Genomic DNA, 72,089 nt, shown 5'->3' with positions numbered 1-72,089 from the left:
CCAGTTCAGGCTACGTATCTACTATTGATAGAAGTTCAAGCTGGGGTGTTCCCTTTAGATTCCTGGGAGATTCCCTTACTCCAGGTTTTTACCTGACTCCAAAGATTCCACCCCTTTCCAGCAGTCTCTTTTAGTACTTCCAGACCCCCACCAAAACCTGATTTCTCATATTCCCATCCCCATTCATCCTTAGACCACTCAGGAAATCTTTTTTATTTCCTCTTTTCAAGGAGTTCCAAGCATCCCTCCATGAAACGTCCTTGTTACCAGTCCTCTCTGGGGCATCCTTTACTTTACAGCTAATATCCACTTACGAGTGAGTACATACCATGTTAGTCTTTCTCAGTCTGGATTACCTGACTCAAAATCATTTTTTTCTAATTCTATTCATATGCATTCAAATTTCCTGATGTCTTTGTTTTTAACAACTGAGTAATACTCCACTGTGTAAATATACCATTCCTTGGTTGAGGGACATCTAGGCTCTTTCTAGCTTCTGGTTATTACAAATAAAGCAAGTGTCCTTGTGGTATGACTGAGTGGTATAGCTGAGGTAGATTGATTCCTAGTTTTTTCGGAAATCACCATATTGATATACAAAATGGCTGTACAAGTTTGCACTCCCACAAGCAATGAAGGGGTGTTCCCTTGCTCCATATCCTCACCAGCATTGGCTGTCACTTGTGTTTTTGATCTTAGCCATTCTGACAGGTATAAAAATTAACAAAAAGTAACAGTAAAGCAAAGTACCCATCAATAGGAAAAAACAGCAGCCTACAAAATGGGAAAAGATTTTCACCAGTCCCACATCAGACAGAGGGCTGACTTCCAAAATATATAAGGAACTGAAGAAACTAGATATCAACAAACTAGATAATTTAATTTTAAAAATGGGGTACATATCTAAACAGAGAATTCTTAACAGAAGAAGCTCAAATGGCTGAGAAACACTTAAGGAAATGTTTGACATCCTTAGCCATCAGGAACTAAATTAAAAAATTAAAATCAAAATGATTCTGAGATTCTATCTTACAAAAATAAAGGTATCATCTCAATATATGCAGAAAAGGCCTTTAATAAAATTGACCGTGCTTTCAAGATAAAAAGTGTTAGAAAGAATATGATGGGAGGTGTACAAATAGGAAACAAATCAAATTATTCATAGTTTTAAATGATACAAAATTCCACCCAAAACTTTTTTTTCTTTTTTCTTTTCTTTTCTTTCCTTTTTTTTTCTTTTCTTTCTTTCTTTTTTTTTTTTTTTTTTTTTTTTTGGATTTTCGAGACAGGGTTTCTCTGTAGCTTTTGGTTCCTGTCCTGGAACTAGCTCTTGTAGACCAGGCTGGCCTTGAACTCACAGAGATCCCTCTGCCTCTGCCTCCCGAATGCTGTCCACCCAAACCTTTAAAATGATCAACATACTCAGTGAAGTGATAGGACACTGAAATAATTTACAAAATCAGTGGACTTTTTATACATCAATCTCAAACACGCTGAGAAAGTGACCATGAACACACTCCTTTTTCTGTGACCTCTAACAATATATCTAGGAAGAAACCTAGCCAAGGACGTGAAGAATTTCAACAATCAAAACTTCAAATCTCTAAAGAGAGAAATCAAGGAAGACACTTGAAGACGGAAAATCTTCCTATGCTCATGGACTGGTAGAATTAATTTTGGAAAATAAATATCTGATTCAATATAATTTATAGATTCAATAAATCCCAAACAAAACCTCATGACATTCTTCACAGAAATAGAAAGATTCTAACATTATAGCAAATGATCCCGGATAGTCATAGCAATCCTAGGCAAAAATAATAATATTGGATGGATTTTCATGACAGCTTTCAAGTTATATTATAGGGCTATAGAAATAAAAACACAAAACAGACCTGTTGTTCAATGGAAGAGAAGACTTAGTTTTAGATCCACATAATTTCATCCACTTAATATTCAACAAAGATGCCAAAAACATACACTGGAGGAAATATAGCCTCTTGAAGAAATGGTGCTAGGAAAACTCTGTATGTAGAAGAATGAATTAACCCCCTTATCTGTTATTGTAAACAAGAGAGCACGAGTAAGGAACTCAGGACCGCGAGGGGTGCACTCACACACTGAGACAATGGGGATGTTCTATCGGGAACTCACCAAGGCCAGCTGGACTGGGTCTGGAAAAGCCTGGGATAAAACCGGACTAGCTGAACATAGCGGACAATGAGGACTACTGAGAACTCAAGAACAATGGCAATGAGTTTCTGATCCTACTGCACGTACTGGCTTTGTGGGAGCCTAGGCTGTTTGGATGCTCACCTTACTAGACTTGGAAGGAGGTGGGAGGTCCTTGGACTTCCCACAGGGCAGGGAACCCTGACTGCTCTTTGGGCTGGTGAGAGAGGGGAAGTTGATTGGGGGAGGGGGAGGGAAATGGGAGGCGGTGGCGGGGAGGAGACAGAAATCTTCAATAAATAAATAAATAAATAAATAAATAAATAAATAAATAAATAAACTTTCAATGGATCAAAGACCCATACGTGAAACAAGAAATTCTAAAACTGCTAGAAAACACCACAGGCAGAACCCTATAAGATATAGGGGCAGGAAAGGATTCTCAGAAAAATATTCTACTCATTCAGTAGCTAAGGGCCACAATTAAGAAATGAGACCCCAGAAAGCTAGAGTTTCTGTACAGCAAAGGAAATGAGCAATTGGGTAAAGAGGAAGTCCGCAAAGTGTGAAAGAATCGTTTCCAGCTCTACATCTGAGACAGGATTAATAAATATCCAGAATACAGAGTCAAGGAAACAAGCAAAGCCAATGTACAAATGAAATCATGACATTTGCAGGTAAATGGATATTATAATGGATGAGGTAATCGAGACTCAGAAAGATGAATGCCATGCGTTCTCTCTCATCTATGGCTATAGTTTTAAATCATCAGATGTGAGTATATAACCTGGACTAATTACAGAAATTGGGGGAGTAAAAGCAGATTATGGGGCAAAGCAGGTAATTATTTTTAACCTCTGAGCTACCTCTCTAGCTCTGCTTTAATTTTAAATTAAATTTAAAAATTAATGCATTTTTATTTAAAATTAAATTAAATTTATAAATTTAAATAATAAATAAAATTTAATTTTTGAGAAAGAGTTCCACTATGTAGCACCACTGTCCTCAAACTCATTACTCAACCTCTTGCCTCAGGCTGGCAAGCACTGTGATTACAGGCTTATGCCTTCAGGACTGCATGATCTTTTTTGCTTTATTTACACCTAAGCTTTCTCTTATATCTAAATCTATGTGATAAAAATTATGTGGCTTATGATATGAAAGTTGACAGAGGGCATGTTGAAGAATGCTTGAGGTTTTCAAGTTGCCTTGTTGTTACACTCGGCTCAGAAGTCTGTTCAGCTCTGTCGAAGCACAGCTACAACCCAGACTGTAAACTGACTTCGAGGGATTGTAGGACATAACAATTACTCTCAGTATTTGCTGTAGGCCAGTACAAATTCCTTCCTCACCAACAGATACAGAATTGTGTGACTTCACTAGGAGTATGTTGAACAGTAAGCCCAGCTTTCGTGGCCTTGACGTCTCATTGTGACACACTTGTCCCTTCTCTTGCCATCGCAGTCTCCCCTGGTCAGGACTTCAATTTCCTCCACCTTTTTTTTTTTTTTTTTTTTTGGGAGCTACTTGTTGCATGGGTAAAAGCTTGTAATCGCCATCTGCTGGTCACAGGATTTTAGTACAGGCTATGACTGTGAACCAGCAAGCTTGTTTATTGTACAACCCTGAAAGGAGATTCCAGCCTTGGATTTCACAGCTCAAAGTGTTTCCTGACAAGGTTAGACTTGTTTGTCAAGGATAATTTCCATAGAATATGCAGCTGGGGGAGTTTTGACTACAGTTATCAAATTATAATTTTAGTAAGCCTCACCGAGAGGGGAGGGAATCCAAGCCAATTCACCAAAGTGCTTTTCCCATAGGAAGAATTTAATGAGTGTGTTTGAGTAAATGTTTTTGGAACTGTCCCCTTGACTCAGAAGAAATGTTCCCTTTTTGTTCCCATCAATGTTGACTGGCTATCCCAACAACGGCCCAAAGCAGTGCCTGTCTGTAATACCTTGCTCTCTAAGTCATTTCCCATTGGCTGCTAGCTTAATTTTCTTGAAGTTGAGCTCATTGTTGATATTAAAACATTTTGAAACGTCTCCACTGACTCCAGGAAGTCCCAGAATAAAGTTCAAAACCATCCTTTGTCTTTCACCGTTCCTTCTCCTTTAAATCTGAACATGTCCTAATTTACTTATTTCATGTCTTGTACATAACCTTCACCATCAAAATGAATTGCTGACCCCCAATACATGTTCACTTCCCTGTCTCTGTACCTTAGCTTCAGAGCTGAGCCACTCAGCTTTCTGTTCTGCACTTTGCAGAGTTGATCCTGGTCACACACTTGGGGACTAACTGCCTTTCCTCTGAAGCCTGGTTTGTCAGCATCCTTTTCTTAATGCCTTTTTACTTTCTGTTTTCTGCTTTGTATCCTGTTATTTGTCTGCATACTCTGTTACACCTCCTATGTTCTGAGCTTCATAATCACAATAGCAAGTGTGAATAATTTATTGGACAGCAGTAACAGGCCAGAGCTTTTTCAGGGTAGTATAGGATCTACTATGTAGTAGTGGCTGACTAATGATTATTACTTCTACTGTTGTTTCTCTTCATTTAATACACTCTCAAATGTCCAGTGTTGTTTCAAAAATATTTAATTTTAGAAGTTCTATTCTCCAAATGTTTCCTTAACCGTATGCTTTTTAAATTTTTATTTTTTGTAATTAATCTTTTGAAAAAAAAAAACACTTGGAAGACAGTAACAATCAGCCATTCTGCCAATTCTGGCTTTATCACTCCACAGCTATATGACTTTGGGTATATTAACCTATGTCTGCTTCAGTTTCCTCATCTACATAGTGGGATTAATAATCTATCTATTAGGTAGATCTCTGTAAGTTTGAGGCCAGACTGGTCTACAAGAGCTAGCTAGTTTCAAGACAGGCCCCCAAAGCTACAGAGAAACACTGTCTCAAAAATCCAAAACAAAAAAATCTATTTAACAGGGTCCTTGTGATTATGCAGATTAATGTAAAGACATATAACAATATCTGAAGCAACAAACATTATAAATCTGGTAGCTGTAGTCATTTACAGAATAAACAGGCATCCAAACAATTTTTTATTCAATACTCAAAATGACTCTGAGAAGTTAGATTTATTATTATTATGTTTGTTTTGCTAGCAGGAAGTCAAAAGTTTAAGAAATTTCGTATTCTAAGAGCACACAGCAGCAGGGCCAGAAGAAAATTCAAATCCAGGTACACAGGGGGCACACTAAAAATCTAGAGACCTAAGAACATTTGTAAATCATGGGGTGTTCGGTCCTAATGGACACATCTATATCAAAGCTCCTGTATCCATAGCTCAGCGCATATAGTGGAAGATGGGGACAATAGATTATAAGAGCCAGAATACCAGGAAGTCTGCTGTGAAACAGCCTCTCCTAAAAGTGGCTGCATGAAGGAGACGAGACAGTGGCAATATCAATTGACATGTTAACATGCAAGTGGGGGAATGTCATGGGGTCTCACCCCTAGACAAAGAACTAGAGGCAACTATTGACTGCTGGAGGATAATTAGCCTCTCCCAGACATGAGCTCCTTTATTGTTTGTCCAATGCAGAGTGGTCAGTCCTGAAACCATATAAACTCAAACAAACAAAACCGACTCAGCGGGTTATCCTTATATGTATTTTTGAATACACAGATGTGTAAAAATAATAATTAAAGAAAAAAACCTTATCACCAACTTGAGAGTGGAGAAACATAGGAGCAATTAGAGGGAGGGTAGCTAGGGGTGGGGAAAGTCATGTAGGTCTATTTCAATTAAAAATGTATTTGAAATAAGAAAAAATAAAAAATAAAGAATAAGCTGCCCACAAAATAGATTTGAAGGAGACCTTGCTACAAACTCCTTTTACATACTTCCGTGCTACATGTTAGTAACATTGTCATTCCTTCCTTTTGTGAGTTAAGACTTGTCTTTTCACTCTTGGAAGGAATAAACAACTTAGCATAAACGAGCTTTTAACCAATCCATAACATCAGTAAGAATGCTTGAAAGAGAAATCTCCAAAGGGCTCTTTTATTTTCCTCAAACAAACTCTGCTATATTACACTCCACTCAGAAAATCTGTTCCAACCCACTCTAACATTAGATTGCTTCACACCTCGACGTGAAAACAGCCAGATTGGCGTAAGTATGATAGGCTTTCACACCCCAACTATGTCACTTCCTAATCAGAGCACCCTGGGCAAATCACTAACACTATTTCCTTATCTAGTAAATGAAAATAAAAGTTTTATTTTTGCTGGGTGGTGGGGGCACCCAGCACTCCCGAGGCAGATGTATGTGAGTTCAAGGCTAGAGCGAGTTCCAAGAATAGGCTCCAAAGCTACAGAGAAACCCTGTCTCGAAAAATCGAAAAGTTTTATTTTTACTCTGAGATGATCACTACTCATACATATGAATCCAAACATAATATTGTGACTCATAAATATGTAAAAATACAACATATCAGCCAAAAAGTAAAAATTTAAAATTACAGTAATAAAATGATGCTCTCACATGGCTTAACAGGGCAGGTACTTAAACAATATTAGCTATTTTGTTTTGAATTCTGTTGGCCCCAGTGCAGGAAGTCCCTTGCCTTCATGAAGGAAACTTTATCTTTGTGGAAACAATCCTCCTGACATCTGCATGGATTTGTTTTTAATAGAGTTTATAAATATTTTCTTTTATACAGAATTGTGATGAAAAGTTGATACCTATTGTATGTATGAAGGATTGAGTACACTTACAAAAGGTCTAGATTTATTCCTGATTGCACTTTCAATGACTAATGAGCATGTCAAACTCACTCTCCATTCCATATATTTATCCTTCTTCACCAAATTAATAATAAAAGATTGAGATGGGAATTCTCACAGTTGTCAAATATCCTGCTTACTGTCCGTCCTTCCTTCCTTCCTTCCTTCCTTCCTTCCTTCCTTCCTTCCTTCCTTCCTTCCTTCCTTCCTTCCTTCCTTCCTTCTCTTTCTTCCTTCCTTCCTCTCTCTCCCTCCCTCTCTACCTCCCCTCCCCTCCTGTTCTCCTTCCTTCCTTCCTTCCTTCCTTCCTTCCTTCCTTCCTTCTTTCCTTCCTTCCTTTCTTCCTTCCTTTATGTTTTTGGTGTTGTTGTATAGCTCTGACTGTCCTGGAACTCACTCTGTAGACCAGGCTGGCCTCAACCTCAGGGATCTGTCTGTCTATGTCTCCTGAATACTAGGATTAAAGGCATGTTCCATGACATGGCTCTCATTTAGTTTCTTAACCATATATACTTTTAAAAACCAACGACCTTCCTGTTTGGTCCTGTAACAAAATACAAGTGACACATTTGCTAGCCACTTTGATATCCACTATCTTCACCAGATCTAGTTGTCAAGAAGTGACAGTCTCTACATGCATACACAAGTCTCTACCAGGAAGCAGTTCAGAGGGAGAGAACATAAGCAGACTATCCAGGAAGAAAATGACCTGTATTCAGCAGGTAAAATGTGGTAGAAAGGAAGAAAGAGTTTGTAATTTCCTGTTTAGTTCTTTCCCTCCCTCCACCTACCTTTTTCTCTCTTCAAAATACCAGTGATGTCAAACTTTTGAGTTTCTTGACTTGTCAGTTAAAACAGTCTTAAAGTTCTTAAACATTATTCTAGACAAGATTTGGGGGTACCCATTTTTTCTATTAACAGCATATGTGCCTCATTATATGGTTTTCTTTTCAGGCATGTGGAATTATATTGCAATGAAACAGAGGTCAAAGCACTTTTTTTTTTCGTTCATTCTTTTTTAAAATGGGTGAAATCAAGTAGGTTGTGATAGATAATTTTCAGAAAATAATCACTAAAGAGAGAAAACTTTTAAATAATCAATTATCTAACAGGATAGCAATAGAAAGCAGATAACGCCTTTTTTTCTCTGTTTCCCAGCATCAAGGGAAAGAAAACAAGCAGATGTTGACCTTCACAGGTCCGAGCTAGATGGATTTCATGACTGTCCTACCTCTCTGTCTCACGTTAATCTACTACCTGACATTAATCAATGTTTGGAGGCATCCTGTATCAGTACTGCATAATTCAGTTTGGTGATTTCCTGTCTGATTCTTTCAGCTCTTGTTTTCCTTTGTTTGTGTGTCACATGGGGTTAAAGAGGTCAGTTGGCCCAGGAGCTATGAGGAGCGCTCACTGCAGCTCCCATTTGTTGCTGTCAGTCCTCAGCTGCCTGTCTTCACAGACTTGCAGGATGTTTCTGCTCACCAACAGGAAGATGGTAATTGATTTGTAGGAGCCCTATTTTCAGTTCTGTTTAGGTCACCTACTAGAGTTTCTGCTTCCCACTGAAGAGATTTCAATTAACACACCACAAGTGTGACAACCTTTCCACTGTTCAATACAGTTACCAGCTGTCTGGACATCTCCAGTCGTCAGCATGCTCACTGATACTGGGAAGACTTCCAACTTTTTCCTTTCCTCTCAGTTTTGGTTATTCACCTATCTAATAGAAACTTGATTTATTCAGAGAAAAAATATGCATGTATATATGCATATGTATATATATAAAGAGATAATGCATATATACATATAAATCAGATCAATACATTAATTGATCAAAATGAGGAAATACTGAGTTCCTTTCTCATTAAAGCAAAAACAAAACTCTGAAAACAACTCAGAGAATGCTACATTATCCTCAAACAGTGACCTAAGCAATTTGTGTCTGGATACTGATACACATATTTATGTTTTCTGGTTGCTGCCAAAAACAATTCATAGAACTCTTTCTTCCTATTTCCAAGGCTCTCTACAATTAATAAAGGTGATACATATTTGCAATGTATCCAAGTAGATTTTCAAATAAAAATGCATTGTAAAACCTACATGTTTTGGCTACCTACATCTGAAATTCTCAGTATTTCCTTCAAAAAAAAGGAGTGTTTGTTCAAACAGCAGCCTGTGCATTTTATGGACAAACAAATGTAATAATAATACTTAAGAGAAAGGAAAGGTTAAGAACCAGTTTTGACTCCCTGATGCAGATCAGCACATTTTATCGGTTTCTGCCTGTAAGCACGTACGGCATCTCACACATCCTCAAGAGGAAGACGCACTATGGATGAGCTGAAGCCTTCATCATCTGAGTTATTTTGTCAACAAAAGCTGAGTTTAAAGAAAAAGATGCCATCAATATTTTCACTTAACTCTTAAGATTGGTTTTTCAAAAGGCCATCAGCTGGAAGACATGTAAGTTTACATGCCCTCATACATGTTAAAAAAGGTAGACTGGAAGCCTGAGCCACAGGTTTCTGTCCCAACCCTGTCAGCCTCCATCTGTATGGCCCTGAGGCAGGGAAATGTGACTTGGTGCTCTAGCCTGGCCCTGAAGTTAGAGATAGAAATCTGACACTTTTTCTCGTTCAGATAAACTAAAAACAAAATTTAATTATCTTTCTGCTTTCCTTTCTGAACCACTTGAGGGAGGCTGCAAATTATGACTCACTGACTCTAAATATCATAGTGGGTATTTCCAAAGAGTAATCACAGAATTTTATGTGATTTATGGTACAGTTATCAGACTGAGAACTTGAAACACCGATATAATTCTATTATTCCGTGTACAGTTCATTTTCAAAACCTGCAAACTGCAGGAAGGATAAGCATTTTTTTAATGTCCTTGAGTGAAAGAGAAACAGGTTGAAGGTAGAGGAGGAGACAAAGCCATTGCGATGATTTGCTGCAATTCAAGACCTTCAGTTTCGTCTCAGTTACCCCTCAGCTCAAATGTTCCCTACAATATGATTACCTGGACAGCTGTTGCTTTCTCTCCTTTCCTGTCTTTATCCCCCTTCCTCACCAACTGGAGCATGATTCTTTAGGAAGCAAATGGGCAATTGTTCGCAAAGGAACTTGAGCAGATGAAATTGTTATTGCTGAAACAGAGTAGAATGGTCTTAAGAATCTAGCTGAAGAGCTTTTAGCATTCAATAGTTGTAAAAGAAGCAGCTTTTTTTATTGCGTTTGTTTTTGTTTTGTTTTGTTTCATTAAATGACGTGATCTTTGGTAGGCTGACCACATATCAGAGCAGACCCCAATGACAAAATGAGCTTGAAAACACAAATTAGACTTGAGGGGCAAGAAAATAAAAAGAAAAAAAGAAGAAAAGAAATAATCTTGAAGTTGGTTGGGAAGGAATTGGAAGGTTGGAATGGTGATAAATGGTGAAGTCGTGGGAAGTGAATATGCTCAAATTTGTAGGACATTTTCAGAGAATCAATATATGTAATTAAAAAAATCTTGCAGCAGAGATGGGGAGATGGCTCAGTGGATAAAGCATTTGCTAAGCAATCATGAGGACCCTAGAATCCATGTCAAAACTGTAACGCTAGTACTCACACTATAGGAATAAAAAATAACATCATTTTAAAAAGATAGTAAGCCAAGCTGACCTTGAACACATAAACCTCCTGGCCCTGCTGCTTCAGCATATTCTACCAGCATGCAACCATCAGAAGGCACCACGCAAGCTTCCAAAGATAGGGGGAGGAGAAACCAACAGTCCCACCAAGCTATGACACCAATGCAGCACATCAGTGACCAGCATGGCATAATAACCAGGGTCACACATATCTTGGTGGTAACTAACAGTTCTCTAATTGAACCTAAGGCATTTTCAACAAGAGGGAAACCATTTGTGGTACTGGGAACCTAGACAACTATCCAGAGACAGTGAAGTCATAGATCTTGGAGGAGAATCTACAATGACTAATTTACTAAACCAGCATAATCCCTAACGGCAATCTATAAACCTCTATCCTTATATCCGTAGATAAGAGTAATCTTTACCCCTCGTCAAGAAAATTTTCTCTTGCAACAGATGGAGAACATTACAGAAAACAACAGCCAATCAAAATGCGGAGTTGTGGAGGCCAGTTCCAATGGATACATCCACAAAACACTTCTACACTGAAGGCTCAGGGGACATTACAGAAGAGGAAGTGGGAAAAAGTAAGAGCCAAAGAATCAGGAAATTTGCTGTGAGATTGTGTTTTATAGTAATATCAAAAGCTACACCTATAAAGCCTTACCAACATGACCGCCCAAATGTGCGCTGAACCATGAAGACATAAAGGACATGCCAAAGTGGATGGGGAAATGCCCACGAGGCCTCAATCCTACACAAAGAACTATGGGTAACTGAGAAAAGCTGGGAGCACGAGAGATGATATTCCCTAGGGAAAACCACATCAATTGGTTGTTCAGTGCCAAATGGTCAGCCCTGAGAACATACACGCATGCATCATTATATGGACTGAGCAGGTTATGTTCTGGCATATGCATGTACATATACATATATGTATGCATGCAGCAACAATTCATATAAAAGAGGTCATGAATTTTAGGGAGAGGAGTGAGGGGGTACATGGGGGGGTTGGAGGGAAGAAGTGGAGTTGAAAGATATTTTTCTCAAAAATATAATAAAAGGAAAAATTACAGGAATGAATGAAGGAAGGAAGGAAGGAAGGAAGGAAGGAAGGAAGGAAGGAAGGAAGGAAGGAAGGAAGGAAGGAAGGAGAAAAGAGGCAATAGGCAGAATCAGGAGAGTCCCAGGGCTAACAAGCTAGCTAGTATGACATATGCAGAGGCATACAAGACAGCAAATCGACCATGTTTCAAATAAGGTGCAAGATGAGGACCAAAACCTGTGGTTTTCTTTTGCCCTCCAAACTCATGCCATGGCACATGTGTACCTGGACTCATATAAGACCCCTAAGAGCACCACCCAGAGAGTCCAACCATAGCACAATAAATGAACAAAGATAGACAACACAGATTTCTTTTTTTTTAAACAGCAAAGAATGAATGCTTCAAATGCAATGGCTGTCAGTCCTTCATAAATGCAAGTTACTAGAAAGAAAAAAAACTGAGAGGAATATTTACACAATAGTCACATTTCTTAACAAATCAACACTGCCTGGTGCTATTATAAAGAGTTAGTGTGGATAGGATCTTAGGAACAGATTGACTGCTAGCCTTGTTAAATCCTAGTTAGGCTCTGAAAATCCTTGATATATCTATGGAAGTGTTTATAAACCGAAGAAGACAAGGGAGGATATATCATAGGAGCATGTCTATATATGGGTGGGAACAAGCTGTAGGTATCAGCTGCTCATCTTCCTGTATTTCAAAGGCATAATGTCTGGAATTTTTTCTTTTGAATATTAATTTTTTATTGATTTTTTTATTGAGCTCTACATTTTTCTCTGCTCCCCTCCCTGCCTCTCCCCTCCCCTGATGAGGATAACAATGTTTTTCTTCTCTGGAGCAACACACAAACAGTATCACACTGTAGCAAAACCTTTAGAGTAGAAAAGCAGGAAGACTGTCAATCTGTAATATCATACTAAATGAAAATATTTTTGAGGATTAAAGATACAAGACTTTAAGCCATAAAATGATGGAAATACTCCACCATCAGAAGATTAATGTTACAAGCAATGTTAATGGGAGTACTTGAATTAGCAGGAAAATAGTGCCAAAGAAAATCTGTATGTGCACAAGTACAAACCATTTATAAAGTTAGTCACACTAAGATTATATATACATGCAAGTATGTGTGTGTGCGCACAAGATCTACAATTATAACAACTATCATTAAAATTGTTTAAGTCTCTTTAAAATATGCACATTTAGAAAAATGATTAAAACAATATGCTTAAAAGATGGCAAAAATGTAAGATGTAAGGATAAATGGAAGTTATACTATACATAAAGTGATATATGTTTCAGGTAGGTTCTAACTACAGCTAATAAGCCTTCAAAGCATCTAAGACATTATTGCAAAAAATTTCTCAAAATTGGAAACAAATGGAAAATAAGAGGATCAATTTAAGGCGAAATATATTGCTAACTTTAAAAACCTGCCACTTGTTTAATAACACTAGTCATACGATTAAGAATAGTCTAATTGTCCCAATTAAAAGAGAGACTGTCCAGAGAAGTAAGGCGTAAGTTGATATTACCTATAAAATATTCATCTCACATATGTAATAATAAATAAAGTAAGCTATAAAATGATGTAAATAGAAATACAATAATATATTAGTCAAATAAAAACTGAGGTAATTACTATCTCACAAGCGATGTTTAAAATGGAGCCAAAGTGCTGTCCTTACAACAGCCACTTGCAGATGTCAATAAACAAGTGGCCCATTTTGAAAGTAAGCAGTTGTCAAAGCTGATAAAGTTCTAACAATTTACTGAAAGCAAATTAAAATTTAAAAACTGTTAATATATTCTTGTGCGTGTTCTTAGCATGGCCAATTACAAGTCAACTAGGTCACAAATTTACTGACAATTTAATCAGAAGGATCTTCCAAGTCAGTTCTGCATCTCACTGATGCCATGAGATCTCAGTGTTCATTATATTTCAGTTAAGTGGCTCTCTGGAAGCAAGCACACTTAAAACTGAAGTTTAGAGTTTAAATAATGAAAAAATAAAGGTCAAAGGATCCAGAACAGAGAGAAAGTAGTATGTTCTAACGTTGAAAATAAAAGTTTCTTTCTACCAGCATTCTATAATCTCCTTGGAGATTGAACAATCTAGTCTGTTGGCATTAATATAATAAATATTAGGGTTTGCTGTCTGAGCAATTAAAATTTGATATAACATTAACATTTAATCATGAAAACTATGTTTGCCTGCAGAAAATGTGAGTGTAGGTCTTTTGGGATGTTCAAAGCAATTCTCTGTTAAGTGTTTGAAGAGAAAGTTAGTGTTTAACTGTCATGGGTTTTTATTAATTTCCAGGTCATATGAATTCGTCGCAGTCTTTTCTAACAGGCTGGAACTAATGTATAACACTGATGGAGGGCAAATTAAGGTTTCCCATGATATATGTTAAAAGAAATTTTGATAGCTGTTAACTCTTCAATTATTTGTTAATTGCTTTGCAATTTTTAGTATGTAGGGCAGGGAGAAAGATGTAGGTGACTTTTTTCTTTTGAAATTATTAATTTCATGTGTGATATGAGGTAATGACACTTGAAGATAATGATGATTTTTCAGAACCATATCTTAAAAATCAAGATCATTTCTCATAAATAACATTTTTACGTGTTCACGCACAACCTCTCCATGGGCATGAACTTCATCTGTTTCTTTGACATAATGCTTAACTTTTAAGACTAAATATACTATTCCCCATCCAGTCCATTCTTCTTACTACATTATTTTTAGCACCAAGATGTGTGTGTGTGTGTGTGTGTGTGTGTAGAGATGAAAACAATTCCGAGGTGTTGTTTCTCTGCTTCCATTATGTGAGTTCCAGGGACCGAATTCAGGTCATCAAGCTTGCACTATTAAGTTCTCTGTATCTGCTGAGCTACCTCATTGTTTACTTCTGCTTTATTAATCCCCAAATTTAATCCTTTAAACTAATGTTAAAACAATCACACACACAAACTATTTATTTTATCTGGAAGCAAAATAATTGATGACTTGTTCTAGGATGCAAATTTTATGTTTGGTGTTAGGAAATGAGTCCCAGTTTGAACTACATGAGAAATGCCCCTCAGCACAAACTGTAAGAACTATGCCCCAATCCACATCTTACTTCACGATCCCCACACTTCTGATGCACACAATCTGTATAGCACACAGGGAAATCTTAACTGATCACATGAACTCCATGGCTACTAAAAAGCAGTTCCTGCAGTTTAATGGCTCATGCCAAGTCAAGCTCTTTGTTTACAGTCGGAGACATAGAGAGCTTGGGTAATGGAGGAAACAGGGACAGAGGAGGGTACAGAGCGGGAAAAGGCAGCAAAAGCCTGGGACTCAAGATCAGCTCTTACATTCAAATCACCTCGTAGCTACGTCACTATTTCCATTTGTACCATATAAACAGGAAAGGTGTTAGAGGAGTGACAGCTAAAGACTGTCTAGACCACGGGTTCGAGAACTCCAGGAACTCCTTTAATGCTAACGGTGACACTATCTTTACCTTCGAGAGAAGAAGATTTCCTAACCCCTTTTAGATACAGGGTTTAATTCATGCTTCAAAGCATACACTTGGATTTTATAGAATTTGATTCCAGAAAAAGTATTCTTAGAAACAGAGTATCTTTGTTCTGAGTTGGCAGGTGAAGAAAGTGAGGCTCAGAGTCGGACACTCATCAATTAACACTTTGACACCTCAATACTCAATGAGAACATGTCCTCAAACTGTTCCTTTAAGAACTTTTATGTTGGGTAATGTAATAATTTATGCGTTAATAGAGAAGATGTCAATGCACAAAGAAATTCACTTGGGGTTCCTATTGCTGTTAAGAAATACCATGACCCTCTCTGAGGAGCAGATGGGAGATGGGGTGAGGGAAAGTTGGTGGGACTGGGAGGAGAGAAGGGAGGGGGAATTGGGATTGGTATGTAAACAATAAAGTACTGTACAATATAAAAAGAAATACCATGACTAAAAAGCAAGTTGTAGTGATATTTCATTTGTATTTTAATAAATAAAGCTTGCCTGAAGATCAAACACAAAACAGCCACACTAGCCAGCCATACAGGCCAAGCAGTGGTGGCACACACACCTTTAATCCCAGAAGACACACTAGTCAGCCATACAGGCCAGGAAGTGGTGGCACATACCTATAATCCCAGCAGCCACTCTAGTTAGCCAGAGAAGCTGGGTGGTGATGGTGCATGCCTTTAATCCCAGCACGAGAGAGGAATATAAGGCAGGATGAGACAGAAACTTGCTCTTTGTCAGTCTGAAGATTTCATAAAAGAACTCTCTAGTGCCTTGGCTGATTTGCTTTTTTCATCTTCAGGTTGAACCCCAATATCTGTCTCTGTGTTTTTATTATTCATGCTACATAAGCTATGGAGGGAAGGGTTTATTTGGCTACACTTTGACATCACTATTTGTTATCAAAGGAAATCAGGACAGGAACTCAAACGGGGCAGGAACCTGGAGGCAGGAGCTGATGCAGAGGCCTTGGAAGGGTGCTGCTTACTGGCTCACTCCTCATGACTTGCTCAGCCTGCTTTCTTACAGAATTAAGGACCTCCAGCTTAGGGATGACACCATCCACAACGGGCTGGGCCCTTCTCCATCAAACACTAATTAAGAAAATGCTTGAGAAGGAACTGGTGCCTGAGGGCCAGAACCTAGAGGAGGGACAGAACCAAAAAAACTGGCAAAAAAGTCAATGAAATGATTCTAAATTATGCAAATTATATTTTTGCTATACCTATAGATTGGTGCCTAGCTCAACTGTCATAAGAGAGCCTTCATCCAGCAACTGATGGAAACATATGCAGAGACCCACAGCCAAACATTAGGTGGAGCTTGGGGAATCCTTGGGAAGAGGGGGAGAAAGGAGTGTAATAGCCGGAGGGGTCAAGGGCACCACAAGAAAACTCACAGAATCAACTAACTTGGGCTCATAGGGGCTCACAGAGACTGAACTGACAACCAGGGAGCCTGCACGGAACTGACCTAGGCCCTCTGCATATATGTGACAGTTGTATAGCGTGGCCTTTCCATGGGACTACTAACAGTGTGGGCAGTGGTAACTTTTTTTTTTTTTGCTGGGGATTGGAACCCTATTTACTGGGTTGCCTCGTCAGTGTTAATAGGAGAGGAGGTGCCTAGTCTCACTGCAACTTGGTATACCATGGCTGGCTGACAACCATGGAAAGTCTGCCCTTTTCTAATGAGAAATAGAGTGGGTGGGGGTGGGGTAAGGGGAAGTGAGGGGAGGAGAGGAGGGGAAACTGCTGTTGGGATGTAAAAAGAAGAGGAGGAGGGGGAGGAAGACTAGGAACAGGAGGAAACTGTACCCAGTCATAAGGAGGCATTTTCTTAATGAACAACAACAACAACAAGATTCCTAATGATATTCTGCTACACTCATAGATTGGTGCCTAGCCCAGTTGTCATCAGAGGCTTCCTCTGTCAACTGATGGAAACAGATAGAGACCCACAGCCAAATATTAGGGTGGCGTTTGGGGAACTGTGTGGACAAAGAGGAAGGAATGTAGGAGCCAGATGGTTCAAGGATATCAGGGGAACACAGCCCATAGAATCAACTGAGCATGGCTCACAAGGGACTCACAGACTGAATTAGCACACACGGAGCCTGCATGTATCTGCACTAGGCTTTCTGCATATATGCTATGGGTGTTGAATTTTTTGTTGGACTCCTTAGAGTGGGAATGGAGGTATCTCTGGCTCTTCTGTCTTGGTCTTGTTAGGTTCTACCCTAGTCCTTGGAGCCTCCCCTACCCCCAGCTTCTGGATCCTGGCCATCCATCCAGGCTGTGTCAGGCATGGGCTCCCTCTGGTGGCTTGGGCCTCAAGCTAGACAAGTCATTGGTTGGCCACCCCCACAAGCTCTGAATCACCATTGCCCCAGTGCATCTTGTTTAAGGAAAACCTAAACATATTCTGGGAAGGCATATACTTGGTAATATTGTGAACCTATGTTATAAATTTCATTGTCCCCTGGCATCTCCATTTCTACTAAGTCACACACACACACACACACACACACACACACACACACACACACACACACACACTAAAACAATGAAGCTGGACTTATTGCTAAAGGTTCTACTCTCTGCAATGCAAAGAGGTAGAAAAGAAGTTTCTGGAGCAGAAACCTACTGGTCAGACCAGCACCTACTGGTCAGGGGTGGACATTTAAAACATGTCGCTCTTGGGAATTATATTTAATGGGTGCAATTTTTATTGAGAATGTTGTTTTACATTATTTTATATATTATAATCACATAATCTCTCCTTACTACCTCCAAACTCTCCCATATGCCCCTCCTTGCTCTCTTTCAAATTCATCGCCTCTGTTTTTAATTAATTGTTGTTAACTAACAAAAGAACGCTAAGAACGGGAGTAATAGTCTTCCCCAGGGAAGAGCACACAAATTGGTTATCCAATATTAAATGGTCAGCCCTGAAAACATACACACAAATGACATTGTACAGACACAGCTTCTGGACTTACATATTTAGGAATGCACATACACACATGCACTGTTCTTACGATTTGGGGAATTTATAGACACACATACATTGTGCTTGTGTTTTTAGGAATACATACACATATGTACTTGTATTTTTAGGAATCTCCACCTCCAACAGAGTTTTTAAGCCTCCTAACTGTAATGTGTAGCCAAGCTTCAGAACAAGTATTTTCAGTCCAGAGCCTGAAATCATAAAGGTTAGCCAGTGTCCAACTTCCAGAAAATTTTGTAGCAATTGGTCTAGGGTGTAACTTCGACTTTTGTGATTTTTTTCATTAATTATTTGTGAGACAAAGTCTTGCTATGTAGACTCTTTGACCTGGAACTCACTATGTTGTCCAGGCCAGCCTTGAACTCAGAGATACATCTGGCTCTGCCTCTGAAGTGCTGCGATTACTGGCCTCAAGTAATGCTACTGTTTCTTGTGATGGAAAATCATGATCTAGTCACAATAACTAAGATGCAACATATAGTTTACCACATAGTCTAAGTAACACTGGGAAATTTCTAGGAGGCATGTGGGCAAGGGAGTCATTATTCTCTGCAACAGACATAGTGAAAATCCACAGGTGAGTTGGACTTGGTCCTATCATCTAGAAAATGAGAATAATATCCTGCCCCTCTTTTTTCTTCAGCTTAAAAACACAGTCATAGCACATGGCAAGCACACTCTCAGATAGTGTTAGAGAAATCTGAGTTTTGAATAGCTGAATAATAATTAGGATGGTGAAAAAAATAAGCACAAGAAATCCTTGTCATGAAAAAATAGGATGAGTTAATGTAAGTTCAAAAACATTTATTCACATTTATTCTGAGCGTACATGTTCAAGCATGTTCATGTACCACGCGTGCAGAAGCCCACAGACATTAAGAGCAGCTCAGCTACTCAGAGACTGGAGTTACAGAAGATTTATGTGGGTGCTGAAAACCAAACCCACGTTCTCTGAAAGAGTTGCCAGCGCTCTTTACTGCTGAGCCATCTCTCCAGGTCCCATTAGGATTTTAAAAAGGGACCATTTTTCAGTTTATCTTGAAATTATTAGCAACAAGCCTCATTAATCCACAGGAAGCTGTCGAGATTGCTTCTGTTAGTCTGTCATATTTTTGGCTTTCTCCAAATAATTCATATGCTCCTTCCTGAGAATTAAACTCCACAGCAAACTCCCTCATTCTCAGTTACCTTTTCCATTTCCCATTCCTTCTTCTCCATATGGTACTCCTGAGAAATCAACTAACCAGGTCAAATAACCTAGTCCATAATGCCACCTAAAATGGTTCACAGGCAAGAAGATGAATTTTAAGCATTAAGACGAATGAACAAATGAGAACTATCATTAGCCTCTTTAGCCAATGGGTGAAAGGGTAACAGGATGGATGTTCTGAACACTTGAGTATGTATGTTCAACCAAATGATAATCATCAAATGCTTAGGACACACATCAGAAGAAAATAAGATTGGCAGGGAACTAAAACTGGAAGCAAATGCAAAAAATACTATTTTACTTTTAATGAAAGTAGAGTCTGATATGTTACTTATACATTTTTGAAGTCATCAAATTAGAAGCAAAATTATACTGGAGTCTCTGAGGTTATTGGTTTAGGAAAAAAGTCTAAGAGGTGTGTTTTTATTACATTAATAAAAACGAATAAAAGAAAACCTTAGTGCTTACCAATGTATTTTTCCCTTTCAAAAGTGTATTTGTGTGTACATAAGTGGATTCATGCATGCAATGGGATGTGTGGAGGTCGGAGGACAGTTAGGAGCTGCATCTCTACGTCCACAGTGTGGGTCACAGGAACCCAAGTTATGGCATCAGGCTTGGTAGCAAGTGGCTATACCTATGAAACTATCTTACCTGCCTTACCAATATTTTCCAAATAGTTTTTTGAGACGTGGCCTCATAATGTATTTCTGCCTGGCCTGGAGTTCACTATGTTGACCAGGTAGGCCTGGAACTCACAGCCTGTCTCCTGAGTGCAGGGAATAAAGATATGTGCCACCATGCCTGGTATGATTTTATTTTAAAATAATGCGTATGTGTATGTAATGTATCTGTATATATGAGTGCAGGGGAACAAGAAAGGCCACTAGATCCCCTGGAGCTAGTTACAGGTGGCTGTGAGCTTACTGATGTAGCTGCTGGGACAGAGCCCAGTAACTTGGGGTACTGTAACAGTAACAGTATACTTGTAACAGTAGTATGAGCTCTTCACTCTCCAGCCCCAATATCAATACTTTTAAAAGGCAAATCTGACATAGTTGCAACATAAAAGGATGAGCAGTTAGCTGTGAAGTTAAGTGGTAGTAAGAAATCTAAAACTTTTATTCCAGTTAAAAGAAAAGAAGCTACTTAATTCACACCAGTGGAAACCACGATTTTTATATCATAAATATCTTAGGCCATCAGAATCTCTTCTAAGGTTATCTACTGTGTTCCAATACAAACTTTGTCTTTATTTATTTATTTTCATTTTAAGCATAAAGGAAATACAAACACTGAATTTATTTTGACTGAAATAAACTGAGATCGGAACAAAGTTCAGAATTGCAAAAAAAATGAGTGAGAAGTACCCTAAATATCCAAAATATTAAGCATGGTTGGTAGTAACTATATTTATGTACATCTATATAATGAAGTGAACATATGTACACATTTTTATTTTAATCCTTTAAACAAGGTCCTAAGAAAAGAAAATACAATATATTTTAGTATGTATTCAAATATACTAAATTTATGAAGAAAAAGATATGTTCTGAAAGTTCTGCAATCACCATAGGAATCGGCTTTTAATTGTATGAATATTTCATCATTCATTTCTGTTTCTTGCTTTTATTAGGAAATTCATATGTCATAGCTTATTTTAGATGATTGTTCTTACACAGTGAATTTTTCTGGCATTTTTTTATATATTGAGTATGAAGCTTAATTATTGTATATTCCTAAAATATGAAATATATGTGCAGATATAAATAAGCATTTATGGAAAAAGTTTTCTGCTATTACTTTAAGAAATTATTATATAGTCAGTTTACATTATGTAATGTGATAGATTATTTTTTAAAACGTGATATATATTTGATTTGTAATAAAATTTAATCACTGTTTCTGAGCTTCCAAATAAAGATATAAAATGCTAATAATACTGTAGTGATATAAATATATATATATATTACAGTTTTTTGTTGGATTATTATTGTCTTATTAAAGAAATGTTTTATTCACCTAAAAAAGGACAAATCAATTACAAACAAAATGAAAATATATATTATGGCCACAATCATATAATCAAGCACTATGGAAGTTAAAAAGTCTAACAAAAATTATAAAGAGAAGTTCTTCAGCTGGTAACCAGTAAACATAATTTTCACTTACATACGCTCTTGTGCATAAGATAAGGCACGTATGAACAGTTAAGACCTTAGAGAAAAAGTATCTCTATGGTATCATTTTGAATATCTTTATGACTTATGAGGGAGACAACATTTTGTAGTGCTGGGGATGGAACACAGGGTCTTAATTCTTTAATTGACTTTCAAGATATACTAGAACTTTTTTTCATGGATTGGTTTTTCAGTAAATAAGAGAAGGCATATGTTGAACCTAGAGTAGTGCTATACTTGCTAACATATAATTTTGTTACTTTTCCACAGCTGTTACTGGAACATCAAAAAGTGCAAATAAGTGTTAAAGTGTTTATTTCTGCTTAGTAGAATATAAATATTCCTGAGGATATTACAAGTAGTACAGCAGGTGTTCAAAGGCATTCTCCTAAGGGCCTTGGTTTATCAGTCTGTACTATGTATAAGCCTGCCTTTGGTGGCCCTTAATTCTATCTTATTTTTCCAACTTCCATTAGGATGGAAGATGTTTGCATGATGGAATCGAACAAAACATCTTATCATATCTACTTCTACTCATTTTGTTGTTGTTGTTAAAGGTTATTGCCTTAAAAGAATGGCTCTGGGAAACAAATCATTAATCACATGGAAAACTGTGACATTAATATCATGTAAGCTAACCTCTTTTTAAAATAAAACATAGCAATAGTTGGGTATAAATAAATGAACCCTTAAATATGTTAAAGAATTTCATTTGAATGAGTGCCAGACGAACTGTTTATCTACATTATTATCTCATCAATAAAACTTGGGAGTCAGATATTAGAGTAAAAGTCTGATTGATCAAAAATTGATGGAGAAGTGACCAGTGATTTCCCCTCTCTCTTTCCTCAATCCAAAAGGATCTTTGAATCTAAGCCTCTCCCTACTACTTCCTGTGTCTCTCCATATGTCCTCTGTCCTCCAAAAATCTCTATGGATAATTTGGTTAGCTAGCAGCTAGATCTGCCCTCCAATTCAAGGTAAACGTTATTGTCAGTCCCAGGAGTGTAAAGAGTGTGATCAAAATATCCCACAACAACGTATAATGCATCCCTGAACAGATTTCTGCTTTTTTCTCTAATTCGTCCTCGCTACAACAAGAATAACCTTTACTCAACAGCAGGTGCACTCTGGCAAAGGTCAAGATGCCTTGCTTCATTGGAAAACCTTGTTTGTTCTTCTCATCACAGATCCAGACTACATAACCTCTCCACTCTTCTTCACCCAGAGCGTCAGCAGCGACATCTATGGCCAAGTATTTCTCAGAAAAAGTACAATGTTCGTGGTCACTGTCTACTTCCATGAATTTCTGATAGCTGGCGGCTAAGGAGACATTCAACTTCACCTTGGCATGGCCAATCACCTAGGAATTTCCAGAAAAAAAGAGCTTCTTGGGGACTGTAACAATAATATGTTGCAAACAAGAAATTTAAAAAGGAACATGCCTTCATTTCTTCAGATTAGTTTTGCAGAATTTTCCTAGTAATGTAACATATTGTCAATGAAAAGGTCTCAAAACTTAAATGAATAGCCAGGTGGTGGTAGCACATGCCTTTAATCCCAGCACTTGGGAGGCAGAGGCAGGCAGATCTCTGTGAGTTCTAGGCTAGCCTGGTCTAAAAGAGCTAGTTCCACAACAGGCTCCAAAAGCTATGGAAAAACCTTGTCTCAAAAAAAAAAAACCCCAACAGTTTAACCAATAGTCATCATTGGTGGATGATGACTTAAACTCCTGGTGGATAAAACTGTAATAATTTAAACTTAACAGCTGACAAAAACAAAGTAAACACTAACCGTGTTTCTCCTTACATAATGTGGTGGTTTGAATGAGAAAGGTCCCCCATATTTGAAACTATGATCACCAGTTGGTGGTGCTGTTTGGAAAGGTTATGGTACAGATCACTGTACAACTTTGCTGGAGGAATTACGTCACCAGGGACAGGCATTGGGAGTGTATAGCCTAGTCCCACTTTCATTTTGCTGGGTGTGCTTCATGTTTGTCATGCAAGATGTGATCTCTCAGCTTCCTGCTCTTGCTTCCAAGCCTCCCCCTGCCTTGAAGGACTCTTTCTTATCTCTCTGGAATGGTAAGCCAAAATAAACTCTTTATAAATTGCTGCTGGCCATGTTGCTTAATCACAGAACTGGAAAAGTAACTAATACAGAAATTGGAACTAGAGAGCACGCTGTCGTTGTATGCAGCACAGCTCGGAGGTTAAGCCATCTAAGTCTTTGAAAGTAAAGTCCCATGTAGCTGAGCCCTAATGTCTTCCTCAGGGGAGAGGGCAAGACGGCTCCATGTCAACAACAGACTCAAGGAGTCCGGTGAAAGGGACACAGCAGACTTGTTTATTTAGCAATGGGGAGAACCTTATATACCCTCCTAGCACCCAGGCATTCGAATCCATTGACAATGTAGGGCCTCCCCTCATTGGCCAGGCATGATCAGGATCTCTGACAGCACCAGGCAGACTCCAGGTTGGCTCCTTTTAGCCTGGTAAGCCTTAACTTCCTATAGATCTAGACATCAGACATGGAGCTACAGGTTTTGCTTGTTTGCCCTGCTAAGTTTCAGTCTTTCTGCAGTCCAGTACTTCCTCACTATGCTCTCATTCCTCCCCTTTAAAATGATGTTTATTTTGTGCCATTAAATGTTAGAAGTCTGCTAACTGCTTTTAGATTTATAGGTGGCTACAGTTAAGGGATTGCCTTGAGTCTCACAAGAGATGTTGGACTTTGAAATTTGAAATGGTGTTCATACTGAGAAAGACTATGGTCACCTTTAAAGTTGAAATAAACATATTTAACATTATGATATGGCCACAGGCCTATGGGAGCCAGGGAGAGGATTGTGGTGGTGTGAATGAGAAATCTTATCCACAGGTCCATGCATCTGAATACTTGTTTCTCAGTTAGTGGTGAGGTTTGGGGAAGTTATGCTAATGTGAGAATTTGCTGAACAAAATATGGCACTGGGGTGGGTCTTGAGAGCTTATAGCCCTGTCCCATTTCCAGTCTGTTTGCTCTGCTTTGTATTTACCAGTGAAGATGTGACAGCGCAGCGTCCTGTTCCTGCTGCCATGCCTCCCCTCTATGATGAACCCGCATCCCTCTGGAATCTTAAAGTAAAATAACTCCTTGCTTCCGTAAGTCATTTTTGGGAGATGGTATTTTATCAAAGCAATAGAAAAATAACTAAAGCACATAGTGAAATCATGAATCATAGCAAATGAGCTGGGTGTGATAGTATACACCAAGAGACCACGGCTGAAGGATCACTGAGTCTGAGACTACTCTGCATTACATATTCCCACGCTGACTTTAAAAACAACCCTACAACAAAACTAAACAAAATGGTCTGGGTATATGGCCCAAGAGTTAAGAGCACTGGCTATTCTTCTGAAAGGGCTGGGTTCAGTTCCCAGCTTCCACATGTTGACTCACAACTGTCTGTAACTCCAGTTCCAGGGGATTCAATGGCCTCTTCTGGCCTCTGTGGGCACCAGGCACACAAGTGTTACAGTTATACATGCAGGCAAAACAATCACATACAAAATAAAAATAATTTTTAAAAGTCCTATAGAAAATGATACAGCCTATTTTGTGATGCTTGGGGCTATGTAAACATATTAAATAAACATGCTTTCCTTGTTTTTATTTTTACAACATCACATTTCATCACAATGACTGAAAATTCCCTAAAAACAAAGCCTTTATTCTGACAAAATTACTTTAGTTAGTAGGTGCTAGATGTTTTCTCTACTATTTGAGGAAGATGTATAATATAAAGAAAATTAATGCTAGCTTTGTCAAAGACATCTACAAAAATATGTCCCTTACACCTTTACACATAATATTCCGAATTATAAAATCTGCCAATGTGGAAATTCCTTGGAATTTCTTAATGCACTGCAAATTACACAAGGCAAAATAAAGCATCATATATAAATAATGTTCAAACATTCTGGCATGTATAATGTTTTTCTCATTAGAGTGCAACTTTATATACAAACACAGAGGCTGTTTCAGACACACGTGGAGGAAACAGAAGCACCAGTTATTTAAGTTACACTTGATCACGAAGACGAGCAAGCCTCTGTGACAGTTCATCCTAGAGAAAGCCAAATTTACAAATCATCGAAGGCTGTAACAAATATGAACCATTAAAACGTGTAATCCCCTTAACATTTTAAATACAATTTAAAATCTTGTTTATAAAATTTATATAAACATTAGGCATTTAGTTTTCTTAAACAGCTAAAAAGAAACTTAAGAACTTAGAACAGCAACTATAAAGGTTATCAAAACAGTCTACAAAATAAAATGTGCATGCAAATTGAAAACGCCCACTATTACACAGCTACCGGCTGCTCCGGTTTTGTTCATTTTAATGATGTGTCATAGTAGAAAAATACTCTTTATAAAAAGTGAATATATATTTCCTTGTATACAAATATATACATACCTTATAAATCATACATTTCCCAAATTTTTAATTTAAATATGAATAAGTATATTAATAAAAAATTCAACCTATACCTGCTCCGTAGAAGCAACACTTGCACCAACAGAGCCTGTCTGCCCCTGTGGGAGCTCCAGATTGAGATCAAGGCTAAAGATGAATTTACAAATAATCATATCAAATGATGTTAATATAGACATTTTATAATAATCAAATAGGTACTGCAAATTTGGCTACTATATCCTTTTATCACTTTAAATAAAAATTGTGTTTACATGTAAATAGAACTTGAATGTCTTCAGAACATTTTGGATACTTTAATGATGATTTTAAAGTATTTTTCTTGAGTTCAAATACTGATCCATAGAGGTGGTATAATATTGGAATAGAAAAGCTGACTAAAGACTGAGACATAATCTAATGCACTAAACAAAAGAGCAAAATAATCATCATCTGTTGTACTCTATTTTCTGGATATTATTTGTCTCCTTTACTGTGAAGGCAAATTAATAAACTGTCAAAAACTTCAAAGATAAATGTAGCCTTAACACCCAGATTCAGTTCCTGAATTCTTTTAGTAGGAACCAGGAATTTCTTTCTTCTTCTTTGAATTAAAATTTTTAAAGATTTTTTTTCATTTTATTTATTTTAGATTTAGTTTTTTATGCTTTAAATGTTAGGTATAACTTATCACTTATTGAAAATAGATTTTCTCATACAATATACTTTGATTGTAGTTTCCCCATGGTCCACTCCTCCCAGTTCCTCTCTCCTTCCCACCTCCCCTCTCCTCTGCATCCCTTCCTTTTCTGTCTCTCATTAGAAAAGAATAGGCTTCCAACAGAAGAAAAAGAGCCCTAAGAGAAGGTGCAAAGATCAGAGCTCGTTCACACACCCAGGAGTCCCATAAAGACACTTAGCTGAGAGCTATAATATATACACAGAGGACCTGTTAGAGACCTGTGTAGGCTATGTCATTGCTGTTTCAGTCTCTATGAGGTTATACAGGCCCTGTTCAGTTGATTCAGAGGTCCTTGAGGAACCAAGGATTTCAACCAACTACACAGCTGAGGTTTAAAAAATTTAATGCAGCTCCCCAAGTTCACATCACCCCAGTGAAAGAGATTTGTTTGTTTACTGCTACAGGAAGGTTTTAAAGACAAAATTTTCAATCCATAGTAGTGCTTAGTAGTACTATGCTCCAGTCCAGGACCTCACATATATTAATTAGGCAAAAACACTTAGCCACACTCTAACATTGTTTCATCAAATTTTAGACCCTCTATTAAATCAAGATTATTCAAAAGCACTAGATTAACAACACCTTACCCAGCTTCATCTGCCATTTCCTGAAGCAGCATATCCACTTGGTTCTGAAATAAAAAAAAATGAATTCATATTATTGTCTTATTACCTTTTGGGTGGGTTTTGGGTGTGTGTAGTTTGGCTTTGGAAACTGATCTACAATTTTTAAAATAGGAGCTATAGAGATGGCTTAGCAGTTCAGTTTCTAGTAGCCATGTCCAGAGGCTCATGTCTGCCTTTAATTCCCAAACACGGGAGGGGGGCACAGTATAATACCTCTGTCTTCCACAGACACACGTACACAACTACCAACATAATTAAAAGGGAAAATTAACAAATATTTTGGAAAAAAGCCCAACTCACTGTTCTGCAAAACTTTTAAAACAAACTTTTGAAAAATACTTTCCTGCCACAAGAGGGCGCTGAACCATCTCAGAGAGCCACATTCTAAATTTTAAGCATTTTAACTTAAGTTGTCTGAACAATACTGGCAGACAGATTCATATATAATTCACATCTGAGTAATATAACACTCTAAGGGAGTGATCAAACTTAGAAATCCCTATAATAATCCATTTTAGTTATGTGCAATAGATTTAAATTTAGCTTAGATTTATTCTTCTGCAAAACCACAAATAAGACATTAAAATGACTTTTCAGAAAGAAATACCAGTAGACAAAATATACCTAAAGTCTGTACCTATGGCACAGAACCCTATGAGGGTTCAATTATGGGCTTAATTAATTGTAGAACAAAAGCATTCTGAGTAGAAACTGACTTTTCACCTTGTTATCATTCCTACAACCCAGAAAGCTGTTTACTTAGAACTTACATTGTGCTAGACATTACATGTAATCAAGAGGTGACTTAAATAATATGAGATCTACATATTCTACATATAGACAACAGAACTACAAACAGAGAATCTGAGCATCATTGGGCATCATTTGATGTCTAATAGAGATAGTGGAGCTAATCACATAGCGATTTCTGGTTATTTTGTTGCTGCTGTTGCTTTCGTGAGATAAGGATTTCACTATGTAATTTAGCGTGGTCTGTAATTCCTGAAACTTGAAGCTCACTGGTTTCCAGCTTCCAAGCACTGGGCTTAGGAGTACACACCATCAAAGCCAGTCCTATTGTAAAACATTTACTGTGGTTGAGGAGTTCTCAGGAAATACAGTATGCTTAATCAGAAACCTCTTCTCATTTTAACATAGTTATTAAAAATATTTTGAATATGTAAGAAGAAATTCTAAAATGTGGTCACAGTTTAAAGCAAAAGATAAATATTCCTGTTGGGACTTTCCTTTCTCTTGTTCTTTCAACTACTACAGAAATGTTTCCAAATATAGAAAAGTTTCAAAAAATAATACAAAAACAAGCTCTGTCTTTTAAAAACTCCATCTGTAAAGTATTACTGTGTCCTGAAATTTAAATATTATATTGTATTATTCTACAGCTTACCTTCCTTAATCTTGTAAGATTTAAATTTTTGCTATCTATATATTTAGTTCATTCAATGTAACTCTTTTCTGGACACTTGCAAAATCTAAATACATTAAATTTAGCAAATATACTCAATTTCTGGACATTTACTTTTTTATTAATTTCTATCACAGGCAATGGTCAAATATTTGTGTGTGTGTGTATGCGTGCGCATCTTTGTTCACATGCCAGGAAGTCCTTGGTGCATGAACTTGAAGGGGGAACTCCTGGATTGTAGGGTATGTATATTTCCATTTACCCAGCTATTGAAGGGAGCAGGCAAAGGACCTTGATCTGAGTACTGCCATTTTACTTCAAATTACATTTTACCTGCAGGGTGAAGTAAAGTTCAGGTTCCCAAGCCCTAGGGGTAATGTGGGAGTGTCATATATCAATCTGTTGATTTCATTGGTTAAGCAATAAAGAAACTGCCTGGCCCTCATAGGTTAAAACATAGGTGGGTGGAGTAAACAGAACAGAAGGCTGGGAGAAAGAAGCTGAGTCGAGGAGTCACCATGATTCTCCCACTCCAGGCAGATGCAGGTTAAGATCATTCCTGGTAAGCCAGCTCGTGGGCTACACAGATTATAAGAAATGGGCTAGTCCAGGTGCGAGAGTTAGCCGAGAAAAGGCTGGATATAATGGGCCAAGCAGTGTTTAAATGAATACAGTTTCCGTGTAATTATTTCTGGGCATGAGCTAGAGCTAGCCATGTGGGCGGCCGGGTGCCGGGGATGCAGCCCCACCGCTCCTATTACAACAGAGCGGAGCTAAGAACTTTCCAATGGCTGATCCACCTCTTCCCTAAACCACAGATATCATAATTATGCATATTTAATTCTTTAAGGCTGTTCCTAACACAAAAGGAACAAATGAATCTGATTGGTTGAACTTAAAGACTTGCATTGTATATTGGTTGACAATGATGGGACACTCAAGGAAGCCCCTTGTCTCTAATTCCAGATTGGTGGAAATTGTAACCATAGCCTGGCACCAAATGTTTGTGATTTTTGTGCTTATAAACCCCATTTTTGCCCTAGCTTGGGCTGTCAGGAGAAACAAAGCTCCTGAGTCCTTATCCTGCAGCCCTGATTGATCAGTGACCCACTTATGTGGTGATTCAATAAAATCTTTGGATCCCATAGGTGTTGTCTCTCTCCTTCCTCAAGACACCTAACAGGCTAGGTGTAACACTCTGTCCAAGAAGTTAACACCTGCTCATATTATTGTATACACTACTGAGCTGTTGATAAGAAACACATTAGGTCTAGGAGAGGGTAGGGAGGAGATAAAAGAAGAAAAGCATTTGTGTTGCCTATGTAAATGTGTAACTATGCTTTGTGAGGACACATGGGGGGACACGTGTAGTTGCATACGAGTGAGAGGGCAGAGGAGGCCATCAGGTGCCCTGTGGTATGTCTCTCCACCTTCTTCACTGGACACAGGGCTTCTAATCAAACCTGGACTTAGACTGGAGGTCAGTAAGCCCCAGGCATCTTTCCTGACTCTGTCTACTGCAACACTGGGGTTACACAATGCTTCCACCATATCTAACTATTTACACTGGTTCAGGAGACTTGAACTCAAGTCCTTGTGGTGCTTGCAGGACAGGTGCTTTTACCCACAGAACCATCTCCCTAGGTCCAGGGAAACTTAAAAAAACATTGCTGGATGATTTATTTGCAATGCTATAAATATTATATTTAAAATAGCTAAAAAAAGATGGAGAAAGATTTTACATAGAGGAGGAGGCATAGGCATTGTATAGCAATCCTCATCAAAATTGTAATGGCTACATTCATAGAACCAGGCAAAGGATCCTGAAATATATATGAATATGCAAACCAATGCATATAGTCAAAGAAGTGAGACATAAAAGATCAAAGCTGGAAGGATAATAGCATCTTCCAAGACATACATCTGAAATCTAGTAACTAAAGTAGCATTAAGGTACTGGCCAAAAAGAAAGACACCAAGACCAATGGAACTGAACTTAAGCAATTGGTACAGGACGATTCTATATTCTGTCAATTATATTTTAAATAAATGCTGATTGATCGGTAGACAGGCAGGAAGTATAGGTGGGAAAACCAGACAGGAAGTAGAGGTGGGGCAATGAGAACAAGAGTATTCTGGGAAGAAGGAAGCTCTTTGAGCAGTCCTGGCCCATCCACTGAAGAAGCAAAATGTAACCTGCCCTGATGAGAAAGGTACCAAGCCATGTGGCTAACATAGATAAGAATAATGGGTTAATATAAGTGACAAGAGCTAATACAAAGCCTGAGCTAATGGGCCAATCAGCTTATGATTAATGTAGACTTCTGTGTATTTTCTTTGGGATTTGTTGGCTGTGGCAACTGGGAAGGACAGAAACTCCAATAAGCAGAACCTCGTTTTATAAGCAACTACTACATTAAAAATATTTTTTGACAAAGGCACTGGAATTGTACACTGGAAAAATATCAGTCACTTTAAAACATGATGCTAAGAAAGCTGCATTCAAAATACAGAAACTTGACCTTCTTTCATGCTATATGAAAGTCAACTCAAAGTGGGAAAAACATAAATATAAGACATGAAGCTGTGAGAGTATTTGAAAACACAGGAGAAATACTTTCCATCATACTGAAAACATCTATACAGGAAACAACTGGCAGAGTGAAGAAACAGGAGACTAGGAGAAAACATTTGTTAGATGCTTATCCATACTAGAATATACCAGGAGCTACAAAAACCCCACAACAAATAATCCTAAATAGACCAAATAAAATGGGCAATAGATCTAAATAGGCATACCTCAATAGAAGACATACAAATCTCCAATAGACATTTGAAAAATGCTCAATGTCACCACCCAGGGTAAAAGCAAATCAAAATCAGAATGAAGTATCATCACAACCCAGTAAGAATGGCTCGTATCAAAAAAAGAATTCAAAAGTTGTTGTGGTTGAAGAAATGGACGCCTTGAACAACTGTTAGTGAGAATGTAAATTAGCACAGGTACTGTGAAAAACAGTAAGGAGGCTTCTCCAAAAATTATATAAAGGGCTATTGTTTGAGACTGAACTATTCTAGGGAGACCTGAAAACAAAGGACAACCACAATTCACGAATCCTACAAACACTCTGTGCATCACATTTAGGCAGTAGAAGGTATGGCCTATGGTGGCTTCAGAGCCACCTTTACTGGTGTAAACTCCTTCAAGTTAAGGTCACAGTAGACACTGATAGGCCTGAGTCCATGGTGGAGGGACTTGGGAGCTGCTTCCCCACTGTGTTATTTGCTGACAAACAGGAGCCAGAGCTCTGAGGGCAAGTCCAGTGAATTCCTGTATTTCCTCTTTCATCTTTCACAGGATAGTTAGTCCCTGAGTGGGATATGAAACACCGAGACATTCAAGTAAAGTACCAGGTTCCCTGAGCAATTCCCATCCAGTATAGATTTCTGTGCTGTTTGTTTCTCCCACTTTCTGTGGACTTGGGGGCCAACTTATGGCCTACACATTAGCTACCCCAGGATGAAAAGTCTCAAGGAATCTCTTGGGTGAGTAAGGACCTATTAAGGACACATACTCAGAAAGCTAAATGTGGCTAGCCACCAATGGCTCCTGAAATTAAGTGATATATTAAAAAGACTGTATACCTAATTAAGTGAGTTTCATTCCAGAGATACCAAGAATAGCTCAACATATACAATAAATGTAACATAGCACACAAATTGAGGACTAGAAATTACATGATAACCTAAACAGATGCAGAAAATGCCTTGACAAAGTTCAACATCACTTCATGACAAAAATTCTACGGATACTAGGAATAAAAGGAATATATACCAATGCAACAAAGGCTATATTAATCTATGTCAATATATACTAAATGGGGGATTTAGATGTACACAAGACCTTGACTAGAAAAAGCAACTGATTTCAAAGTGTATCAAACATCCATATTAACAAAACAGCACAGCACACAGACCAACAGAAATAATTTACCACTTTAACTCAACTATCCATTTCTTCTACTTTTTATCTTTGTTAGGTCACAAAACTGGCCCCAAATGGCAGTCCTGGGGATAATGTTTTAAGATGAAGACTGGACCACCATGTCACCTAGATTTTGCTAGAAAACAGAAACCTTAAATATATCTCAGAAGCCTTTAAAAGTTGCCTGATCTTTCCTAAGTGTAATTGTTAGGGCCTCATCTTTCTAAAACAGTTCCTATACTCACTAACTGGCTGTTCTGGCCCCCAAACTGTTTCCCCTGTTATCTACCCATATAAAACTCAATAAGCTTTTGTGGCTGGGTACTGTACTGTGCTACTTGATACAGCCTGGCAGTCTGCCCCAAGAAACTGCTTTTCTTTTCATGGAGTAGCTTTGTTTAGTAGTTTTTTGTGCCTGTTTACAGTCTTCAACAACTGAAATTCTCTCTGATATGTCTTGTAATATATATGTTGAGGAGGCTTTCTGCTGAGGTTTTTGTTTTACAGTCTACATTTTTAAATTTCCACTCTGGGTTTTATTTCAGTTTTGGTTTCTTTAGTGTTTCTATTTCCTTGTTAAATTGTACTTTCATGTCTTAAAATTTTTTAATTCAACTATTTGTATTTTCATAAAGGCATTTATTCAAACTCTAAGATCCTTGAACATATTCATTGTGATTTTGAAGTCCTTGCCTGTGCTTCAACTAAATAGCTTTTCTCAGGGCATATTGCAATAGGGTTGCTGGCTTCTGGTGGAGAAATGTCCTACGGTTCATATTTGTGATATGCACTAGGATCTAGGCATCTAGAGTTATATGATATCTGAAGTGTATCTTGGAGTAGATAACTGGTCTCCTCTTTGTTGTGTGGATGTTCTGTTATTTGGTTGCTATTGCCTATTCTAGGTCCTAGCCATGTGCAGTGGATTTGGGGTTCCTGATAGAAAAGAAGTTAATGGGTTGGAGGGTAACTCAAAGGAATGAAGGCAGGCTAGGAGAAAATGCTGAGAAAAGTAGCTGGAAAGAGCTAGGGGAATCAGGGGCCTCATGAAGAAGTGTTGTTCTCAGGGAGTGAAGCTAGGTGGGGAGGGTCTCTGCAGGCTGCTTTAGGATGAACAATAATTCTAGAGAAATCAGAAGAGGATAATACAAATTGCCTGTGTTTCAGCCCTGTGTGTCTGAGTAGAAAGTGTGCCTGTGGCTTGGCAGGTGGCATAAAGAAATGGAGATGGGATAGAAGGTAAGGCTGGAAAGAACAGTGGGAAAGAGCTAAGGGGATCCTGGGTCCTGCATCAAGTGGTGGAGCCCCAAGGGAATGGAGGTGGGGTGGGAGGCAAGAGGACTAAGGGTAAGTCTGAGCAGAAAGGGATGGAAGGGTATACACCAAAATCCTCCCTTCAGGGAATGGAGGTGGGGTGGGAGGAGAAGCTCCTGAAAGGAGGCTGAAGAAGAATGAAAAGTTGGAGAAGACAAAAGAATAAAGGAAATGAAAAAAAATCACCACTTATGTCACCACTTAAGTCATCTGATTGTCTAGGTCTAAAACCATAAATTAAAAGAGATATTTCAATAAATTTTGCTGAGAAATCTGGGAAAACTGGATATCCACATTTAAAAGAATAAAACTAGACTCCTATTTCTCATCCTACATAAAAATAAAATCAGAATGAATTAACCACCTAAATGTGAATCTTGAAACTGAAAAGGAAAAATATAAAGAACTCCCAGTAATAGGAATAGACATGACATTTCTGAAGGAGGAAATGGTAAAGATAACCTGAAGATGGGAGGGAATTTTTGCCAGCTGTGTTTCAAACAGGTAATTAATATAAACTTAAAACCTTAAGCAGTCAAAATAAATAAAGTGAACACAGAGTTTTGAAAAGAAGTACAAATGGCCAAAAATGTATGAAAAGACACCCTAGCACTGACTGCATGAGAATGACTATCATAAAGAAAACAAATATAGGCAGGCCATCTTCACTTTCCTTCCTGTCCAACATTGCAATTTCCCCAGGCACATCACCAGCCCTGTAACAGACTGCTCACAGGGTCTTGTCCTCTCTGTCTTCCTTCCCTGGAGACTCCACCTAACCTTGCAGCAGACCCATCTTTCTTTCTTCCTGCTGACTCTCCCAACCCTACTTGTAGTCTATCCCCTTTCTTTCCTGTCAGGCCCCAATCCTAAAAACACTTTCTATACAGAATCCCCAGTAGCCACACCTAGCAGGAACTCAGGTAGGTAAACCACACTACCCTTCCTGTCTTCCATTATGATCTCTCCATTCCCACCCTCAGTCCTGTAACAAACAGCTTTATTCCATATGCCTCTCCTACCTCAGCTTAATTCACGGTAGACTGCAACACCTGGTTCAGACCCAGGGCACTCCTTCGCCTTTCATCCCTACCTCTCTAGATAATTCTAAGCCTTCCTGTAAACCCCTTCCCACCACACCTCCAAGTCCCTGTGAAGCACATCACTAGGTGTGAGTAGGATCCCCTTAGCTCTTTTTTGAAGCCTCTCTCAGCCTAATTCCTTGTTTTAAGCTTGACTTTAAATACATATACAAGGAACTAAGGCTTATCCCTTTAATTAATTATATCAGTACCTTGAGGATATCTGACTATTAACTTGTATTTTTTAAATTGTCTACAGTAAGTTAACAGCTTTTAAAGACTAGAATTTTATGTTTCATGTTCGTCAGGTTTTACCCTTAAAAATCCTTTAAGTATTAATATGCTTGTGGGACTGCTAACAGTGGGAACAGGAGCTGACTCTAACTCTTTTGTTGTTGGTTGGGCATCTATTCCTTATACTGGGTTGCCTTGTCAGCCTTAATTACAATGGGAGAAACTTAGTCTTACTGCAACTTGATATGCCTGCCATATTTTGTTGATATCCATGGGGGGCATGACTTTTTCTGAATAGAAATGGAGGAGGAGTTTACTGGCATGGGATAGAAGGGAGGTGGGGGGAGAGTAACTGGGAGGAGAGGAGGGAGGGAAAACAGTAGTAGGGATCCAAAATAAATTTAAAATAAAAAAAATTAGGAAGATGTGATTATAAAGGTACAAGAAGCACACAAAACACCAAATAGACTGAAGCAGAAAAGAAACTCCCCACAACACACAATAATTAAAACACTGAAAGTACAGAACAAAGAAAGAATATGAAAAGCTGCAAGGGAAAATGAGCAAGTCAACAATAAAGGCAGATCCATTAGAATAACAACTGACTTATCAAAGGAGACTCTAAAAGCCAGAAAGGGCCTGGACAGATGTTCAAAAAGCTCTAAGTGATCACAGATGCCAGCCCAGACTACTATACCCAGGAAAATATCAATAAAAATCTACTATAGCTAAATCTAGATCATACAATCAACCTAAACAGACCCATGAACCCCAGAGACATAGAAGTAGTAATTAAAATCTTTCAACCAAAAAAAGCTCAGGGCCAGATGGCTACAGAGCACATTCTACCAGACTGAAATTCAAAGAATTAACACCAATACTTCTCAAATTATAATGAAAGAACACTGCCTAATTCTGTTTATGAGGACACAATTATCCTGATACTTAAACCACACAAAAATCCAACAATGAAAGAAAACTGTAGAACAATTCCCCTTATGAATGTAAATGCAAAATTTCTCAATCAAATCCTCTCACTGAATATAAAAACACATCAAAAAGATTATTCACCATGATCAAGGAGGCTTCATTCCAGAGATGAGAGATGGCTCAACATACATAAATCGATAAATGTAATCCACCACATAAATAGACAAAAAGACAAAAACCACATGATCATCTCATTAGATGAAGAAAAGGCTTTTGACAGAATTCAACACCTCTTCATGATAAAAGTCCTGAAGACACTGGGGATACAAGGTACATACTAAAACATGATAATGATCATATACAGTAAGCCCACAGCCAATATCAACCTTAGTAGAGAAAAACTGATATCTAATCTCTCCATATCTATTTAATATAGTACCTGAAGTCTTAGCTAGGTCAATAGCACAACTGAAGATCATTCGGCTATAACTAGAAAAGGAAGAAGTTTAAGTCTCCTTATTTGCAGGTCAATATGGTTTGATAGATCACACCCCCAAAAGGTTGCCATGAACACCCTCAAAAAATTATTTCACCCAACTGCTGACTGAGATGAACCTATCACACAGGATACACCATGAAAGACTTGATTAACAGTGCCCCCAAACAGCAGGAAGCAGTATGGACAAATCTATGCCCATATTCCCAAATATTATCTATAAGTGTTTGCTTACATTAAAGGGGGATATGCCATAGATATGAATAATGCTTTGGTATGGATCTTGGTTTATTGATACAAATTTAAGGTAAATTTTGTTCTACAGTGTATGTATATTTCTACCCTTTATTAAGGTATTGTGTTTGTGTAGTTCATTTAAAAATGTAATGTATAATTAAGAAATATAGGTTAATAGACAGTCATCTATAATAGTTAAGATTGTAGTCATATTAGTTAGATTTTTCTAGATGTATGAAGATATATTTCAATTAGATAGGTAGTCTTCAACTCTTTCAGAGACCTTCAGAACATGGCATTTAAAAATGTTTAAGAATTTAGGACTTTTCATGGTAATGAGACACGTCTGCTCCTGGCAGCACCAGTTACTTCAAAAGGAAGATGAGCATTGAAGAGGCTTCTTAGCCATTTGGGCAAGAAACTGCTCTTTCCTAGACTGCTTAACTGGACATGCAGAACACACAGAAAAATGACTACTGAACTTGCCTAAAGGTGAGATGATCCTTCAGGAAAGTCTGCCAGACATTCTGCAGGATACAGAAAAAAGTGACTGAACTGTCTTTGAATTTCCTGCTTCATGGAAAAGTCTTATGGATACTATGGACCTGTAGGCCGAAGATGGATGTCCCAACAGTACAAAACAACTTTGGATGACTGTCCAGGCAGCGAGATGTCTCTGTCATTTCTAGAGTTTTGGAAGTTGCTTACAATGCACTTCCTGTTTACTTAGGTAATATATCCTTCTGGAGTTTTTGATGGTGTTGAAGAATAGATAGTTATAGTTTTCCTTAGTTAGGATAAAAGATAAAGTAGATATAAATATTGTAAATAATTGTAATTCTTCCTTGATACCTGTTTTGTTATATGTAATTTTACTAAGTTAAAGTTAAAGCCTTCCTTTTTATTCAAACAGAAAGGGAGAGGTGAACTGGGAGTCTCCTCTGTGTGCTAAGATTACCATTAATTAATAAAGAAACTGCCTTGGCCTGTTGATAGGGAAGAACTTAGGTAGGCAGGAAACACAGAACTGAGTGCTGGGAGGAAGAAGGGTGGAGTCAGAGAGACACCATGGACCTTCTGCCACCAGAGATAGATGTGCTGAAACTTTGCTGGTAGGCTACTACCTTGTGGTGATGCACAGATTAATTGAGATGGGTAAAATTAAGATGTAGAAGTTAGCCAATAAGAAGTTAGAGTTAATGGGTCAAACAGTGATTTAATTAATACAGGTTCTGTGTGGTCATTTTGGCTCTGGGCAGCTGGGACAAACAAGTGGCCCCTTGCAATAGCTAATGACATTCTGCTATACATATATATCTGTCTTACTCAGTCATCATCAGAGAAACTTCTGTCTGCAGTGGATGGGAACAAATAAAGAACTCACAACTGTACAGTGTACACAGAGTAAGAAGCCTTGGAATACACAGTCCTAAAAGGGATGTCTTTATCAAACCTCTCCGCTCAGGGCTCAAGGAATATGTTGAAGAGGAGGCAGAGAGATTGTGAGAGCCACAAGGGAGGGAGGATGCCAAGGAAACAGTGACTTCAAGATACAACAATGACACACATATGATCTCACAGAGGCTGTGGCAGCATGGACAGGACCTATACAAAGTCCCATTCAGCTATGAATCCATCACTGAGAGGACAAAGTGGACATAATCACCCACCCCTAAAGAAGAAACTATCTCCAGCTGACAACAGCTTGCAACGGAAAAATTAGTTTTCTCCAATAGAGTCTCATTGGGTATATAGACCATGTTTGAGGACAGGCCCCATGCCCAGCAGTAGACAGCCAACACTAAATTGGTGTGGGAAGTCCTTCTATATATGTGTTGCTCTTATTGGTTAATAAAGAAGCTGCTTTGGACAATGGCTTAACAGAGAATAGCCGGAGAAGGAGAGAGAGAGAGAGAGAGAGAGAGAGAGAGAGAGAGAGAGAGAGAGAGAGAGAGAGAGAGAGAGAGACAGAAAGGCAGAGTCATTGAGCCACTATGTAGCCACCCATAGGAGACAGGCACTGCACTAGAACTTTGCCGGTAAGCCACAGTCACATGGTGATACACAGATTAATAGAAATGGGTTAATTTAAGATATAAGAGTTAGCCAGAAATATGCTTAAGCTATTGGCCAAACACTATTACAAATACTATGGTTTCTGTATGATTATTTCAGGTCTGAGCTGCAGGTAATGAACAAACAGCCTCCCTCAACAAATCGGCATGCCAACATGGTTGACTATATCCACATAAAACCTGAGAAAGCGTAAAAGGAATTCTAGACACAAAATAGAGTTAAGCATGGCATTTTGTAGTAGCATTTTCTTGGGTGGACTCTGTTTGCTAGAAGGAAGCTGAGGCATGATTCTTTTCGGAGAAGGCTTCCTGACTCAGCAGTAGCAGCAAAACCTGCATGGCTTCTTTAAAAAGGCTTCCTGGTTTGTGCTAGTTGCAAGAAAAGCTCTGACTCTTTTGGGAGGTCCGGCTACAGAGAATTTAAATGGGGTTTGTGAGCAGAGTACTAGAACATGCTTAATGGCAACAGAGAACTACTGTAACCTGACCCTGGATCTGGGGCAGAGAGAATGGCTTCAGAGGAGTGAGCATGCCTCTGCCATGTTGGACTGGGCAGAGCCAACAAGCAGTGCCAAGGAGTTGGTCCTAGCCACACCTGCTATTTGTAATTTTTCTATGTTAAAGTTAAAACCTTCCTTTTTATTTAGACAGAAAAAGGGAGGTGATGTATGCTGTGAATATGTTTTATTGCCATTGGTTAACAAAGAAGCTGCTTTTGGCCATTGGATTAACAGAATATAGCCAGGCTGGAAGATATATATTGAGAGAGAGAGAGAGAGAGAGAGAGAGAGAGAGAGAGAGAGAGAGAGAGAGAGAGAGAGAGAGAGAGAGATTTTTCTTAGGAAGATTTTAGGTTTTAAAAGTCATAAATATGAAACAGTGCTCATAACAGAAAAGTAGCAATGAAAGAGTAATGTGGATAATGCATGTATGCTACACATGCATTCTACCTACTGAGCTACAGCTTTAGAACCTCGGGATAGTATTTTAATCCAATTCTCAAAGTTAAGTAGCAGCAGAACAGGAATGGAAATTCAAATATGTTTATTTAATCCAGGTCATCTTCCCAATTAATTATGTTTCTAAAATCAGACTAGTGATAAAATCAGCTCTAAGTGACATAACGTACCTTCATAAGGAAATGTAGAAGAAAAGAGACTTGTATATACTATTAGTGGAATAGAGATTGCATGGCCATCTTGGAAAACAGAATAATAGTTCCTCAAAATCTTAAACTACTATTTGACTGAGTAATTTCACTATGAGTTATACATTCCAAGGAAATGAAAATATTATTTTAAAGAGACATAGGTACTTTCACACTGATTGAATATTCAGGAGAGCCATGAAATAGAAACAACTTTGGTGTCTATCAACCAATGATCAGAAGAAGACCATGTACTACATACAAAATACTATTTATTCCACCCAAAGAATAAAATTCTATTGTCAGGTACTGTATAATATCAGTTATATATGCAAATTGAGGATAGAAAAATGGTTATCAGAGACTGAATAAGATTGAGTTACAGAAAAGGTTGATAAATTAGTATTAAATAACAGTAAGGCTGGAGCAAGAATTTCTGTTGTGCTATAGCACAAAGGAGTAACTATAGCAACAGTAATGTATTATTTACTTTTTTTCTTTTCTTTTTTTTATATACCTTTTTTTCCGTTTATTTATTTATTAAAGATTTCTGTCTCTTCCCTGCCACCGCCTCCCATTTCCCCCCTCCCCTAATCAAGTCCCCCTCCCTCATAAGCCCAAAGAGCAATCAGGGCTCCCTGCCCTGTGGGAAGTCAAGGACCACCCACCTCCATCCAGGTCTAGTAAGGTTAGCATCCAAACTGCCTAGGCTCCCACGAAGCCAGTACATGCAGTAGGATCAAAAACCCACTGCCATTGTTTTTGAGTTCTCAGTAGTCCTCATTGTCAGCTATGTTCAGCGAGTCCGGTTTTATCCTAGGCTTTTTCAGACCCAGGCCAGCTGGCCTTGGTGAGTTCCCGATAGAACATGCCCATTGTCTAAACACTAAAAGGGTTTTCCAATTTTAGATCATTAATATATCAATGTTTGTATAATGTATCAATGTATGGACATTGATTTAAACATTAAACAATTCATGTAGCAGTATCATACTATCCAAATACTATGTACTTTTAAAGTTTAATGTTATTAATAAGAGCATTAGGAAACATGTAGAAACAGGCTCTAGATTCTACATGTGTGATCTAATAAAATAATTAGAATTCCAAAGCTAGGTGCTAGGTAACATTATCCTCTAAAACATTCCCCAGAATCCTTGGCCAGAGCAGTAGCAAGCTGCCTGCCTGCTTCCTTCCCTCTGTACTCACACAAGGTAAGAGATTTATATTCATAAAGCCATTACATTTTGAAAGCAAGTCATTTGTTGCTTTGAGACAGGTTCCCACTATGTAACTCAGGCTGACCTGGAAGTTACTCCATAGACAGGTTAGTCTTGACTTCACAGAAGTCTTCCTTCAGCTCCCAAGCACTAGGAAGCTGAGTGATTGGATTAAAGGCATGTGTCACTACGGCCAGATCAAGTCATTTTAAGAAACCATTTTCAGGAAAGAACTGATTCTTACCTGTGGTGTTGTTAGGGTTGTAGTGCTACTCATTGTATCTTCCATTTGTTGTGTTTGAACATCCAATGTTTCAAATTGATGTTCGAATTTGTCCATTAAGGCAGAAATCTATAAAGATATGATCATAAGAAAAATGTACCCTGAAAAGATGCTATCTGAACATCAAGTAATAATGATAATTGTTTGTTTTTACCTTTTCAAGGTTCATACTCCTCAATGTAGCATCCATAGATTTAACTACACCTGCCATGGATTTTGTCACCTATTTAGAAAATAAAACCGATTTAGTAACATGATAATTTCATAAACTTTTAAATATATTATCTATATGCCAACTTAGGAAACTTGTCTATTACCGTCTTTTTTTTATTTTTTTTTACCGTCTTTTTTTAATTTATTTATTTATTAAAGATTACTGCCTCCTCCCCGCCACCGCCTCCCATTTCCCTCCCCCTCCCCGGATCAAGCCCCCTCCCTCATAAGCCCAAAAAGCAATCAGGGTTCCCTGCCCTGTGGGAAGTTCAAGGACCACCCACCTCCATCCAGGTCTTGTAAGGTGAGCATCCAAACTGCCTAGGCTCCCATGAAGCCAGTACATGCAGTAGGATCAAAAACCCAGTGTCATTGTTCTTGAGTTCTCAGTAGTCCTCATTGTCAGCTATGTTCAGCGAGTCCGGTTTTATCCCAGGCTTTTTCAGACCCAGGCCAGCTGGCCTTGGTGAGTTCCCGATAGAACATCCCCATTGTCTCAGTGTGTGGGTGCACCCCTCGCGGTCCTGAGTTCCTTGCTCGTGCTCTCTCTCCTTCTGCTCCTGATTTGGACCTTGAGATTTCTATTACTGTCTTTAACAGTAAAATCACATTCTGTGTCTAGGTCTAGGTACTGTCTATTTTAGATTATTGGTATTTCTTAGTAGACAGCAAATAAAAGAGTTGATAAGTCCACTGCCAAAATCTTTTTCCTTACTAAGTCTAATTTTCCATGAAGTCCTTTATTAACACCATATAATACCTTGCAATACTCAAATTTGCTATTTTTGTAAGTCTTCCTACTCTCATTAAATACCAGTCAAGTCTTACCTTGCCCATTGTTACTGCAGTTTGAACTCTGGCTGCCACAGCATCAACCCTAGCACTCATTCTCAAGAAATTGATTGCCTGGTTTTTCTGACGGATTGCATTTTCAGCATGAATTCTTGCAACTTCTGTATTGCCTTTCTGAATGGCCTGTTTTAAGCAGAAGTAAAATAGTGTTGAAGAAAAATAGCAAACCAAGACACTGGTGAAGTCAAAGACCAAAAGTATAGCTATTTTTAAAAATTAAATGCTACTAAATTAACTATAGTCTATAAGAGGTTGTAATTAGCCTTTTGGCAGCTAATTATTATAGTAGCTAAATAATAATTTACAATCCTATTCTCTTTCAATCTCATGATTAGAAAATACACATGTATTAACAGTTTAAGAAATTAGAAAATGCTGGACATGGCACATGCTTTTAATCCTAGCATTTGGGATGCAGAGGAAAGCTAATTCTGAGTTTGAGACCAGCCTTGTCTACATATCAAGTTCCAGGCAAGCCAGGGCTACACAGTGAGACTTTGCCTAAAAAATACAATAGAAAGAAACTAAAAGGTATAATTGTTCCTAGTTATATTATGATGCTCTTTTCATTGTTATTATTTTAGTACAAATGATCTTAATATATAAATACATTTATTACTGTATAGTTTATAACCAAAGCAAACACATAGAATATAGTTTCAAATCTTGTTTTCTTTCATGCTAAAAATATCACTTTAAGCTAAAAGCATACTTATCTACATCATTGTTTCCTAAGGGTTGCATCATACAAAGGTCACTGTAGTAAAAGAATTATTAGTCATACATAAAATGATTCTAGATGTTACACAGACATTAGGTAGTTTCTATATGATTTTACTGAATAGGCATATGAAAGTGCTGTGTAACAGGAATCCAGCCTTTTCCTGGTATAACAATCAGATCAGGTATACAGCTAAAAGAAAATTAATTTAAAGAAAAAAAGCATTAAATAAATAGTTCAGAAAACACAACAAAGTGAAATATTATAGAAACTACAGAAATTCAAGAGTGAGATCCTAATTTTTCAATAAAATAAACAGCAATTTAAAAACTCTCCTAGTATATATAACTTTACACACTTTCCAAATAAGACAAATACCTGGATATTGATTATTGGATGTAGATGTATATTTAAATTTAATTATACTCCCTATGATGCTTATAATAAGTTTCACCTTCCAGAATAGTGCTATTGCTTTATTCACAGGTAATCAACATAGGCATATTATTATTGTAGTCCATTATGATCTAAGAAGTAAAATGTAGTATCTCTCCATGAGATGGAACACATATCTCACATTGCTTGGGTAACCAAGAACCTGAGAATAGATAGGCCGATGACCTAGGGGAAAACCAAATACTACTAGAGGAATGTAGCAATAAAATGTCTGTCAATAATATTCTGCTATAATCATTAATCAGTGCTTTGTCCAGCCATCATCAGAGAAGCTTCTTCCTGCTGCGGATGGGAACAAATACAAAGACCCATAGCCAGAAATTATTCAGAGTGATAGATTTTGGAATACTTGGCCCTAAACACAATGTCTCCATCAAATCTCTCTGGCGCTTAGAGAATCCCACAGGAAAAGAGGTAGAAAGCATGTAAGAGCCATACGAAATGCCGGACACCAAAGAAACAAGGCCTTCTAAACACAATAGGACTGACTTACATATGAACTCACAGAGACTGTGGCAGCAAATACAAGGTCTGCATGGGTCTGTACCAGATGGGGTCCCAGAGCATACAGAAGTAGACAGCACCCCACCAGGTCCAATCAGAACTCAGTGCCAATTGATACCACTTGCAAATGAAAAAAATTGTAATCTCCAAGGGAATCTCATTGGGGAAAGAAAAACACTCTTAAGGAAGGGTAGGCTGTTAGGAATCTGGTTCTTGAATTTTCAGACCCCGATCGGGACATTTACCATAGTGAGAGAGACATGAGTGAACATGTAAAATATAAAATGGTTCCTATCTTAGCTATGGAAAAAGAAACCAGTCATGTGGATATAAAGCACAGAAGGTGGAAAACCAGCAGTGAGAAGACTCTGTATAACAGGTTACTACTAACACACCAGGAACATCAAGACAACTGAAGACTACAAAAGGAGAAATCAGAAATTAAAAGTTCAGTAATAAATCGGATATGGCTTTGGAGCCATTTTAAAACCCTGACTTTTTACTTAGAGGGAAGAGATAAAGATATGGTTCTGAGCGGAGCACTGACATGCTATGACTTCTCTTAAAACACTTCCTCCGGCTGCTGGGTTAAGATTACTTTTATGGGGTCGAAGGGTGGAGCTCTGTAGTTCAGTGGTAGAGTCCTTATCTAACAGGAGTAATGTTTATTGGGCTTGATTCCTAGCACTGGGGAAAAAAACACCTCTAAAACAAAAGCATTATGGGAACAGGGTCAAAACAAAGAGGCTAATTGGAAGCTTGTTTGTAATAAGTGAGGTTAAGATAACCTGGGTGGGGATATTGCCTGGGTGGGGATGGGCACACTGGACTTGGTAAGAAGTGATCCGATTTTAAATACCTTTGAAAGATTTTGCAAGGCTCAGATGTAGTGTATGAAACAAGAGGTTAAACATAATGCCAGTCTAAGACTATTTGCTTTGTCTGAAAGGCACACTAGGAATGACAGGTACACCAGGAATGCTGTACTGAAGGATGTCCAATAAGGAACCCTGTTTCAAGTTTGACCATCCAAGTAGAAAGAATAAAGCAGTTGAAAACAGGAGTGTTCAGGTCAGATATACAGGCTAAGCTAGAATTATCTATCAACATGCAAATAAAGCTAGAATACTAGATTAACTCATTTCTGGAGTCAGTATAGGTTGGAAATCACAAAAGAAAACAGTAGTAAAATGTGCTTGGATGGGCTGTGGTAAGTGTGGTTTCCTAAAAGCCAAAGCACAGAAGTGTTTGAAGGAAGGAGTACTGAACACTGACAAGAACTACTGATGGTTCTAATAAAATATGGATTCAGAACTGATTGGACTGAACAGTATAAACATCTTTAGTTTCTACTGAGGTAGAGGTCTAAGTGTAAATGAATAACAAAACAAAAAATACCAAAAATTGAAGTGGAAAGAATTAGAGTTAACAAAATTAGGGGGCTATTTGAAAGGGCTTTGCAAATAATGAAAACAAAGCAAGGAAAGTATTGGTGTCAGAAACTGGTTGCCAATTGTTTGCCTCATAGAAAAACCAAATAAACAAAACATCTCCCTCACCCCCAAAACAACCCTCATGCAAACAACAGCAAAAACCACAAGAGTACCAAGAGACAGAAGAGGCTCTCACACAAAAGCTTCAAAAGATTTAAATAAATACGGTTGTGTGCTAACACAATGTATTCGGCACACAAGAGAAAACTGTTAATGTAAAACAGAGTGCTATCTGAGTAATGCTACCTGGAACAGGCCTTAGCAGAAAAGAGAAGACTCCTAATTATCAGAATCATAATCGGTTCATCTATTTTTAAAGGAGGAAAAAGACAGACTATGGCAACCAAAGCAGCTATCTATAGTGATCAAATATTTCTTTTTTTTAATTTTATTTTTAATTTATTTATTTATTAAGGATTTCTGCCTCCTCCTCGCCACTGCCTCCCATTTCCCTCCCCCTCCCCTGATCAAGTCACCCTACCTCATCTGCTGGAAGAGCAATCAGGGTTCCCTGACCTGTGGGAAGCCCAAGGACCGCCCACCTCTATCCAGGTCTCTTAAGGTGAGCATCCAAACTGCCTAGGCTCCCCCAAAGCCAGTACGTGCAGTAGGATCAAAAACCCACTGCGATTGTTCTTGAGTTCCCATTCTTCCTTATTGTCCGCTATGTTCAGCTAGTCCAAATTTATCCCATACTTTTTCAGACCCAGGCCAGCTGGCCTTGGTGAGTTCCCGATAGAACATCCCCATTGTCTCAGTGTGTGGGTGCACCCCTCGCGGTCCTGAGTTCCTTGCTCGTGCTTCGTCTCCTTCTGCTCCTGATTTGGACCTTGAGATTTCTGTCTGGTGCTCCAATGTGGGTCTCTGTCTGTCTCCTTTCATCGCCTGATGAAGGTTAATATTCAGGAGGATGCCTATGTGTTTGTCTTTGGATTCACCTTCTTATTTAGCTTCTCTAGGAACATGAATTATAAGCTCAATGTCCTTTATTTATGGCTAGAAACCAAATATGAGTGAGTACATCCCATGTTCCACTTTTTGGGTCTGGCTTACCTCACTCAGGATAGTGTTTTCTATTTCCATCCATTTGTATACAAAATTCAAGAAGTCCTTGTTTTTTATTGCTGAGTAATACTCTAATATGTATATATTCCATACTTTCTTCATCCATTCTTCCGTTGAAGGGCATCTAGGTTGTTTCCAGGTTCTGGCTATTACAAACAATGCTGCTATGAACATAGTTGAGCATATACTTTTGTTGTATGATAGGGCCTCTCTTGGGTATATTCCCAAGAGTGGTATTGCTGGATCCAGGGGTAGGTTGATTCCGAATTTCCTGAGAAACCGAAACACTGCTTTCCAGAGTGGTTGCACAAGTTTGCATTCCCACAAGCAATGGGTGAGTGTATCCCTTTCTCCACAACCTCTCCAGCAAAGGCTATCATTGGTGTTTTTTATTTTAGCCATTCTAACAGGTGTAAGATGGTATCTTAAAGTTGTCTTGATTTGCATTTCCCTGATTGCTAAGGAAGTTGAGCATGACCTTAAGTGTCTTTTGGCCATTTGAACTTCTTCTGTTGAGAATTCTCTGTTCAGCTCAGTGCCCCATTTTATAATTGGGTTGATTAGCCTTTTACGGTCTAGTTTCTTGATTTCTTTATATATTTTGGAGATCAGACCTTGACAGTTGTGGGGTTGGTGAAAATCTTCTCCCAGTAAGTGGGTTGCCTTTGTGTCTTAGTGACAGTGTCCTTTGCTTTACAGAAGCTTCTCAGTCTCAGGAGGTCCCATTTACTCAATGATGCCCTTAGTGTCTGTGCTGCTGGGGTTATACGTAGGAAGTGGTCTCCTGTGCCCATGTGCTGTAGAGTACTTCCCACTTTCTCTTCTATCAGGTTCAGTGTGTTCGGACTGATATTGAGGTCTTTAATCCATTTGGATTGAATTTTGTGCATGGTGATAGATATGGATCTATTTTCATTCTTCTACAGATTGACATCCAGTTTTGCCAGCACAGTTTGTTGAAGATGCTCTCTTTTTTCCATTGTATACTTTTAGCTCCTTTATCGAAAATCAGGTGTTCATAGGTATGTGGGTTAAAGTCAAGGTCTTCTATTCGATTCCATTGATCGACTTCTCTGTTTTTATGCCAATACCAAGCTTTTTTCAATACTGTAGCTCTGTATTTCTTAATGAATTAGAAAGGAAGAGCATCAGTCAAATTTGAGAATGAGACAGTGGGACCAAAGTTTACAAAGAAAGAGGGCATGATGTTACTGAAGTGAAAGTTAGAAAAAATGGATTAAAAAAATGACCCATTGTCATATCATGGTGATTCTCTTAAGTCTTTTCACATCTAATAATTTGGAAAGGTGTAAAAAAAAATCAAGAATATTTTTATGTAGCATTTTTACTACTAAAATCTATCCTAAGGATAGAACTCCACAAAGATTTATAAGCAATAATGGAGTATTTAAAATGTCAGAAGAGCTGGGTAGTGGAGGCATGTATTTTTAATCCCATCACTACTTCCCTAGAAAAGGCAGCTCATTGTTTGTTGTTTAGCAATCACCATCCATATTTTGAGCAAGATGAGAAAATGTTAGCTCAAAATTTTCCCTTCATCTGTCTGTATTATTTTGTTTCTGAAAGCTTTTTGAAATTTATTTTAAAATTTTCATACATGTATACTATATTAGAACCTTCTCCCTTCATCCAGCTACTCCTGTGCCCTCCTCATTTCCTCTCAGACAATTTAAAACATTTAAATGCTACAAAGTGTGATTAGAACAGAAAAATAAATTATAGCTGAGACAGATAAACACCTTATATCGTTTTAGCTTCTAATAGTTAAGTATGTATCTTTAGGTTGGATTAAATATGGGTAGAGACCAGGAAACCAGAAAGGTGTCCATAAAGGAGATAACAAGAGGCTTAGAGAGACGTGAGTAAGAAGAGAGTCCATCATGGAATGGGAGACGATGGAGGAACAAGGGGAAGAGACACAATCGAAACTAAAACATGAAAATGCCATAAGGAAACATTCCATTTTAAGCTAATAATAAATAAATTAATAAATAACCAAATAAAAACACTTTCATTCAAGGAAGTTTTAAAACCTATTCATTGCTGCAACCTCAGTGGAATTCTAAAACACAGCTTGCTACAATACTGAGGGGACCAAGAGCTTACTGCATCACTAAGGAGACCAAGTGAGAGGACCACGAGTGTGAACCAGGTGAGAAGATCAAAAGAGCAGGCTTAGAGAGACCTCAATGACTCCCTGAGACACAGACATTGACAGTATCGAGCAGACCAAGAACAGTTCCCAAAGACTCAGACAGCTACTGCAAGGACTGGGCCAAGACTCAAAGACACTGCCAGTCTCATGTGAAGGAAGAGATGGGTAGGCGCCAATGCAAGAATTCATCCAACAACCTAAAAAGCAACATGGTAACACCAGAACCCAGTGGTCATACAACAGGAAGACTTGATCATCCTAACCCAGAAGAAACATAAGAAAATGACTTTAAACGTAACTTTATGAAGATGATGGAGACATTTAAAGAGGAAGTGAAACCTCCCTTAAAGAAATGGAGGAAAAGACAAATAAAAAATTGGAAGAAATTAATAAATCCCTCAAAAAAAACAAGAAAAAAAAGAATCAAACAGATGAAGCAAATAGTTCAAGACTTGAAGACTGAAATAAAGGCAATAAAGAATACACAAACCAAGGGTATTCTGGATATAAAAAATCTGGGTAAATGAACAGGAACTACAGAGACAAGTATAACCAACAGAATACAAGAGATAAAAGAAAGAATTTCAGGTGTTGAAGATACTATAGAGGAAATAGATTCATTGGTCACAGAAAGAATTAAATCCAAGAAATTCTTTCAAAAACATCCAGGAAATCTGGGACACCACGAAAAGACCAAACCTAAGAATAAAAGCAATAGAAGGAGAAGAACTCCAGTTCAAAGGCACAAAAAAATATATTCAACAAAATCATAGAAGAAAACTTTCCTAACCTAAAAAAGGACACACCTATGATGGTAGAAAAAGCTTACAGAACACCAACTAGACTGGATCAAAAAAAAATCCCCTTGCCATATAATAATCAAAACACAAAACATACAGAATAAAGAAAGATAGCTTTTCTTTTTTAAAAAAAGTTTAAAAATAAATAATTATAAAAAGGAAAACCTACTCATCACTGTTTTGTTAAAAATGACCCAAAGAGCTGCTTAGGGCCAAAACCTGGCCACAAAACTAAAAGAGCAACTGAGAACAACAGATGGTACTATTTATTCATTTCTGCATAAAGCTAATGAAAACTAAAAGGCAAACTCACAGTATTCCATCTGGTTAGCTATTTCCTATCTCAAACATCTATTATGAATTTTAGAAAATGAAAGATAAGTGATTGAGTATAATGTTAAAATCAAGTGTAATGGGATGTAGTTATTTCTTCCTCAAATGGCCCAAGAGGTAAGCAGTTTTCACACCTAACCCTCATGTCAACCAGGCAAGACACAAGTTTCATGCCCATTTTAATAAAAGCATTAACAAAGACTCAGGGTAATTGGTTTTCCATTCCTTTCTCGGTTAGTTTACCAAATTTGCTCCCTTTTAAACAATCCTTTCTCTGATCTCTGGTTTTGTAAAAAAAAAAAAATTCTCTTCACCTTTCTAGCTGATTCTAGTTTTTGTGTGGGAATATATGGTAGGGCATGAGTCCCTAAACTTAGATTCCTTTATTCAAAAACTCGGGGGAATTCCCAGTTCTGCAGTAATATGACCTTGCCAGCAACTACTCAACTCTTAATTGCAGCACAAAATATATGCAGGAATTAATGTTGCATGTTCTTGTTATGCCTGTCATATGCTTTGCCATATGCCTGGCCCTTTATGATATTGGTCACATAAGAGGCCAGTTTTCATAGTCTAAAGAAGGAAGGCCACGAATCTCTCTCTCTCTCTCTCCTGGGGACAGAGAGTTAAGAAGTTCCTCTGTGGTTGTGCTGAGTTGCTTTACACCAAATTTATAGCCTCCCCGCCCCCCCAGGACCTGGCTCCTCCAATATTCTTACCATGTAGGCTATCCCACAATAATGCTAAACCAAATGTTATTATTGTAGAACTTAGACATCCCCATTTGTTTGGGGAATTCTCTGAAAACTCTCTTTTCTGAACATTCCCTCACGTATCATCCTGTCCATGAAGGCCCCCTACCCTCTCTTCTGCTTTCAACCATACCTTTAAAGGAAATTTCTCTATTAGTTTTAAAGGAAAGCTTTGTTTTTAATGCAATGTACTGTTCCTTTTTCATGTTATCCTCCCTTGACATCTGATCACAGCTCCAAGGTCCTCACTCTAAAGCTAATTCCTGAATGGCAATTATGTGTCAGCCTCTTTGATAAATCAACAAGTACAGTGTTTTTTTTTCCTTTCTCTAACTTTTCTTATAAAACTTTTTATAAAAGAGTGCAAAATGAATCAAAAGTGTAGACTACACAGTATGCTTGCTGACTTCTGCTATAACACATTCATGTCAATATTTGACTGAAAGACTCTACCTTAATGAATAAAGTGGAAGAAAGCTCTAGGATGATTCCTGATGTCGATTTTACACTTCCACATACATGCATACCTGCACATACATGTATGTAAGATCGCATGTACACACACACACAAGCAAATATATATGCCTACATATATGCACACCACATACACAAAAAATGGAAAGAGTTTGCATTTTAATATACACAAAATGTTCTTGGAATATAGGTTTGTATAAACAATCTATGTTTAAATGTCCATGGAAAATTATTTTGACACATTTTAATTGTAAAAATATAAACAATGAGTTGGAACATAAGGAAGGATGAGGAACAGAAAACTAAGGATGGAGTAAAGGATAAGAAAGTCCATAAAAATAAACGGTAAACTGAAGAATGGTATAAGGCAGAATATTTTATACAATTAATATGATTGTGCTTGCCTGGGACTTGATACCTTAAGAAAATCATGGTTTATTCTTATTGAAATCCTCAGCATATAAAAATACTTGATGAAAAGTCTATGGGGGTTTTCTTATTAGAGTTGAAAACGAATTTTAGGAAAGGTTGAACCTATAATAAAATCTGACACAAAATACCATTGTTTGCACAGAGTTCAGAGACAGTAATTGGCATATATTCGTTACATATAATGTCGGTCTCAAGGTATTTTCAAACAAGTATATCATGTATTTTGATCATATTCATGTCCTGCATTTTCCTTTATCCTCACTCTTTACTTTAAATTCAAAGTCCACACAAGTGTTTCCATCTCTTTCTCCATTTTATTCCATTATAATTCTCTCAAGCAAGGGCAAAATATTCAAAAGGAGCTTAGGATATAGATACTCTCCTCCCCCACCCCCACCACCGCAAAATTACAAGCTATAGTCACTGCTCTTGATCTTGATGGTAAGACCTTATTGCTGAAGACACCACACACTTGAGAAGTATCATTCCTACTGGTTAGCTTTCATTGTAGAAAGGTACTATTCATGCTATGGAGGGAATTAAGTAATTAATAGTCTTAGCCAGCTAAGCTGTCAGTGAGTGGCCTGGTAAGAGATGCCTGCCAGTGCAATAGAACGATATGGGAGTAAGCAATCAGTTTGTGATTAGATTGAAGATTGTTCCACTAGGTGGAACTCATGCCTGTCACCTGGCACCTTTAATGGGCCCAGGAGCCTATAGCTGGGTAAACCAAAAGTCCCAAATGGAGAAACTACTACTATTACTCTGCTGAATGGATACAGTATTAAACCTATTCTAATGATACTTTTCTTTACAATCAGTGATCAGTGCAACTGTCAACTTTCTTCAGGGAAGCTTTCTTTCTCAGAAGATAGCTTTCTCAAACTGTCAGCCCCAAATCATAACACAGAGAATTGTTAGTTATGAATGCTCAGTCTTAACGTATGCTTGTTCCACTAGTTCTTATACCTTAAATTAGCCTGTTTTTCTTCATCTATGTTTTGCCTTGAGGCTTGTTACCTTTCATTCATTCTGCATGTTCTCCTCCATGACTGACTGGCTGGTAGCTGTCTGGCTGACTGGCTCCAGGCATCTCCCTGGCTTTCTACATCATTCTCTCTGGAGCCTAGATTCCTCCTCTACTTATTCTCTGCCTGCCAACCCCACCTCTACTTCCCAGCTATTGGCCATTCAGCTTTTTATTGGATCAATTAGGTACCTTAGGCTGGCAAGGTAATACAGCAACACATCTTTGCCTAGTTAAACAAATGCAGCATAAGCAACTGTAACACACTTTTATACAGTTAAAGTAATATTCTACAATAGTGATTAATACAAGGACACAACTAATCAGGATGAAGATAATGAGAGACCATGGTGTGCTCAGCCCTAAATTATATATATATATATATATATATATATATATATATATATCACACACCCACAATCCAAGGTTCCAGGATCATTGTGAAAGAGTGGGCAAAAAGACTAAGAGCCAGAGGTAGCAAGTGAGTACAGTGAAACACAACTATCTTGATATGACAGGGCCACATGAACTCACAGATGCTACTGACTGCATGTGCAACACGTGCATAAGATCAAGGAAGAAAATCTCCCACCTCTAGTTGAGCAGCTATACACCACTGATGGCTTCTGGTAAAGAAGAGGCAGATTTCTTCAGGGATGTGGCCCACTATGTACCAGTAGACAGCCCTATACTTAATGCACATATGGGCATCACCAAGTAGACTTTGTGGGTTTAAAGAGAAAGCAGAAGAAATTCTGAGGGAATAGTGGAGGGGATATGGGAAGAACTGAGGGGGAAGGAATGAAAGTGGATTTAACCAAACACATTATATGTATGTATGGAATTCTCAAACAATAAAAAGAATATCATGTAAATACATATGCACACAACCTAACTAACACAGCATGCTTAAAAATATTATCCTTCAAAAGTTTTAATTCTAAATCTACTACTTGCCTTAGTAACTTTGATTTAGAGATAATATCCAGAAATTCTAAAAATGGCTTATAGTCCAAGCAATAAATGGCATAATAAAATGAGCAAACAGGTTTCAAAAGATAAATTAAAAACATGCAGATCATTAAGAAAAAATGTTCAACATCCTTAGTCACTAGGGAAATAAAAATTAAAACAAAACTGAGATTTCCACCTTAGCTGCTCAGAATTGCTATCATTAACCAAACATTATTAATAATAGGATGTGGAGAAAATGGAACCCTCATATACTACTGCTGGTAGGAATATAAACGGAGTCACTCTATCCCTGGTGATATACTCAAATGACTCTAAATCAACATATAACACAGTAATGTGCATACTCATATTTACCTCAGCAGTATACACAATCAACAAGTTACTGAATCAGATTAGGTATCCACTACGGGATGACAGAAACTATTTTCCACACACACAAAATGGAGTTTATTTAGCCACAGAGGAGAATGAAATTGTGTATCCGGGCAGTGGGACAGTGGTGTACACCTTTAATCTCAGCACTGAGATGGCAGATGCAGGCGGGTATCTGTGAGTTGGAGGCTAGCCTGGTCTACAGAGTGAATTCCAGGACAGCTAAGGCTACACAGAGAAACTCTGTCTCACAAAACAACAACAAAATGTATGGGATTGAAGAGCATAATAGTAAGTGAAATAAGTCAGACTCAGTGTAAGCCTATTTCCCTATTTGCTGAGTCTGCTTTGCATCCTTTTACTAGATCCCTAGGGAAACTACCTGCAGTGCCCTGTGACTCCTGCTAGTACATATGAAAACACTATATACATTAATTATGTGCAATGTTTAGATAAACATCTTAGAATGTATAGACACTAAAATCAGCCGAAAGAAGAAATATTATTTTATATACCAGCTTCTCAAGAAGAATGAAATTAGCTCAGGACAGCTTTTACTAACACAAGAATTACAAAATTTTGTGATCTATATTTGCATAACAAAAACATTTAAGAAGGCATTATTTACTATGTAGGATGACACATACAATTAACTACCCCTTCCATATCTATTTGTACTTCTCTTGTGAATTAAAAGGTAAAAATATTGGTGGTTCTGCTTCCACCTGAGCAAGGTGGTCATGGCCCAGCTGCCGTATTGAGAGAGCCCAGAGACCAGCCACTCTGGTGCTGGCCCAGGCTCGCTTCGCCAGGGGCAAGTTTTCCTAGGCACAAGCACTGTACTTGGCTTTCACTGGCCAGTGCATGAGTTGCAGGAGCAAATGCGGCCCCGAGGATTTGGTCATCACATATAACAACAGGGGACAAACCAAGTACCTCAGTGTTGATTTTTATGAAGCCATGGACGACTACAAATCTGCCGTAGAAACCCTGCCCAACTCTGAAGTTCCGTATTACAACAGGGGCTTGATATGCTTTAGGCTGGGATATTTTGACAAAGCTTTGGAAGATTTCAAGAAAGCACTAGACCTCAATCCTGAATTTCAAGATGCTATTTTGAGCTTAAGACAGACTATTTTAGACAAAGAAGAAATGCTGAGAAAAGTTACTGAAACTTTTTTTTTTTGGATTTTTGAGACAGGGTTTCTCTGTAGCTTCGGAGCCTATCCTGGAACTAGCTCTGTTGGACCAGGCTGGCCTCGAATTCACAAAGATCCGCCTGCCTCTGCCTCCCAAGTGCTGGGATTAAAGGCATGCACCACCACCGCCCGGCATTACCAAAACTTTTAATTTATTAAAATTTTAACTCATGATCCTTAAACCTCCACTAAGATATACATGGAACTATTTTGATTATATGTAAGAGACTGCATTTTAGAAGTTAAAGCAAAATAATTGTTTAATCAGAGTTATTCATTTCAAGAGAGACCATGTTGGTTAGATCTCTTAATAGAGTAAATAAGTAATATCAATGTACATTGTTATGGTAAAATATTTAAATCAAAAAAGTAAAAATATTAAAAGCAGTCTACCTTTTTTATCTTGGCCTTTTCAGCTTTTTCTTCTTTATCACATTTCTTGGCATTCCTATTAAGTTCTTTTGCAGCAAACTTCAAGCTAAATAAGTGTTCTGAAAATATAGGTTAAGGCCAGCTAGTCAAAAAGTCATTTTTCTAGCATAAAGACCCACAAACTTGACATTAAAAATCATCAAAAAAAAGATCAGATAGTATTATAATTTAACTAACCATAAAACTTCAGAAAGAGAACTATTTCTTTTAAACTTCCTTTCATCCAAAATCAAGAAAATAAAATATTAATTACAAAGGAAAATAACTATTCCAAAGAAACTGGGTAGACTGCATTTTAGGCGTTTAGTGTCATCAGTAAGAAAGCATGTCCATATTATTATCTTTCTGAAAGAGAGGAAGGCATCATCATCATGGCACTGTTGCTATAAACAAACTCATTTGTTGTAACCTTTTAAGAATCAAATTCATGAAGAGCAAGGAACAACTCAATAAGTGTCACAAATTGGAGACTACAGAGACAAGGTGGTTGACTAATGAAACTCTACTGGAAAGCTCTGAGAAACTTTACCAATATGAAGGCAAAGCAAGAATGTGGAGGCAGAACTAAAGCAGAGAGCATGGAGTAACTGCTTACTAGCTTGCTTCGCTTGCCTTGCTTTCTTATTATCACCTAGGGCAATGTGCCCAGGGACAGCAGAACAAACATTAAATCATTAATCAAGAAATGCCTCAGGGAGCTGCCTACAGGTGTTCTCTCTTCCCAGATGACTAGCTTGTGTCAAGTTGAACAATAAAACCAACCACTACAAGTAAAACAAAACTGAAGAAAGCTGAGGAGAAGATGAGCTACCTGGAATACAGATCTGAATTACAGGGAGAAGGCGACTAAGATGGTTTTATAGTATCTGGAGTACTTGGGCTAGAGGACTGAATTTGTGGGTAAAAGCACTGCTGGCTCTTCTATAAGACCCGAGTTTAATTCCTAGCACTCCATTCCCAGAACATACTTTAAAAAGCTTCACGGGGTGGTATGCATGCATCTGTAATCTCAAAACTCTTACTGAGAAATAGGAAGAGAAGACTAGAGAACTGCCCAGAAGTTCTTGGTCAGCTAGGCAGGAATACACAGTGCAGCAGAAACATTAAGAAAGACTATGTCTGTATAAGGAAGAAGAGGAGAACTGAGTCCCAAAGGCTGACCTGTACATGTGTACTGTAGTGCAAACACAAATGAGTGAAGATAAATAAAATTCAACAAGAAGAAACATTCAAAAATTATGATGGATTAAAAAATAATAAACCAAATGATATACAGGAGTTTACAATGCAAGGACATTGATGATAAGATGGCAAAACACAGAAAAAATAATCAAACAATATTCTAAAATAAGAAGTCACGAGTTTATTAGTATCAATTAAAATACAAAAAGTCAGTAAAGTATCTGGAATCAAGAAAGAGGGCTCATCATAAAAATCACAAGCTGACCTAATAATCAAAGGTATAGGAAATATACCTATAGCATAGCTGCAAACTATATGTGTGCTCACAAACTGACAAACAGAAAAAACTTGGACAATATTAACAAAACTCAACTAACAAGACAAAGTGGGGACATAGAAGTTATGAAAGATGCCGATTAAAAACTAGGTTTAAGAGGCTAAAGAGATGGCTCAGTGTTTAACTGAACTGTCTGCTCTTCCAGAGGAACTGGGTTAAATTCCCAGCATCCACATGGAAGGTCAAAATGATTTTTATAAATGTTGGTAACTATTGTTATCAACAGTTCTAGGGGATCTGATGTCCCATTTTGGCTTCTGCAGGTGCTGCACATATTTAGTTCATGGACATAATACAGGCAAAATATACATATACATAAAATAAAATGAAAAATATCAATCATAGCTTGTTAAATATAACAAGCCAGATTAAGATGGATATTACATATTTTATGTTCTGTGGACTTTCTCTTTTTCTACACACAGACATGCCTACACATGTATACATATAGTACATAAAAGTCAGAAGGGAACTAAAAAGGAAAACGAAAAAGTAATGGGAAACAGGTAAACATTACGTATTTTCACTCATGTGACAGAGACCCACATTGGAGCACTGGCCTGAGCTCCCAAGGTCCAGATGAAGAGCAGAAGGAGGGAGAAGATGAGCAAGAAAGTCAGGACCGCTAGGGGTGTGTCTATCCACTGAGATGGTGTGACTGATCTAGTGGGAGCTCACCAAGGCCAGTTGGACTGGGACTGAATGAGCATGTGATTCAGACTGGACTCTCTGAATGTGGCTGACAATGAGGGCTGACTGAGAAGCCAATGATAAGGGCACTAGGTTTTGATTCTACTGCATGGACTGACTTTTTGGGAACCTAGTCTGTTTGGATGCTCACCTTCCTAGACCTGGATGGAGGGGGAAGGACCTTGGACTTCCCACAGGGTAGGGCATCCTGACTTCTCTTAGGACTGGAGAGGGAGGGGGGAAGAGAAGTGGGGGAGGGGGAGGGAAATGGGAGAAGGTAGAAATTTTTAATAAATAAATAAATAAGTCTTTTCTCATCCTCCTACACCCTCTACCTTGCTCCTCTTCACCCCCAATACACTCCTCAGAAAAAGTAAGGCTTCTCATGGGAAGTCACCATATATAGTATATTACTCTGAGGCAGAACCAAGGTCTCCCCGCCACTATATCTAGGCTGAGTAATACCACTCTTGGGCATATACACAAAGTATGCTCAATAATACCACAAGGACATTTGCTCAACTATGTTCATAGCAGCATAATAGCCAGAACCTGGAAATAACCTAGATGCCCCTCGACTGAAGAATGGATAAACAAAATGTGGTCCATTTACACAATAGAGTACTACTCAGCAGTAAAAATGACATCTTGAAATTTGCAGGCAAATGGATGAATCCAGAAAAAAAATATCGAGGGTGGAACCCAGACCCAGAAAGATTAGCACTGTAAGGACTCACTCATAAGTAAATAAGAGATGTAATTTGGTTTTAACTGTATAAAATTAACACATGAAAACAGAAGGACTATTCAGGGGAAGAAAGGAAGGCAACAGGAGGAGGAAGGAGAAGAGAGGCTAGTGGAAAAACATATGAATATATATATATATATAGATAGATAGATAGATAGATAGATAGATAGATAGATAGATAGATATGATAGAATGAAATGCATTATTTTGCAGAACAACCAAATAAAAAACTTGAAAGACAAAATGACATGGAGAAAATCTAATAACCTTGCCCCAATAGTTTGAGAACACATGCTTCAAGCATATTAGATATAGAAAACTTATTCATTGGGCCATAAATAAAAACTGAAATAAATACCAAAAAAATCTTTCATCTGAACATAACTTAGTAGTTAATATATTTGATTTCTTTACGCCTTTCTGTATGAACCTAAAGCTAAAATTAAAAAAATTAAGAACTTTTGTTTGAAATCTTAAAAATTTATCTATATATAACTAAAAAGAAAAAAATGTTTTCTGTAGTATTGAATAACAACAAATGACTGAATTGTGACTTATGAAATATAGTTAATTGGGACTCTCAGACACAAAGGAAGACTGAAAATTAATGATGTAAACATTTACCATGTAAAATCAGGAATAAGATATAGTAGGCTCCTGAGATTCTTGTAAAATCTGATATTTTTTGTTGTGTAGTAACTAATCAAGCAAAAAGAGGAGGCATAAATAGAATAAGGAAAGGAATATAACTATAGATAAAGATACTTTAAAATAATACATTAGGGCATTTAGCCAAAACACTTGGAAGCTGTTTGTAAAATACTTCAAAATGGATAATACTAGATCAGTGAAAGAAATGAACTAAATAAAGTCTCAATAATTCAGAATTTCTGATGCAACACTTTAAAATATTTTCACATTTAAATAAGAAACATAAGAACAGAGGTGATGGTAGGTATTATTGGTAGAGTTTTCAATTTTTTAAGAAGATGGCAATTCTTACCATGCACAAACTTCTCAAAGAACTAGCAAAAGGAAAGAACACTTTTGAACCTTGAAACCAGACTTGAATTAAAGGCCGGAGTCAGCAAAGATTCAAAAATATTAAACACAATATTGGCAATCATTATAGATGGGCAATATATTATAGATGCTTCATAATTGTGATGAGTTTACCTTAAGACTCCAAAGACAGTTTAACATTTTAGAAACCTAAAACTATCCATGCATTTTATTCATTCAGTTAAGGAAAATATAAGTAAAAATCTTAGTACACAAAGAAGGACCATAAAGACCAAATATTCAACTAATAAGCAAATATACACAGAGATAGGCTATTCACGGTGAAGCTTTAAAAATGAATGTGTATCTAATCAAAATCTATTACAATCATCAGACTAATCATGACTAGTTAGAATTTTTCTTAAAATAAGGAAGTGATCTTACTCTAATTTTTCTTAAATTATAACAGTATTCTGGAGTATTTCCATGCATACAAGATAAAGTAATGAAAAGTACCGGTTATAAAAGAAATAACCAAACCATTATTTTCAGATAATATATATGTATCCAAAGAACATTTAAAGTGTATATATTCTCAAGCACAACAACAGTAATCATATATATATATATATATAGATAGATAGATAGATAGATATCCCAATTTTTGCCAGTCTACACAGAATATATGCTCAAAAGATGATCATAGTATTTTTTGTAATGAAAGGGAAGCTAATCTCAAGGCCCATCACCAAAAAAGTAAATAAGTAAATTGTGATAAAATAATACACTGGAAAACTACATAAGAATGAAAATGCTTTTTAAATATACTGATGCATCATAATCAATATTTTAAAAAATAGCAATGATACTACATATATACCATTTAAAAACATGAAATATATCAATATACCTTAAGAGTATACATGTATGATTAATATATAAAGAAATGACCTGAAATCATTAATGTTAACTTTTAGATAGTGGCATCTGCAGTAAAAGAAAAGAGGAATTTAACTGATAACTTTATAGTATCTTAGGTCAAATAGAAGGCTCTCAGGAACGTTTTACTCTTTTTCTTAACTTTCTTAAGAGGGAAGGATTAACATTACACGTTTTAAAAAATCAATTTAGAATAAAAAGTTAGTGTTTGTTTGGCATAGAGTATGCATTCAGTAAGTAATATTATCATTTACTAAATTTCAATTTTAATAAAGAAATTTATTTAGAAAGTATATCAAAAGTTCAAGTTTGTCTTTAGAGCATTATACAAAACTAGTATGCGCTATTACACTGTTTTTCTCCATTACAGCTTTTCAAAAATCATTAGGATTCCAAGAATTCATTGTATCTAAAGAAGACTTAGTTTAAAATAGCATTCATCTCCTTACTATAGAAAATCTCTGACAGTTCACTATAAGCTGATAGTAAGATCTCTAAATACAGTAGTTTGGAAGCTATTTTATTACAAATGCCACCAACTAGATTATACGATTCCTGATGAACAGAAGTAGAGGTTGAAAAAAAATACAGGTGAGAGGTAAAAAAGAGTTTCCAGGAGAGTGCTGGGCTCTCGTGAGAGATGGCTCAGTTATGGTTAGCATTTGCCAGTCCTGCAGAGGATCAGAGTTTCCCAGTACCCATGCCAGGTAAGTCAAAATCATCTCTAGCTACAGCTCTGCCAGGATCAGACACTCCTTCGGTCTCTGCATTCATGTGCTCAGACCCAGACATACACATAAACACACATTAAAATAATTAGAAATGAATCTTTATTTAGTTGTTCCACTAATAGCTGTCCTACGATAAAAACAGTGGTACCAATATCACGGGCCATTTATTTGATAAGTGGCATTATCCTTTTACCTTTCTGGCATTGTAAGCACCTTAAGTACTCCTGTGTATGTTTTAGGGAGGTAAATTTGGAATCAAAGAATCAGGTGAGGTCATCTGAACTAAAAGCAACTTTAGAGATAATTTTACTAATTTGAAAACATAAACTTACAGATGGATAAGCATGGAGTAACTAATGAATATAGAAAGAAAGAGGAACTCAAAAGCAGCTTATCTCTTAGGTCATACATTGTATTTTAACAATTACAGGGAATTGTTCAAATTGTCCTTTAAATGGTATGGAAAGGAAGACCCAAAGTAATGTTTAATACTTCTTGTAAATGACAGCATTCTGTTGATCCCACAAGCCATAAATTACGTACATATTAGCAAGGAACCAATTTAATGATACTGTAAACACTGGAACTAATTCCAGTAAAGAGACTATGCCTCCCACTGACCCTTCAGAAAGGTTGACTTAACTGATTAGAGTTTCCTTGACTGTGGAGAGCTTGGAATTTTGCAGGTCCGGGCCCTGCTTTACAATTTCTCTTGGGCTATCTTTAGTCCCCTTAACAGCCATTCCTTGGCCACCTGGCTGACCTAATATCCTGTGACTAACAGATAAAACTTTCTGAAATATATTAACAGATCAGCAGCTTCCACCAAGCAAAAGGCTGACTGTTCTCAGATATATCTGAGGCTGGGATTTTCCCTCTTTGCTGTGACCCATCTAGCTGATGTCTCCACTGATACGTTAGGAAAGAGTCTCGAATTACAACTTTATTCTATTACTATCAAAACGCATTAAATTATCACCACATTGGAACATGGAGTTTGGGAAATCCTGAATCTATGTCCTTAGGCCGTGATTACTCATATTTCACTCATATTTAACTAGGCCGCCCCTTTCAAGTGAGAATGGTTATTTATGTTGACAGTACCTTGATAAAAAATACATCATAGTGTATTTTATCAAGTCTCGCAAGTCTGGTACCAGTATATAACTCGTTCTGTTTTAGGATTTAAAGTGATTCATAAGATCTGCAATGACTAACAGCTATTTTTAAGGAGCTAGCTATTTTTATGTACACATAGCCCCGGGTGATAGCTGTCCAGAACTCCCTTTTTGAACTCAGAGTAAGTCCAGTACTTATCATGAACTTCATTGGTTCATAACCTCCTTCAAGTTAGAATGCATAGAAATAATCATGGCTACAGACAATATCCCTAGCAAAAAAAAGGCACGCAGTAATATTCAAAACTGTCCACATAATTTTAAACCATTTAGTTTAACTCCACACATCATCATTCATATGATTCAGTAGGAGTTATTTTGCATTAGTATTTATGTTCATATATATGTGACCTCTGGCCCCCAGATCCAAAGCTGCTAAAAGTTGGAAGTAGTATGTATGTTTACGCACATGTATTCACTATATAGGTATATGGTTTAGTCAACTAGCTCCGATCCTTTCCAAATTTCTAGGAAAAGAATTAACAATTTTAAGCTATTCAAATAACTCACACATCAGTGTTTGGTCAAAAATACAATTTGGTAGGCACTACCATTTCCTTTTACCTTAAGAATACCTTCCTAGGGTTGAAAGGTCAGTTAATACACTTTCCGAATGAGTCAAGTGGGTGACAGAGGATGGATGCCATGCCTTAACTCGGTTTTTTCCCCTTTGGACATGGGGGAAAGAAAACTTATCTTCTGACTCATAATTCTGAGCCCTTCACTTTACAGTATTATTAAAAATACACTACATTCATTACTATTTCTAAAGTGCAGTAGAAACTGGGCCTTTCTTAATCATCTATTCTTTTCAATGAAATGACCTATCTGCATCCTTCCTCAAAGGATAACATTTTAATTTTCGACATATTTTGGCTAGTGCTACACAAGTTATGTTAGCAAAATTTTATGTGTGACATAAAATTTAATTCATCAAAAAGTTTGCCTGTATAAACTAATGAACCAAAACACCTTCTAAAATGAGCTACTGAACAGTTAGCTACATTTTACCTTCTTGCCACTTTGGCCTGGAAAGAAAAAGCCAATTATTCTACCTCTAATGCCAACTTCAGGAAGAAGTAAGAATTACAGCAACATGGAGTTGCTGTGATGGAATTTTAGTAGTGAAAAAAACATTCATACTCATGACATCACGAGGCAGCTTCATTCTTATCCCCTAAGTGTCCACACAGGTATGGCTGATGAGATTTCAAGGCTTCAGGAATGACCTCAGTTTCCTCAAGTGTTTGTTAAATTAGCATGCAGCAGGTTCAAAAAGCAATCAACAGTTAGTGGGGAGGGCTCCTGGCAATTGCTCAACCTTATCACCTCAGTCACCTGCAATCGGAAAAGGGCAGCTCGCCAGAAACTATTCGTCCACGCAAAGCACTCAAACCCAACATCTCCGCCTCACAGCAAGCATAGGCAAACTCCAGCCGCCTCCCCTCTGTTCTGGCACCATTCCCTGTCAATTTCAAAGATGACAAAATTCACTGATAAGGCAGGTGACAGAAGTGCTCAACAAGAAGCGGGACGGGCTCAATTATCTCCGTCTGTCCACAGGCTTCCCTGACCCTCCCCGCATTCTAGGATGGCGGCGGCGGCTGCAGCAGCAGCGAGGAGGGGGAAAAAAGTCAAACCCCCGCTGCTCCCGGCTTGCGCTCGAGCGCCTGCACGCCACCCGCGGACCAAAAAGGTCAAACCCCTGGGCGTGTCTCCCGCCCCTGCCTTTGCCCTTTCCCGGTTCCCAGGGCCCCGTAGCACCCCCAACCATTGGAAAGGATACTCTCCATGTTCGACATGATCTCACGAGTTCGCGGGGCTCGGAGGGGGGTGGGGGCTCTAATGCTCGGGACAGGGACTGGACCGGTGGCGGGTCGCTAGGGCGCGGGGCGGTACGCGCTGCTCCCGGCTTGTGGGGATCCGAGCCCACTTCCTGTTTCGGTTCGGAAAGCAGTGGTGGGTGGAGTCCCGTGAGCCACAGAGGCGGGTCTGGGACGACGCCAAAATGGCTGCAGTGAGTCGCCTCGGTTAGGACGGGCTCCGTCGCTGGGGGGCGGTGGAGATCCGAGAGCCGTGGCCGCCAAGGTCCCTCCCCCTCAGCAGCTTCACGTGCGCTCAGGATAACTCTGCGCTCAACCTGGTCCGGCATCCCACCAGCCTTCTAGTTCTTTCTTTTGTCAACCGGGACTCCGCTTAACGTCCTGCCCCACCTCGAACCTCAGATTTCACACTGTCTTTGGCGTCCCCCATCTCTTTTTCTCAGAACTTAAGTCTTAAAGGATGAAGACAAAGGTATAGGACTTTTAAAGTACTTTTTAAAAAAATTCTAACAGTGTAAAATAAGGGCTTGAGGGGTTAGTGCGGCTGGTAATGTTGAGGTTTTCTAAAGGCTCTGATCCTTCGAGTTTGAGGCTAGAAGGGGAAGGGGGAAAGTGAGGCTCTGCTTACAAGGTAAATGTTGCTGCAAAATACCTTTTCTTTAGAATAGACAATGTGTGATGTAAAATTAATATAAAATCTTTATAATGGGTGGGAGTGGGTTATTATAAGCAGTAGATAGTGCTTGGCGTTTTTTACATGCGACTTACGAAAATGTCCAGAGGTGAATGTATTCGATGTCCTCTCTGGACTTAGGAAAAGAGGGAATCTTAAGCATTATTGGGACGTTTTAATTTTGTTATGATAGAAATTACATGTACTAAGATATAACTTTGAAAGTTGGTATAATTATCGTAATTTGTAAGTGTTAGAAGTTCGTCATTTATTGCATCTTTAAATTCAACCTGTGGAAATGACATGTTTTTATCCTTAGGATTATTTCTTTAAAAAAAAAGCTGGCTCTAAAAGGGAATATTTTGTTTTTTGCTGATGGTGGTTGGCAATGAGTTTCAGATTGTCTTCTAACTAGGAACTGAACTGTCGGTGCTTCTTTAAAGAAAAAAGGGGGAAAAAATCCTTTCTCAAGACAAGGCTCTGAGGAAGTGCAATCTAGAAATCATTTCAATAGACGGAACAGTGTAAAGATTATTTTTAGTTTTGTGTCTCACTTTATAGTTGAAGAACAGAACTTAGGTTATAAAAAGTAAAACTTTGGAAGTTCTATCAGTTTTCCGTGTGAGTTCCACAGTTGTATTCACTGCTGGAAAATTTGGGGATAAAGGTAAAGGTATGTTTTAAAAGATTTTTCCCTTAGCATTTACTATCTTTAATATCATTCTGTCAGTAAAACCATAGGACAATCTACCAAAACTTAAACACTTCTAGGCTTTAAAAGCTGTGAGATTGTTAGAGTTACATGTATATAATGTATAAAAATAAATATTAAATCTTAATTTTTTTCAAATTATAGAATTTCCCAACAGTCATCTTCTTGGAATAAGACTATTTATTAAATAAGATACTTGTTTAAAGAGAGTATTTGCTCTTGCAAATACTCTTAAGTTAAAAAAAAAACCTGTTGTATAGCCTGCACTAAACTTAATAGTTTTTTTTTTATTTTTAATGAGGTCTTTAATGCTTTGAATGCCAAAGTTATCCTCATACTTTCCTTGACTATCTGAGTTTTTAAAGTGAGTTTTATGAAAAAATTAATTTAGCTAGAAAAATTGAAACTGCTTAAACTCTGTGTGTGTTGTGTTAGAATGGCTGCTATAGAAAGAAGTGGCTCCCTGTTAAGATTACAAAGCAGATTAGAAAAGTACAGAAAACAGACTACAGCTTGAATTATGTAGTAAGTGTTTGATACATTTAAACAGTATTTCTAAAATATATGCACCACAGTTTTCTGTGTATGGCATACAAAGTAATTCATTAGTAACCTGTCACCCAATTTCAGGAAATAATCCTATTTTCTCTGAATTCACCTGTGTTCACTTAGCAGGATGTTCCTAACTCCAGGACTCTTTTCAGAAGCAGCTTCTTGTTTGAATTCATATATAATCTCTCCACTTTTAAAAAATAGTTTTGCTGTAGTGTTTGCATTTTGAATCAATATATTAGAGTAACCAGCTTTTTAATTTTCTTATATAAATGAAATCATACTGCTTTGTGCTCCTGTCCTGCTTTTGTAGCTCATCATATAGTTGCTAAACTGTGTTAAAATATACAGTGGTGATGGATTTATTATGCTGCTCTAAAGTATTCCACTGTATGAATTTATCATTAATTTATTCATTTTCCTAATGATAGTATTTGGATTCTTTCTAGGCTGTTGTAACCTCTAGAAATATATGTGCTTAACATATATTTTGATGAAGAGTAACTTTCAAAATGCCCTGTGATATTTGTAAAAAAATTTTGTAAACTTAGGCAAATTTATTTACTTATTTTATTATAATCATATTTCCTTTTGTTTGGGATAATCTTGTTTTTTTGCCTTCTACTGGGTGTAGCAAAAACCTACTACCTTGTCTCATCAAATAGGTTGCTTCCTTTTCCTTTTTACTATGGTTATCCATAGCTTTTTTGGGGGCCAAACTATCTATGAAGATTTAAATACAGCAGTCTAAGTCCCATGTGGGAGAGTAAAATATGATTATTTTCATCTGCTTGTACTTGGAAGGATGAACTGTAATTTCTATGGCTTTCTGCAGTAATGATGAAGATCTAAAGAAAGAGTGAATACCTTGTCTTAAGATGATTCCATAGCTATTGCATGTGTTAAAACTTAGCCTAAACAAAGCTAATGTGGGAAATTATAATAATTCCTCAGGAAATTGAGTGTTTTTCATGATTAATCATGGTTAGTTCTATAATTGAGTTAGTTACATGAATAAGCCTTTTAAATGAAAATATTTATAAAATAATCTTAACTACTAAAATCTTAATATTTGATGTGACTGCTTTGTGACAATGGCTTTTGTAACTTTTTAGCTAATGATTTTGAAGTAACTAGAAAGTATAATGGTTCATTACAGCTAAGCACCATTGAACTGGAAGGAAAGGAATGCTCCACGAATGAGAATAGTGTAGTTTTATACAATATTTTTCAGATTTTCCTGTCCTGTTAAAGTTGCAGGTCTTTCTAGATGTTCTCTAGGGAAAGAAGTTCAGTTGTAGAAATGCTGGAGAAGTATAAACTGAGAAGTTTTCCTGTTTAGAACAGAAAACCTTTTTGTTATGCCATTTCGGATCTCATTTGCAAATCGTACCAGCAAAAAAAAAATATTGAAGTAACTGATGAAAGAGATTAGAGCTACTGAAGAGATAAAGCTCTATTTGTGCTAGCAAATAGAAGACCAGATGAAAACATAGTTTAAACACAAGCAATATGGTCAGGTGTGGCGTCACAGGCCTAGAAACCTAGCACTCAGGAGTCAGAGGCAAGAAAATTGCTGAAAGGTTGAGGTCAGCCTGGTCTACATAGTGAGGTCTAGGTTAGCCAGGGCAACATAGCAAGATGATTTCAAAAAAATTATTCTCCCCAAAATAAATAAATAACACTAACAAAACTAATACAAACAAAAGGAATAGGTCTGATTGATTGACATAGGTGTCCTAAAAATCATTGAGTTTATGATTAGAAAATGATAAATGAATTTATGAGATAAGAAATATAAAGAGATAAAAATAAAGGTAGGCATGGTGGTGCAAGTCTGTAGTTCCAGCACTTAGGAGGCACTTAGGCAGGCAGATCTCTGTGAGTTTGAGGCCAGCCTCATCTACAAAGGAGTTCCAGGATAGCCAGGGCTCTTATACAGAGAAACCTGTCTCAATAAAATAAATGAATAAAAAATATGTAGATATTTATTCTCTAGATTTTATTCTTATTTAAATAATAAAGGGTGATATTTGATCATTACAGTGTCTACAATCATCAGAAGAATATTTTTTCAGTAACATCTGATTTTCACAGAGCAATCAAGACAAAATTTTCCCTCTGTCAGGAAACCTTTTGAATACTTTAATAATCAAAATAAAATTACACTTTATCACTAAAAGATGTGATTGATTCTTAAAAGATGGTATGATAAGAAAGAATAAAGCATTTGCTGTCATTAGAGATACTTTATGCTTGAGAATAGTTCCACATTAATTTTAGAAATTGCATGATTGACAAATTGTTTAATATAGATATTAATATGCTGAGAAACCCATTATTAAATAAACCTTTTTCTTTATTATTTTGTCATGCAGACACTATTTGAAGAAAATTGTTAAGTGGAGAAGTAAAAAGAGATTTTTTTGAGAAGTGCAAATGAAGACAAAGTAAGAAAAAATAGTTCCTAAAAAAATCTCATGTATTCTTACATTCTATTTTGTTGGCCACTGAACCAGCACATTTACCTATAGATAATGAATTTCTTTACTACTTTGTTATGACCATACAACTCTTCACTCCATACTGATTTTCAAGTCAGAACTCCATCAAAGTCATTAACATGGCTCTTATTAGTTTATCTAGTAAAATTAGAGAAACACCTAAAATGGTTTTTAAAATTTGAGTCTTCTGTATTTATTGCATTAAATAATTTTGGAATATATATTGTATTCGATAATTATATCCAGTGGTTCGGGGATATTATTCTACAGTGTGATCACAATTTTTTTCTCTGGCCAAAGATTTCTCATATGTTGCTATAGGCATTTGAGTTGGGACAGTTCTTTTGGAAATGGGGCTGTCATATGCAGCATAGGATGCTCAGTATCATTTCTGTCTCAGTCTGTAAACCAGTAACCCCCTCCAAGTTATGATGTAGCCAAATATGTCTTGAGATATCACCAAATATTCTCCCTGGGATGCAAATCAGTCCTAGTTAAGAATGACTTAATCTCACTTTAGAATTTTTTTAACATTACCTCTCTATTAAGCCATCAAGATTGACAACAGTAATAGCAACAAAAATAGATTTTATCCTGTTTTTTTTTTCAGATATACCACAGTGAAAGCTAAGCGAGCAATATTATTAGGTCTAACTTTTGAAATACTATAGTTGGTAAAATTAGAGTCCACGCAAGTGTGTTTGTGTGTGTGTCTGGGCGTGCATGCACCTGTGTGTGAATGTGTACTATGGAGACTCAAATTTGGCCTCAGGTTTCTTCCTCATCACTATTTATTGAAGCAGAATTTCTTGCTAAGCCAGCAGTGCTCACAAATTTCTGCTAGTCTAGCTAGCTAGCTTTCCCCACAGATCTTCTGTTTTTGTTTACTGTTTGCTAGGATTACAGGTAGCTACCATATCTGTCCAGCTTTTAGTTGGATTCTGGGGATCCAACTCTAGTTGATCCATAGAGGCATCTCCCCAAACCAGGAAAGAGATTTTGAAGTCTTCTTAATTTCTGTTCCCTTTGAAGGCTGAGGAAAGAGCAAGACATTTGGAGTCATTAATTCAGAGCTAGGTTTCACTAGTTACACAGTTAATCATCTTAGTTTAACTGGTATGGATTTTGTTTGCTAAAGTATGGAAAATTTTGATTTTGATAGTTTTATTTTTAGAATTAGATGCTATAGTATTAAAATTATTAAATTAGAAAATCTGAGAAATCATAATAATCTTTGTAGCTCCTAATCTAAAAGTTAGCCATCATTAATAATGGTACTTGTAAATAAAAGTAGAAGATATATGATATAAACACATGGTACATTAGTATTTAGTACTTAGAAAGTATCTAGAGAAGGCCAGCTAAACAAGTACTATAAGGGCATTAATTAGATATAATAGACTATTAATAATATATATATATGGAGAGAAATAATGTATATAAATTTAATGAATTAAGGTGAATAAAATTAGTAAGCCTGTGTAGATCACATTTGAATTTATATTTATGCAATCTCTACAAATAAGAGTACATAGTCCATTTTATAGCATATTATTTACAAAAAGTATATATTTATCATGTATGTGCAAGTTCCTGTGAGGCCAAATGGTATTGGATTCCCTGTGCTGAATTTACAGGAGATTGTGAACCACTTGATTGCTGTGGGACAATGGTCTTGTACTTTTTGTCACTTGTATTTTAATAAATAACTGGTTGGCCTATTAGCTCAGACTTCTTATTAACTAATTTCTACATCTTAACTCATTAAGGTTTGTAATGTGTAAGCTTATCAGGCCAATTGTCTATTTCATTTAAATATCCTTGATATAAAGAGTTTGCCATATTTTTTCATCTTCTTTAAATCGCACAATTTTAAAACCATGTTGGTAGCTATCACAGGTTTACTGCAAGTTAATATTTCCATGTATACCATTTTGTTCTATAATAGGGATATGGGTAAAACATTAATGTTAAATATCATTGCCATAGTATTAAAATAAAAGACATTCAATTAAAAGATAACTTGAATATAGGAATTTAGGAAAATATATAGAAGTATGAGAAGCCAAGCTATGGGTATTCCTTTTCAGAAATAGCAGCTATTTCTTTGAATAGTAATTATGTTTCCTATAGAAGTGATTTTGAGATAATCATTTTTGTGATACAATGTCCCAAATTCTATACTGAGTCAACAGAGATTCACAATCTTATTTCACAGGTGATTGTGTATTTATATTGTCTGAAAACAAACAAAAATGTGAGTTGATATGATAACTAAATTCAACTGTGTATTTTTCTTTTTTTCTTTTTGAATTTTTGAGACAGGGTTTCTCCGTAGCTTTTGGTTCCTGTCCTGGAACTAGCTCGTGTAGACCAGGCTGGCCTCGAACTCACAGAGATCCGCCTGCCTCTGCCTCCCGAGTGCTGGGATTAAAGGCGTGCACCACCACCGCCCGGCCAACTGTGTATTTTTAAAGCAAGTCCTTTATAAAAACTTAGTAAGAATTAGACAATGATTCATATTATATGAAAAACAATAATCTTAGGTCCTAGGGATAGTTCGGTGGTATAATGCTTATCTAACCTGGAATTCATAACCTCTGAATTCCATCCCCAGCACCAGATTTAGGGAGAGGGAATAGGGAGAGGGATGATGAGAAGAGAGGGAGGGAAGGAAGGGAAAACGGAGACAATAATAGCCATGTGTTTTATCTCATTTTCAGACTTCTTAGTGAAAATTTGTCTCGTGATTCAAGTCCATCTCATTGAAGTTTTGTTATCCAGAGGTAAGATATAAAGTTTAGTAAGACAAGTTTAAAAATTGCAGGTTATTTTACTTGTACAAGAACATATGCCATGCTGATATGAATTAAGTCTTTAATTTTCAAATGTTAATCTT

General features: G+C 37.4%; 1 protein-coding gene and 1 pseudogene across 1 annotated transcript; one reads left to right on the top strand and one right to left on the bottom strand.

Moving 5' to 3' along the window:
* Positions 1–23,913: 23,913 nt before the first annotated feature.
* LOC142840753 (charged multivesicular body protein 1B2) lies at positions 23,914–64,881 on the bottom strand. Its single transcript, XM_075957333.1, has 8 exons — positions 64,713–64,881; positions 56,081–56,178; positions 42,885–43,031; positions 41,998–42,066; positions 41,805–41,912; positions 27,379–27,422; positions 26,127–26,199; positions 23,914–25,698 (listed from the first exon to the last, which is right to left on the bottom strand). Exons 1-8 carry the CDS (start codon positions 64,726–64,728, stop codon positions 25,654–25,656), a joined length of 600 nt encoding a protein of 199 aa, XP_075813448.1. The 5' UTR covers positions 64,729–64,881; the 3' UTR covers positions 23,914–25,653.
* Positions 51,948–55,901, top strand: LOC142841587 (tetratricopeptide repeat protein 32 pseudogene; annotated as a pseudogene).
* Positions 64,882–72,089: the final 7,208 nt, after the last annotated feature.

Source organism: Microtus pennsylvanicus, chromosome X (assembly GCF_037038515.1).
Source record: "Microtus pennsylvanicus isolate mMicPen1 chromosome X, mMicPen1.hap1, whole genome shotgun sequence".
Classification (NCBI taxonomy): domain Eukaryota; kingdom Metazoa; phylum Chordata; class Mammalia; order Rodentia; family Cricetidae; genus Microtus; species Microtus pennsylvanicus.
This window is presented reverse-complemented; position numbering and strand designations above follow the sequence as displayed.

Excerpts from the sequence above, each read along its gene's own strand:
- LOC142840753 (XM_075957333.1), bottom strand. Across the intron at positions 43,032-56,080 it reads AAAAGGCCAAGATAAAAAAG|GCCATTCAGAAAGGCAATAC; the intron begins GTAGACTGCTTT and ends TGCTTAAAACAG. Across the intron at positions 27,423-41,804 it reads CAACCCTAACAACACCACAG|AACCAAGTGGATATGCTGCT; the intron begins GTAAGAATCAGT and ends TTTTTATTTCAG.